This window comes from Notothenia rossii, assembly GCF_949606895.1.
Source record: "Notothenia rossii genome assembly, chromosome: 3".
NCBI lineage: Eukaryota > Metazoa > Chordata > Actinopteri > Perciformes > Nototheniidae > Notothenia > Notothenia rossii.
In genome coordinates this window covers 22,586,205-22,658,293 of record NC_136901.1, presented here as the reverse complement: position 1 = coordinate 22,658,293, position 72,089 = coordinate 22,586,205, and the positions used below count along the sequence as shown (strand labels likewise).

Below are 72,089 nucleotides of genomic sequence, written 5' to 3'. Positions count from 1 at the left end.
AGTCGCAGTCTTACACGCTTCTCTGCGCTCTCTCCTAGGCAGTCATCCATAGGAATCCCGAACCCAATAAAATACCCAATATTAACGGTGTGTGTGTCTGCCCAAGGACAATTTAAGGTAAAACCTAATAGAGGTGTCATACATAATGACCTAATAAAAGTAAATGTAACAACTACTACAGTGCAACAAAACAGGAAGATTAAATGTGGTCTCTTAAACATAAGATCTCTAGCATCTAAAGCAATACTGGTAAATGATTTAATATCAGATTATAATATTGATATATGCTGTCTCACTGAAACTTGGTTGAGACATGAAGAATATGTCAGCATAAATGAGGCCACTCCACCCAGCCATATCAATACTCATATTGCCCGAGGCACGGGCCGAGGAGGTGGAGTTGCAGCAATCTTTGACTCAAGTTTACTTATCAATACTAAACAAAAATTAAATTATACCTCCTTTGAAAGCCTCATTTTCAGTCTTACGCATCCGACCTGGAAAACTTTGCAGCCAATCTTATTTGTTACAGTGTACCGTGCACCAGGTCCTTATTCAGAATTCTTATCAGAATTCTCTGAGTTTTTATCAGCTTTGGTTCTTAAAACAGATAAAGTAATTATCGTAGGTGACTTTAATATTCATGTTGACGATGATAAAAATAGCCTTACTGTTGCATTTAACTCTATATTAGATTCTGTTGGTTTCTGTCAGAGTGTAAATAAACCAACCCACTGCTATAATCACACTCTTGACCTTGTTCTGACTTATGGTATTGAAATTGAGCAACTATTAGTCGAACCGCATAATCCTGCTTTATCCGACCATTTCTTAGTAACTTTTGAAGTACTGTTACTAGACTACAAAGCATTAGCCAAAAGCTCCTGCAGCAGAAACCTATCTGTTAGTGCTATAGCCAAATTTAAGGAAGAGATTCCACCAATACTTAACTCGATAGCATATCTGCATGTAGGGGAGGAAACTTATACAAAATGTACACCACCCCAAATTGATCATGTTGTTGATAGTGCTACAGATGCGCTGCGAATAAAATTAGACTCTGTTGCTCCTTTGAAAAAGAAGAAAATAAAACAACATAGATTAGCTCCATGGCATAATGCCAAAACCCGCAAAATAAAGCAAAAGTCGAGACAACTTGAAAGGATATGGCGTTCCACTAAACTTGAAGAATCTCGTTTAATTTGGCATATTACACTCAATGAATATAAGAAAGCACTGCGTAAAGCGAGAGCAGCCTACTACTCTTCATTAATAGATGAGAATAAGAATAATGCAAGATTTCTTTTCAGCACTGTAGCCAGGCTGACAGAGAGCCACAGCTCGACTGAGCCTTCTATTCCCATAGCACTCAGTAGTAATGATTTTATGTGCTTTTTTAACGATAACATTTTTACTCTTAGAAACAAAATCAATGACCTCTTGCCTTTAACCAGTATAGTGTTATCAACAGCTCCCGGAAACGTAAGTTCTAATATTACACTAGATAGTAAACTAGAATTCTTTTCAGCCATAAACCTTGAACAATTAAATTCAATGATTCTCTCTTCTAAACCATCAACGTGTATCTTAGACCCGATTCCAACTAAGCTGTTAAAATAAGTTTTTCCATTAATTAGCACTTCTTTATTAAATATTATGAATATGTCTTTATTATCAGGCTATGTTCCACAATCATTCAAAGTAGCAGTGATAAAACCGCTTCTTAAAAAGCACAACCTCGATCCAGAGGTTTTAGCCAACTATAGACCTATTTCTAATCTTCCGTTCCTCTCAAAGATTCTTGAGAAAGCAGTCGCAAAACAGCTGTGTGATTACTTAAAAAACTATGATTTATTTGAAGATTTTCAGTCTGGCTTTAGAACACAACATAGCACAGAGACAGCTCTGGTTAAAGTCACAAATGACATTCTAATAGCCTCTGACAAGGGACTTGTCTCTATTCTTGTCTTGCTCGATCTTAGTGCTGCATTTGATACTATCGACCATGATATCCTATTGCAAAGACTAGAGCACTTAGTTGGCATACAGGGAACTGCATTAGGCTGGTTTAGGTCCTATCTATCTGAACGCTCTCAGTTTGTACGTGTCAACGATGAATCTTCCATGCAAACCAAAGTTAGCCATGGAGTGCCACAGGGCTCAGTGCTTGGACCTATTTTGTTCACCCTATATATGCTTCCGTTAGGCAATATTATAAGGAATCATTCTGTAAACTTTCATTGTTATGCGGATGATACTCAACTATATTTATCAATCAAGCCTGATGAAATTAATCATCTAAATAAAATTCAAGACTGCCTCAAGGACTTAAAAACGTGGATGACCTTACATTTTTTGATGTTAAACACGACCAAAACTGAAGTTATTGTACTTGGCCCGAAGAATCTACGAAACAAATTATCTAAAGATATATTAACTATGGATGGCATTAATTTGGCCTCCAGTGAGACTGTAAGGAATCTTGGTGTTATATTTGATCAGGATTTATCCTTTAACGCCCACATAAAATCAATTTCAAGGACCGCCTACTTCCATCTACGTAACATTGCAAAAATCAGGCATATCTTGCCTCAAAACGATGCAGAGAAACTAGTCCATGCATTTGTTACTTCAAGGCTGGATTATTGTAACTCCTTATTATCAGGGTGTACCAAGAAGTCAGTCAAGTCGCTTCAGCTGATTCAAAATGCTGCAGCTCGTGTACTAACCAGAGTTAGTAAAAGGGACCACATTACTCCTGTTCTGGCTGCCTTACACTGGCTCCCTATAGAACACAGGATAGAATTTAAAATTCTTCTTCTCTCCTACAAAGCCCTTAATGGGCAGGCGCCATCTTACCTTAAAGAACTCATTATACCCTATTGTCCTACTAGGGCATTGCGTTCCAAGAATGCAGGGTTGTTGGTTGTTCCTAGAGTCTCTAAAAGTACAATGGGAGCCAGAGCCTTTTCTTATCAAGCTCCACTTTTGTGGAATCAGCTTCCAGTTTGTGTTCGGACGGCAGACACCCTATCCGTTTTTAAGAGTGCGCTTAAGACCTTCCTTTTTGATAAAGCTTATAGTTAGGGCTGATTAGATTCAGCCCCTAGTTTTGCTGATATAGGCTTAGTTTGTCGGGGGACATCTTACTTCTTCCTTCTCTCTGTCTATACCTGTGTACTCTCATGTTCCGATTAACCCAGCTTCCCCAAATGTCTTTCTTTTTGGTGTCTATATACGCCGGGATCCGGAGTCATGGATGATCCTGCGGTCCTGTGTCATGGATTGCGAGTCCTGGATCTTGAGTCGTGGCTGTGGTCCTGGATCATAAGTCCTGGATGGATATACTCATGGACTCATCTTCCTATTATACACACATGCATTTCCAAACATTTGGACTACCTATGTTGCAAATGTATTATCTTTTCAATTTACACACGGCATCTATTGCACGTCTGTCCGTCCTGGGAGAGGGATCCCTCCTCTGTTGCTCTCCCTGAGGTTTCTCCCATTTTTCCCTTTAAACTGTGGGTTTTCTCTGGAAGTTTTTCCTTGTACGATGTGAGGGTCTAAGGACAGAGGGTGTCGTATTGTCATACTGATATTCTGTACAAACTGTGAAGTCCACTGAGACAAATGTAACATTTGTGATATTGGGCTATATAAATAAACATTGATTGATTGATTGACTTAAAACAACAAGAAAAGGTTTTAAAACATAGTGGAATCACTGTACCGACCTGTATAAATGTTCCTCTCTCTAACAGTAAACTGTGTAGTCACTCTTTGGCCATGTTCTTAATGCTGCATTATTAAATAGGACATAAGGTGTCTTTAACACAAGATGAGCACCTGCTTCTTGGTGAGTTTGGGTTCAGCCCGGGTCTCTGCAGGGTCGGCTGTATTCCCAGCCATCTTGGATCCAAAGTCAGCTGAGTGAGACAGCAGGTACATGTGACAACAATAAACAACAGACAGAATATACTGTATATAAATTGCATCTATCTCAACCAAGACCATGCATTAAAGAAAGTGAAACATGAATCAATAATCTGATTCAGCGTGATCCCACTCTAAAACTTGATGACAAACATGTCAGAAAACATGACCTCCTTGGTGGAGATAATACATGTTGAGAGGAAAGATTGTACAAATAATGACTGGTGGAGCTGTATTCTCAATAAAAGTTATTGGCACCATAAAAGTCAGCACTTTTCTTTGGCATGCATCAACAAAGAAGTACAGCCATGTATTTTCCAACAGATAACTGCAAGGGTTTGAACTTATCTATAAAGCTGGTTCTTTTATATTTCCTCTACAGACTTGTGAAGCCCACTCTAAAAGTTATAGTTATCAGGGGGATGGATCACTGAAGTGCAATTAACAATACATTGTTGTTAACCCTAGCTACAATCTTACCCTCACCATAGTGTTTTTGTCCTGTGTTCTAGTAACAATATTATAAACAATGGCTTTGCATAACGTAGGGTTTTGATGAATATCCAACATTAACTTGTTTGTTCTGAGGATTAGAAATCCCATGGCCTCACAAGTCATTTAAAAAACAGTTAACATAATCTTTTAGTCAAACCTTTGGATATAGGAAGTGAGCTCTTCTCTAATTTATATGGACATTAGTAGCTAGAACCATTCAGTGCTTTCAAATACGTTGGATCAATTTGCTCAGTTACCAAATAAACGATACAACACAACAAAAAAATCTAATAAGAGCTTCTTTAAACCAAAAATACAAAATAAAAATGTGATCTGAAGAATAATATGACTTACTCGCTGCTCGAGATGTGTCCTTTGTTTATCTGTGAAGCAGGAACATAATCACTTCGTTTACGTCTGAACTTAGACTTTGGACTTTTATGACTTTATACTCTGTCCAACCCACTTCGACACTTATGGTAAGTGGTAACTTGGCATAGTACCATAATAGGTCAAAAATAAGTCAACTTTATTACCGTCCCAGGGAATACAAACATATAAAATAAATATATATACAGTATATATACATACTGTATATATACAAGAAATACAGTACATACAGTATATATACATACTGTATATATACAGTATATATACATATATATACACGCGTAACAAGGTTGTGTTTGGCCCCGGTGTAAATATTGTTTTGGGCCCCCCATGGATGTATAATAAGAACTGTATACAGCATCGGAGGCGGGGTCTCGTTCTTTCCTATGAGAGCTGCTCATTGGCGCATGATGACAAAATGGCCCAACTTTTGAGAGAGCGAAATGTCACAGATTACCCATCATGCCTGGCTGTCGGAGCAGAAGAACCCGTATATGTGCGCTCACAGAGCATGCGCCCCTTAAGCCCCGCCCCCGAGCTCCCACTCTCGGCTCAGAAGAATGAATGGAGACAGAGAATAAATCTAGATTCGGCTTTTAGTGCATTTTACAACTTTAAGGACCTAATGATTATAATAAGGGCTATACAATAGTTTATACTGGGTAGTTTAAAAAAATATCCGCTGATTTACAGACGTTTCTTTCCCAATGTTAGTCAATGGGGAAAAGTCTTTCTGGGCCCAATGACGTCACCGACTGATACGGAAATTGTAGTACCGCCGTTTGGACACAAGAATATTTTCATCAGAGTCCGGCGCACTTCCTGGGGGCCTCTCAGCTGGAATTTGGGCATAAGATGAGATTTGAGTCTGCGTGATCTGCATGTAAGGAGGGGTAACAGCCATATAATTTGCTAGAACTAGCTAGATCTGATGGATTTGGACATAAACGCGAGTGAAATATAACCGGACGCGAGAGAGAGATCAGCACTTGCAGCTCTGCCCTATCTAAACACTCAGAGAGTCCTTTATCTCGCCTGAGTCCCTCAGTCTGACAGGAGAGGACATTCCCTTCACCTTGTTGCAGAAACAGCTCCTTATATCCGTTAGTGCAGCTAGCTAAACAGATGCTAACAACACGGTCCCTGGCACCGGTGCGCTTTCTCTCGCTCGCTTAATCACACTAAATGCGCGCCTGCCACACACACACACACACACACACACACACACACACACACACACACACACACACACACACACACACACACACACACACACACACACACACACACACACACACACACACACACACACACACACACACTCACACACACACTCACACACACACACACACACACACACACACACACACACACACACACACACACACACACACACACACACACACACACACACACACACACACACAGCCGAGCTTGAATGAAACACCCGGAAGTACTTGTTCTGTACTGTGGCATATTTTTTCGAATCAATCATTTTTTAAATTATGAATTTCACACGTAAAAATAAAAAAAGACATACATTTCTTGTGGGTGCTATGGCTATCCTAGGGAGCTTCAGCACCCCCTAGCGCCCCCATGGCGCCGCCTATGATGGACATACACCACCACTCAGAAGCGCCACATGTAGGCTATCAACAACAGCCTGCCATGGCCTCAGACCACGGCACAGCAAACTAAAAAGAGGATTACTCCTGTTTCCTTGATGTTTGTCTCTGGGGAATGGGCCGGTAGGCCTATATTGACCGGTTGCTATAACATAGCTTTTGATCTAGGCGTTGGGGGTCTCAATAGCGCCATAGAGTCCCCTATCGGTTGGGGCCCTTGGGGGAGCTGTTGGACCACTGCCGGGCACAGCCAAATCCAGCCTCTCCTCCTGGCTGGCTGGAGAAGAAGGTTGCACAGCCACGGATACAGCTTCACTTGTGGAGCTAGAAGGCAATGATGGTGGTGAGGCAGGTGAGCTTTCGTTAGCCTCCGGCTCCGACTGCCGCTGCACGTCAACATTGCTAACGTTAGTGGTCGATTTTGACGAAAAAATCTAATTTCGTCAGTTTAGCTGTTACATCTCCTTGTTCTCTCTTGTCCTTTCTCTTTTGAGCGCTGCTCTTGTGCTTTGGTTTGCTGTACATTATAAATGCAAGCTATTACATTTTTTATAATGCTGCCGAACTTGCAGCTGCTAGCTAAAGTACAGTACAGGTTGATTAAACGGTTCGCTCGTCACGCAATATATCACATGACATGAAAGGGAGCAAGGTCATTGGACAGACAAATTAATTTAGGTTGCTTGGTTACTTTGAAGACTGCGTGAACCGGTCAATGCCATTGGGGCCATTTTTTGCATGGGCCCCTGGCCGGCTCTGGGCCCCGGTGCGTTGCACCGGCTGCACCGTCGATAGTTACGCCACTGCATACATTCCTTAAACCACTTATATATACAGTATATACATACACATACATAGACACAAATATACATACACACATTTAGAGGTGGAAATACAAATAGACAGTACATTTATACAAATAATAACATCTACTGGTTAGTCTATTGGGATAAACTGCTAGATTGATGATCGAAAAATATTATAAATGATTTCAGCTGTACAAATATATGCAGTAGTACAAAACTGTCCATAGCAGTGTAAAAAGTGTCTAAGTGCTTTGCGGTGTTGTAAATAAGTTGTAGGAGTTTATATTTAGATCAGGGGTGTCCAAACAATGGCCCAGGGGCCAAATGCGGCCCGCGGACCATTTTCAATCGGCCCTCACTCAGCAAATTAAAAAAGTATAATGACTTAAGTATTATAAACTTCTGCTTGTCTTATATTGTACTTCTTAAAGATGAATGTAAAGCAAAATACCTCTAGTGTGCGGCCCAGACCTTTGTATATCTTTCTGTATGTGGCCCTCGTGAAAAAAGTTTGTACACCTCTGATTTAGATTAAACCTAAAACCTTTAGATTACAAAATAAAATGTCAAAGAGGGGTTTTATGTTCAACAATATTGCCTCTGTACAAATGGGAACGCACCTTAACATTGAGAAACAACAATAAAGAACGATTGTTCTGTGACAGGAGTTGGACAATCTTTGGGAAATGAAGACCCCTGACCTCAACCTGTAAGAACCCTGGCTCAATATGTGATGTTTTAACATTCAGCAGTTTACACAGAGTGAACAGTTTATAGGACACACACAATCTCACACAACAGCCTCCAATAACCTTAGGAACAACAACTTGCTTGTTCAAACAATGTATGTAAAGATGCAAGCATGAGGTTGTATAGAGATTGGGGGTCTTTAGATTTATTGATTCATTATTTAAGTATTTTGCTGGTGAACGGTGATGCATTTTAATATTCAGCCTTTTTTGGAAAAGCTCAATAATATGATGCTCAAGAGTTGTGGAGCAGTGGAATGAAGTCCTATTCACGCCTCCAGTTCATCAAATATCAGTTATTGAAGCTAGGCCAATAAAGACATTCACAGACAACACACTCATTTAACACAATGAACAGTTCTGGGAACCAGGAAACTGTTTTATTACACATGTTGATCTTCCTGATGTCTCTTCCTCTATTAAAGTTTTGTATCGTAAACGGAATCCAGGGGCAAAGGAGAGAGATTGCTTGCTGTCCTATAAAGCACAGTTTTTAGATTCAAGCCTATACATAGGACTGAGTTAAAGGTCACCTATTATGCAAAATCCTATTTTTCATGTCTCTACATCAACATGTGTCCCCTCTGTGTAAAGAGATTCTGAAAGTTTCAGGAAAGAAGATTCTCTCACTTTTTGTCCTGATCCATTTATATAAAAACCTGTCTGAAAATAAGCTGATCAGATTTGGGCCGCTTTATCACGTCATAACGATTTTTTGGCTTGTGTAAAACAGAGAATCAGCACTTTTGAAACAGAGGGGATTACGGGATGCTACAATGATCTGTTTGGTATTTGGAGTCAAACACTTCAGAGAAATGTTTTGCATACAGTATATGTGAGACCTATAATATATTGATGAAAAACAGTATAATAGGAGACCTTTAATACATTTCTGAGATCTTAAACCTTTCCTGTCACTTATATATAATTTGTAATGGTATAAATGATATTAGAATCTTTCAATTGAGGAGAAAGTTGACCTTTTTTAACCATCTACTTCTAAACCTCTAAAGGATTATTTCCACAACAAAAGTTAAATTACTTCACATGTATTTGTGTGGAATTGAAAAGGTATGCTGATCCCACCCACAAATCTGTCCATGACTTATATAGCCACAACAAGAAAGAGGCCTTTGTATACAGTTACATGGAGTGTGGACTGCTACTTGGAGAGGTCCCAGTTCACCTCCTGCCCTGCCGTGGTGCCCTTGAGCAAGGCACCGGACACCCCCCTTCCCCCCTCACTCCCATTGCTCCCTGTGCACTGTACAATAGCTGCCCACTGCTCCTAGTACTAGACTCCTGGTACTATGATGGGTTAAAAGCAGAGAACAAATGTCACTGTGTGTGCTGTGTGCTCTGCATGTGTGACCATTAAAGAGGGTTTCATCCCTCCCAATATTATTATTAAGTTACACCGCAAGTTTGAGAAAATTACAAAAATCGCCCCATTGCTCTATTATTTTAACTAGAAAAAGAGAAAGTAAGGCCAATACGATTGTAGATGATAGAAAGGCAAATATGGAGGATTAATGATTTAATCAAAGGGTGAATAACCATGTTTAGTTCCAGCTCCTCGGCCCATTTGAGGATCAGCCTCCTGCTGCTCTGCAGACTGCCTGACTCTCTGCTGCCCCCCCCTGGTGCAGCCTTCTCACTGACATGCTTCACCTGAATTAAAGAGCATTTTGCAGGTTTTTTTTTCTTCTACATTTATGCTTAAACTTGCTTGAAAATTACAATTAAAAAAGTGAGTGTAGGATTTGATATGTTTTACGAGACATCAGGGCAGGAATTCAGAGGGAAAGGAGCAATTTTGAGCTCTGCTCTTAAAAACGGCTTTTTTTAAGGTCATACGTCAAACGTGTCATATTACATAGCAAAGGGGAAACATCTCCGCTCTCTGACCGCGGCAGTGGCGGCCGGCCCATAGGGGCGCTAGGGGCGCCGCCCCACCTCTTCCCACATACAAAAAAAAATATTATAAAAAATATTAAATTAAAAAATATATATTTAAAAAATATATATTTAAAAAAAAAATATATATATATATATATATATTTTTTTTAATGAACAAGGTAAATATCATACAATTGGTATCAGTAAAATGTATAATCTACAATAAAATCTTGTTTAAAATTGTGTTACGATGTCTAAAGTTACTGATAAGTCACATGTTTCCTGCCTGGTCTTGCCCTTGGCATTAGTTTATCATTACGGGGCGCTGCCCCCGAGCCAAACAGCAGCAACCAGCACGTTGCAAAAGTCTCAATAGTAAACTGTGCCACCGAAACATAATTTCAGCCAATCAGCGCCGTCAAATATTTTGGTCACGAGAGCGCTCACGTTGGCGCCCACGTTGCTTACGTGCGTTGACGTGAGTTGTTTTTTAGACTCGTAAGGAACTGGGGTAGTATCTATAGTAACGCAGTGTAGGCGGAGCCGTGACGTCATCTTCAGTGAGCTTCCCAGAAAAACAACACAGCCGTTAGCTCTTAGCACTCAGAGCTCACAGCTCTTCATATCTGTTCAGAAACTAGACAAAAGTTAAACAAGTACAAACCACATACTGTCTGTGTCATGGCGAATACAATCGCTGGTTTATTTATGTCTGTATAGGCCGTTTCAGGACATTCTGATGTACAGTTTCAAAATAAAAGACCTTTGGGGACAGGGATGATAGCTCATATATGAGACTTCAAAGGTCTTTTATTTTGAAAATAAAAGACCTTTGGGGACAGGGATGATAGCTCATATATGAGACTTCAAAGGTATTTTATTTTGAAACTGTACATCAGAATGTCCTGATTTTTTCTGAGTGACGACATGGGGTGTCCTGCTATCACCCTGGAGTGAGATGGATATATGATACTGGACAGTCTTTGTTTTTATTCTCATCCAGAAACAGGGATGATAGCTCATATATGAGACTTCAAAGGTCTTTTATTTTGAAACTCTACATCAGAATGTCCTGATGTTTTCTGAGTGACTAGATGGGGTGTCCTGCTATCACCCTGGAGTGAGATGGATCTATGATACTGGACAGTCTTTGTTTTATTCTCATCTAAAAACAGGGATGATAGCTCATACAATAGAGATTTCAAAGGTCTTTTATTTTGAAACTCTACATCAGAATGTCCTGATTTTTTTTGAGTGACTAGATGGGATGTCCTGCTATCACCCTGAAGTGAAATGAGTCTTTGATACTGGACAGTTTTTGTTTTATTCTCATCTAAACACAGAGGGATGATTTTTTTTTACTCTACCGTAATGCATAGGATATTCGCGCACCGCCATATCACGTGAGGGCTGGCTTGACTAGGTTTTCCCGAGTGGAGGCTGGCTTGACCGCAGTTAGTTTAGCATACTCAGCCCGACTCAACCTGGTTGTTCCTGGCCCTAGAACCACGATTTTATGGGGCCATTACATCACCAGAAGTCCCAATTTAAGGGGTCATTTCTCCCCAAAAGAAATGTTTTACTCACTATATCAACAGCCCCACCAAAAATATTTTCCACCAGCCGCCACTGGACCGCGGGTATATTTAATAGTTCTGTTGAGTTGAGCGGTTGTGTTTTAGTGAGCTGGTATTTTTCGGTAGTTTTACATTGTATTTCACCATTTGTAATCATGGTGCAGTAGGCCTATTGTGTTTGTGCAGGTTGCACAAATACCAGCCTGTCAGGACATCGAGTCCACAGTAAAAAGGACCGGAGCTAGCGTTCGTTCCTGGGTGCGTTGTGCATCCACCTCCCTGCAGCACATACTCTCCACAGCTTTATCAGGAAACCGTATTACTTCTCTCTCCCCCCCCCCTTCGCTGTTCTCTCTCTCTCCCCTCCGGTACACGGCACCGTAAGACATAGTGTGGAGTTCCATTAGGTAACGCTGTGGTGGTTGTACTGTTCCAGCCGTCTCCTTTTTGTTTGTTTGTTTCCCCTTGTCTGTGTTGTTTGTGTGTGCGTGGTGGCTGTCACTCCTGGCTCCTGGCTCCCGGCTCAACCTCCACTCACCTGCTGCAATCAGCTGTGCACCCTCCCCGACTACACACCTGCTTTCCGTCAAGCTATTTACAACGGCATATCAACGGAGGTTCCACAACCTTTCTCCGCCAGATCATCAAGTATCAGCCGTATCTCGCGTCTCCCCTCCGGTACACAACACCGTAGTGTGGAGTTGCATTAGGTAACGCGAGATACGGCTGATACTTGCGCATTAGTTTCTGTTATGGATCAGTATCAACAGTCCTGCCAGTAACGTTACTGTTGTGTTCTAATATACTCCTGCCAATAGGGGGCGCAGTGTAACCAGAGTATACATACAAGGTTGAGAGAAGAAGAGTAAGCCCGGGAGTTGATGCTGTGGCAGTTAAGCATGACGAACAGTAAAGAGTTGAGTACCCGTATCCTCTGTCCCTTGTTTCATTAATTTCTTTCTACTAATACACAACAAATTGGCGACGAGGATGGCCGTGGCTTCTACTCCTTTACCTCCCACCTTTCTTCAGTGTCCGGGAGAACCTACTATGCCATTTGGAACATGGCTAAAAATGTTCGAAAACTATCTGCTAGTGATCGACGTGGAAGGAGCCAAGTGGCCGGATACCCGTATACGTGCAACGCTGCTACACAGCGTCGGAACCGAAGCACAGAGGATATTCTACACATTGACTGAAACGGGAACTACATACAACCATGCCGTGGCTGCACTACGGGCGCATTTCGTGCCGAAGGTAAACGTAATTGCGGAAAGACACAGGTTCCGCCAACGAGCCCAGAGACATGATGAAACAATTGCACAGTACGTCTCTGCGCTACGTGAAATGCTCGTTTTTTGTGAATTTGGAAATGCAGAACAGGATATGCTGCGTGATCAGATCGTGGAAAAAGCCTACAGTGGACGCATACGTGAACGCTTGCTGCTAGAAGACAAACTGACGCTGGATAAAGCCATTCAGATTGCAAATCAGGTGGAAATGGCGGCGCGCAACGTGGCCGAGTTCTCCAACAGTGAAGTGCCTGTGAGAGAGATCAGCGCGCCAAAATGGGAACAAAAACGTCCCGCTGCAAGTAAACAAAGGCAAGGTGAGAGAAAGTCTGAGCAAGCACGAAGATGTTACAGATGTGATTCAGATAAACATATGGCCAATTCCACACAATGCCCTGCTACAAACAAAATATGCAAATCCTGTGGAAAAACTGGGCATTTTGCCAAAGTGTGTCGTTCAGAACAAAAACGTGAAGTGAGGGAGGTCGTTATTCCAGAACTGACTGTTTTATTGCTGAATAATTCTGCCCCAAAAGAGAAGAAAATAATGTGCACTGTAGATTTGGGACTTTCTCCTGCTAACCAGTCATTTGAGATGATAGTAGATACTGGTTCTTCAGTGTCACTGCTGCCGGCTCATGTGTACGAGACCTATTTCAGTCACATACCACTGAAACCTACAAAGGTTCCTCTAGTCACATACTCAAGACAGAGAATCCCAGTACTAGGGAAACTGCATTTACGTGCATTCCATGACGGAAATACTGCCTCAGCTACCCTTTTCATTGTGAAGTCAGGTTCAATACTGCTGGGCCTGGACCTGTTTGAGGCACTGGAAATGGTCATCATGAGAAACAGAGTGGTACTGAAGTCAGAGCACACAGTCAGAGAGATAACAACCCCACCTGCAACTCCTACTACACCGACACCTACTGCATCTGCACCTGTTAATACATTTTTACCTATGGGCTGTGTTAGGAATGTAGTACACAAAGTAAGAGTGAAAGATGAGGTGAAGCCTGTGCAGCAGAAATTGAGAAGGCTTCCATTCTCAGTCAGAGATGCTGTTTCTGCAGAGTTAAAGCGCCTTCTTGATGCTGACATCATTGAAAAAATAGATGCCTCTCCCTGGGTATCACCGATCGTTGTGACTCAACGAAAGAACTCATCTAAAATAAGGATGTGTACAGACCTCAGGGAGCCTAACAAGGCCGTCATAATGGATTGCTACCCCATTCCACACATGGAGGAGCTCTTCTCAGAACTCAGAGGAGCTACCATATTCTCAACCCTCGACCTGGCTAATGCATACTACCAGCTTCCACTGCATGAGGACAGCAGAGATCTGACTGCTTTCATTACTCACGAGGAACTTTTCAGGTACAAGCGAGTTTGCTATGGGCTAGCATCAGCACCCTCAGCATTTCAGAAGATGATGTCCATGGTGCTGAAAGATTTACCTGGAGTGCAGGCATATCTGGATGATATCATCATTTACTCCTCATGCCGTGCTGAGCATGAAACCCGCCTGAAAGCAGTACTGTACCGACTGCAGAAAGCTGGACTAAGTCTCAACACAGATAAATGCAAATTCTACCAGGACAAACTAACGTATCTAGGACACAGCATAAGCAAGGAAGGTCTGCTGCCAAATGATGACCACATTGCAGCTATTCGGGATGCTCCATCACCCAGTGATCCAGTGACTCTCAGGTCTTTTCTTGGCCTAACATCGTGGTACTCCAAGTTCATACAGAACTATGCAACTGTGGTGGAACCAATGAGAGATGTGCTACGCAGAGCTACATTCACATGGACTGATGAGGCACAGAGTAGTTTTCAGCAGGTTAAACTACTCATCACAGACAGTTCATCACTCGCTCTTTTTGACCCGTCACGGCCCACCATAGTGTCTACAGATGCCTCAGACTATGGCATAGGTGGGGTGCTGACACAGATACATCGTGACAACACTGAAAGAACAGTGGCATTTGCTTCGCGCTCTCTTAGTGCTGCAGAGAGAAAGTACTCTGTGGTAGAAAAAGAAGCTTTGGCCTGTGTGTGGGCTGCAGAGCGTTGGAGAACCTACTTGTGGGGAACAAAGTTCACCTTAAGGACTGATCACCAAGCTTTGACCACACTCTTGGCTACAAAAGGCATGGGGAGAGCTGGTATGAGAGTAGCGCGCTGGTCGGCCAGGCTACTCTGCTTCAACTATGATATTGTCTACAGACCCGGTGCTCAGAACCATGCAGCAGATTGCCTTTCCCGCCTGCCACTGCCACACGGACAGGACTGCACCTCAGACACGGAACCAGAGATGGTTGCTGCTGTCTCTGCCCTGCTGACTGCTGTTCCCTCGTCTGACTTCACAGATGCCTGCACTTCCTGTCCAGAGTTACGTCAGCTACGCAACTACATGACAGACGGGTGGCCAGCTTCATCCAAAGGCCTGCCTGCTAACATGTTGCCGTACTACCAGGTGAGAAATGAACTTTCTGCACATGAACAACTCATTCTGAGAGGGAGTCACAGGTTAGTTGTTCCAGTAAAGCTACACTCACACATGGTATCCTTAGCACACGAGAGCCACCAAGGCATTGTACGCACAAAACAGAGACTCAGAGACTTGTATTGGTGGCCTAAAATGGATGCACTGGTACAATCGGTTATCGCCGCCTGTGTGTCCTGCCAGATGAATGATAAAACAGCTAAAACTAACCCTGCACCTATGACATCAGTCCCTCTGCCTCAGGGGCCATGGCAAAAGCTTGCCCTCGACATCGTGGGCCCATTTGAGACTGGTCCGGTGGACTGTAAGTTTGCTATTACTATGACTGACTACTATTCAAAATGGCCAGAAGTGTGTTTTGCCCCAAGATGCACTACTGCAACAGTGATCACCTTCATGAGATCAGTGTTCAGCCAAAAAGGGAACCCTGTGTCTGTGGTGACAGATAACGGTCCACAATTCACATCCTCAGAACTCGCCTTTTTCCTAGAAGAAAGAGACATCCAACACATCAGGACTACAATCTACCATCCAGAAGGAAATGGAGCGGTGGAGAGGCTAAATAGAGTGCTGAAGGAAAGCATTCTCACGGCACAGAGAGAGAACGCTCCGTGGAAAGCTCACGTTGCTGAGTTTCTTCAGGTCTACAGAGCTACACCTCACGCCACTACAGGGACATCTCCGTTCCAGCTCATGTATGGAAGAAAAATGCGAACCAAACTCTCAATCCTGCCACAGCTTACGGATACTCAGGATCAGGAACTGAGAGACAGAGTGGAAAAGAAACAGTGGCACATGAAAACATATTCTGATGAAAAAAGAAATGCCAAGATTCCCAAAATACATCCGGGAAGCCTGGTGCGTGTGAGAAACCCGCTGCATGTCAAAAAGGGAAAGCCAAAGTTCAGTGAGCCTCTGAAAGTGACCAAGCAGAAAGGACCTCACAGTTACACACTTGATAATGGAAAAACCTGGGATGCTTCACACCTGTCGGTGCTTCCAGAAACATTCACTCCTCCATCAGAAGAAGTGAGGCCTGCTGAGCCAGCTACAGTGCATGGTGCTCAGAGCAGGAACCAGCGAATCAGAAAGCAGCCTGTTTGGATTGAGGACTATGTCACTTAAACTGTGGTTGAATTAATGTTTGAAAATGTTCTGCATATTGTGATATGTGAAGTTATTATCATTACAGATGGTTTCATGGTTACTACGTAAGTGTCTGTTTAAAATGCTAATGTTATGCATGCTGTTCAAGGGGAGAAGTAACTCTTTTTAAGAAGGGGGGGAAATGTTGTGTTCTAATATACTCCTGCCAATAGGGGGCGCAGTGTAACCAGAGTATACATACAAGGTTGAGAGAAGAAGAGTAAGCCCGGGAGTTGATGCTGTGGCAGTTAAGCATGACGAACAGTAAAGAGTTGAGTACCCGTATCCTCTGTCCCTTGTTTCATTAATTTCTTTCTACTAATACACAACAGTTACTATATTATTAATACTACTTTAGTTATAGCCTGATCAGTGTTTCCCCTATATGCAAATAATGTGTGTTAAAAACAATGTTTTTTTTCATAATGTAGATTTTTCTGTTTTGAAATCATGGAAGCTTTGCCATACAAGCTGTACAAATGAATGGGTTTGAAATATAATATAATATATGTATAAAATGCAGGACTGCATCTCAAGATAAATAGGTTAAATAGGTTGCAAGACTTTATAATTACATTAAACTTAAAGCCACTAAACGGTACTACGGAGCCCTGGAGGCAGGGCCGTCCCTCCCTACAGGCCGATCATGCAGACTGCATGGGGCCTCAACTGAGCCGAAAATGCGGCGAACCTATGCGCTTATGCGGCACTCCTTACAGGAGGCGTGTGGTGTAGTGGTTTGTGCATTGGCGTTCGGATCAGGGCGTCACAGGTTCAAACCCCACTGCAGTCAGCATGTCGTTGTGTCCCGTTGGGACACTTCACCCCAAATTGCTCCTGTGGGGATTGTCCAAAGTATTGAGTATGTAAGCCGCTTTGGATAAAAGCGTCTAAAAAGTGACATGTAATGTAATTAGTGTGGCAAGGCTCCACTAGCACCCCGTCGACGCACAGAGGGCCTCATCATATAACTTTGCGTGGGGCCTCATGTTGGCCAGGGACCGCCCTACCTGAGGGTTCATAGAGAAAAATAAATAAAACGAGGCCACGTTTGATAAATTCGTGCGCACAACATGTATTTCTTGGACTCAATTTAAATAAAATGAGGCCACGCTTTATTAATTTGACATACTTTCTTATGGTTACTTTCTTATGGTTAGACACATCGAACTGCCCGATTATTACCCCATATTATTAGTTTTATGACGAAGATGTCCGGTCGCCAGGGTGTGTGTGTGTGTGTGTGTGTGTGTGTGTGTGTGTGTGTGTCTGTGTCTGTTACCTCATTCACACCAACGCAACTCCGGTTCAAGCTCCGTGCTAGAGCTTTTCAGGTTCAGAACTGGTTCTTCGGTTTAGCTCCGGCTCTTTTCACACCGCTCCATCGTTTTGTACACACTGGATAAAACGCGGGCTTTTTGTTGTTGTTCAGGAGTTGATCCCGCCCCTGCCCCAGCCCCTGCCCCAGCCCCTGCCCCTGCCCCTGCCCCCGCTTCGACATAAGCGCAGTGTTTCCCCTACCATTGTCTTGGCGGGGCGCTGCGCCCTACCAACGGAGCCCCGCGCCCTGCCTGAAATTCAAGTTTAAAAAAAAAAAAAATTGTAATAAAGTACAGTGTAACACTGTACTTTATTACTTTTGAATGTACAAATACTTTGTTACTGTACGATATCAATAACAATAATCCACAGCTCCTCTCTCTGCTCCAGAGGATAACACATTTTTGGGGGGGTTTTCGGGGTACCCGAGCAGCACCCTGCCAAGGCAGTAAACCTAGGGGAACACACACACACACACACACACACACACACACACACACACACACACACACACACACACACACACACACACACACACACACACACACACACACACACGGTGGAGAGAGAACTAAGCGCTCCGAGGTGTGGTTAAATGTTACCCGTCTTGAGGTGGACAATGCTCTTTGCCAAAAGTGAGAAATAATTTATTGCTTTTTGCTATAGAATATAATATAACCATTTAATGTCATTATACATCTACAATGAAAGAATTTAGAAAAGCTTCTCCCTTTTTAAAAGGTTCCATCAAGTGCAATAACAGTTGAGCATGTAAGGGCACACAAGCAATTTGTCTTAACATTTTGCAAAAGTGCACCACATCCAGTCATATTTAGACTCTATTTAAAAAAAAAAATTAAAAAAAAACGTTAAATTGTTTGTCACAAAGGAGTTTGTAGGATTTTGAGTCATTGGCCTAACACAAGTTAGTAGTCATTGGCAATCAATTACCTTTTTTCATTTACCATTATTATTAGTTTTAATTTCTGCTCATCTTTATTTTTATTGCAGGTATTTCTATCTGATGTTGGTGTGATGTGGAACAGAACCGTACTCACAATACTCCATATTGATGAGGTAAGTTATATATTTCACAAGGTGAATGTATGGTGAAATGCCTGTACTGTACACATCGAGCTGATTAGGGCTGTAGCGATACACTAATCTCACGATACGATACGATTCACGATACGATATATATCACGATATTCAGCCAACGATACGATTCGATACGATTCGATATAATTTGATACACTTACATCATTTTCTGAAAGATTTTAAAGGGACAGTGTGATTTTGGTGACATCTTGTGAGTGTTCTATTGACTTGGATTGAATTAATTCAACTGAAAACTGAAAGCATCAATTATACAATATATGGCTCTGACTAGACAGAGAGTCTACAGCTTGCAAATGCTGGACAAAATGACTCAAAAGATGTGGTGAGAAAATTTGTTTCATTTATTGAAACAGTGCCAACTGTAGCTTACAAGCCTTTGAAACGTAAGTACATAAAGTGCAGTATCACAAAGGACAATGGAGAATTAAAAGGTGCAGCAGGTGGCCTGTTCTGAACAGATTATTTTACAGCATTTTTAGCTTAACACAGAATATGAGGTAGCCAATAATTCAAGTCACTAAGAACAACATTTAATTTAAAATGTACCTGCCAATAATTCAAGTCCAAAGGAGTAACATTTAAGCCAAAAACACTAAACAGAAAGGCTGCTCTCTACATAACTGCATCTACATTCTCTTCAGATTTTTGTTCAGGAATATAATCAGATCAACGTGGTCTGGGAGAAGTGCACTTCTCTGAGCAGTGACGATGGCCCATTCCCAAACCGCCCCCTACACCCTACCCCTCCGTTTGCGCGTTCACGCGGAGGGTCCGCCTGCGAGTGTGGAGCGGTGTGGAGGGGGAGTGGGCTATCAAGCCCTCAAACAGCGAGTCTGCAGCGGTGCTGACTTGAGACCGGTCTCTACCTGACCGGAGTCACGCTGTGTGTGTCTGCTGCTGTCAAGCTGTTTACAAGTAGTTCCAGCAAACATCCACTGATAAACTGCGATGTTAACTACCTCATGATAACCTCATATGTTTTAACTTAGGATCATACCTGTGTTTAGTCTAGAAAAAGGTAAATGTGTGCATTTTATTATAAAGTTGTGTATATTTACAGACCGTTGCAAAAACTAAGAAGCTTATAAACATCAGGTTTAAAACTAAAAGAGCTTTGAAACACAATGAAAGATGTTAGGAGTTTTATTTGAGTTATTAATTTAAACTTTTTGCCTAAGAGATGCTGATTTGAAACCGTTGTTACAGATGGAGCACTGAATTTCGGACTCCAGTTTACAGCTTCCTGCCTACGGCCTGCCAAAGACCAGTATAGAGGAATGTTAAGCCCTCCCACTATTTTCCAAGAGGGCGTTGCCAGATTTTAAATTTCAGGTTTTAACCAGGAGATGGCGCTTCATTCACAAATACAGAAAGATAAGTTTCATGGACTTTCAGTTGTGTTTTGAAGAGCATTTGAACACATCAATATTTTAGATCAACTAAAGTATATCTAATCTTGTAATTCAATAATATATAGTCTTTATATATTAAATAATCATAATTATAATGTAAATGTTTACATTACACTTCTTTATTTGTTATGCTCATACTTTAACCTTTACAATCGTTTGCTTTAATATGCAGTATATTTTTGTGTTTGCTTCCTCCTGCTCCCTTTCGGACACATACTGTATGATTTATTATTATTATTAATATGAAGATATTATTAAGATAAGATAAGATGTTACTTTATTGATTGAACATTTTAGTTTAGAATGTGCTGTCCCACGGTAATTCAGAAGGCTTACAGGTCACATTCCGACCATTATTTAAAACAATAGGTGCTTTCACACCTTCTACAGTTTGATTTGTATAGAGGGAGCTCTGTCAGTTTTCAAATTACCCATTTGCTTTCGGGGAGCCCTATTTTTCAGAGCACATCCTGCTACTAAATATGTCACACGCACGCTCTGTTGACTGGCGCAGCAGCGCGGATGCGATCAATTGCTATAAAAACACTCTTCTACTAATACAGACGGTGTCACTATGCCGGCGGATGTGGCCGTTGTTGAAGCCTCTTCAGGCTCCGCATCGGCAGGCCTCTCCCTCGGTGTGGAGCTGTCAAACTCGACCCTAACGCCGCTTACAGCCGGCCAACTAAAAGTTGTTTTTCGTTCACGTTGTCATTTTTAGACTCCTTTGCTTCTTTGCTTGTGAATCCAAAAGCTGTGTTTTCGTTTTGCCATATTTTTTTATTACACAGCCAGATTAAAAAAAATATCAATATGAACATTTCAAATACCGTGCCGGCATCACCGCCATAATCATAGCAACGTAAGTAAGAATGCAGCGCCGCCACATACAGATGGCAACACCCAGACATATTCACAAATATAAAACAAATATTCAGAAACTGTAATGAACAATAACTATTATTTATTTCAAGAACTGTTATTTACAGAAACTCAACATTTCTAATCTGTGTGACACAAATATGCACGACTGTTTTGGGCTCCCCCTATTTATCTCAAAGTCTGCCTTCAGGGGAGCTCCCTCCCTCTTCGGGGGAGCCAAGCTCCTCCTAGCTCCCCCCCATTTCGAACAGTGTCTGTGGCTGAATGGCCAGCGATTAGGTGCGGCGCATTTATCATAGGTGATCAGAGCTAACTGCCTGCCGTCAGATTTCATTTAAAAAACAGATCTGATTTTAAGACTATTTCTGCGCTCATAAAGAATGATAAGAATAAGAATAATGCGTATTGAACTGGTTTCATTAATTAGTGAGTTTATTTAATACTAGAACCGCCAATCGGGTCAATTTGTGTGATGTGTGTTGTGTGTGTGCAATGTAACTTTTTTTCATTAAAATATTAAAGTCTCCCAGTCCCTGACTTTTCCTGAAAGTGTGTTATGTAGCACCCTATGTTGTTAAAAATTGCATTCTAATAGCGGGATTTGACGGTTTTAGGTAGGCCTATACAAAAACCTCTGGCGGTTCTAGTGTTAAGGTAATCAGGTACAGTAGAAGCCCTTTTTTATCAGTAACGAATTTAGCAGTTGAACATAAAAGTCAACTAACTGAGGGTCACTTGCAATGACAGTGTTGTGTCTAACTGTAAGCTTGTCACTCAGAGTAACCTACCGTTAATTTAGCTGCTGGAGAAGAAAGATCAAGGGGGGAGGGGGGGAGAGAGCTGTGGTTGATGGGCCATTAGTTGTGTAAATACACAGCTGAGAGCTGCCGTTTCATTCAGACTGTTTAAAAAACTGTAACAACGGACTATTTTTCTTAGCGGATGCATGTCAATTTAAATCAATACATACAACTATTTTTTAAATCAATACATACAACTATTTTTTAAATCAATAAAAACATTTTCTAAATTCATAAAAGCATTTCAATTAATATTGGGAGTCATGTCGTTACTTTGTTGAGAATGTGGCCGTGTAATAAGCGGGATAATTTGCAGCGACTTGTTCCTTATGGGGAAAATAACACCCGTCATGTGTGTGTAGAGGTGTGTGTGGTTAAAACACTTTCATGAAGTGAAGGAATTTCCTTCTATAAAACAGCTGTGGGCAGCAGTGAGTGTCAAGGACATGAATTCATAGATCAAGGCAGACTGGTGCACACACTCTCCTGTCCTGCCAGGAGACACGCCCGTTCTAAGCCGTGTACTCCTCACATCCCAAGCATCCCCACAAGTGTATTATGTTGTTACATCTCAGATGTTATGTTTCAGTTGTGCTCTGTCTATGTTCAGTGATGCAAACTTGTCACCTTTCGGCGAAATTCGCCGTTTTGAATCCAAAATAAGTCGTTTGTGTGATTCCTGTAGATCTGCAATACAAATATTTTTGGGGTATGGGGGGGGCTGGGACCCGGAGTAATCTGCGGCCGTGAGCTGTTATGTGCCATCATGACACGCATGGTGTTATTTTTTTATATATTATAATGAAGTACGAGCTGTGTGCTCGAGTCTTCCTGCCTGTCGGCTCTGCTCATGGATGTATAATAAGACTCTGCTGCTCCGAGATGATGGTCTAGCTTCAGCAGCTACATTACCTACGGGTGCGTTCGTTAATATTAACTGTGCGTCCGGAGTCACTGTGGCACAGACTGGACCGCTGGTGAACAGCGGTTAGAACGGGCTGTTCAGGTGTTCAGAGCAGAGCTCCCTGTCGGAGCGGCAGAGCGTGATGTGAACTGAAAAGTTTTTCTGTGGCAATATTATTTAAGGAATCGTTGAGCTAGCTAGCTAGCATACATTGTCACTATCTGCTAACGTTAGCTTTAGCCTTCTATTTCTAATAGTTTTTTTCATAGGCTATAAACAGAGGTGGTATAAGTATATATATTGTACTTGAGTAAAAGTAGAAGTACTCAGATATTGTACTTGAGTAAAAGTAGAAGCACACAGATCTTGTACTTGAGTAAAAGTAGAAGTACTCAGATCTTGTACTAGAGTAAAAGTAGAAGTACTCAGGTCTTGTACTTGAGTAAAAGTAGAAGTACTCAGATCTTGTACTTGACTAAAAGTAATAGTCCCAGAGTGTAGGAATACTCTGTTACAGTAAAAGTCCTGCATTCAAAATGTTCCTCAAGTAAAAGTAGAAAAGTATTATCATCAAAATATAGTGAAAGTAGCGACAGTAAAAGTAGTCATTGTGCAGATTGGTCCATTTCAGAATAATAGATATGATATGTTTTATAATGATTGATCATGAAAGTGTTCTCAAAGCTGGTAAAGGTGCAGCTAGTTTGAATGACTTTGTATACTGCAGGGTAGCTTGTGGATTTACTCCAGGTGGAACTAAAGTCTGATTTAACACTTGATTATATTTCACTTTATTAATCCAGATCTGTGAAGTAACTAAAGGTATTAAATACATGTAGTGGAGTCAAAGTACACCATGTACCTCTGAACTGTAGTGGAGTAGAAGAACAAAGTAGCAAAACATTGAAATACTTAAATAAAGTACAAGTATGTCAAAATTGTGCCCAAGTATAGTACTTGTTGAGTTTATGAACTTAGTTACTTTACACCATGTGGCTATAAAGATAAAAATACTTAAGCCTTGCACAGAGGCCTGAAAATACATTTTCAAAATGCTCAACAGTGCTGCAAAAATTATAAACTGACTGCTCCACAATTTGAAATAAATGCTTTTATATATTTCTATTATGTGACTCTTTGGCGTTTCTGTTATTATTAACACTGCTGCTTTAGTTGTTCTGACTGCTAAAATCCTCTGTTATTCCGTGGGGTGGGGGAGCCGGGGGCTCGGATCCTTGTAACCTTTTTCATACCTGATGAGTTTGCATCCCTGTATGTTAAAAAGCCTCAGTCACCTTAATTCATGTAATAAAAACATCTCAGGTCAGTAACACTCAAAGCTAAATGTGCAATACCATGTTCAGCTATGTTACTATTTATAATGTTATTGTTGTTACATCAGAAGATGTACATATTGAAATGATTTCTTAACTTACAGTAGGCTATTTTTTACAATGTGTGTTGGAAGGATTTATTAAATAACAATGAATATTGTCATTGTTGAAGGCTTTTAGAGAAGGGTGAACTATAAGCCTGAATTACATAAAATGTTATACCTAAAAACATAAAAGCCACAATAAATAAGTCACAATTATTGTAGTTATTTTTACTTCCCGTATTGCTTTCAACCCACCAGCTTTTATGGTGTTGTTACATCACTAACTGTAAGCTTGTCACATACAGTCTATGGTCACTCAGAGTAACCTAATGTTAATTTAGCTGCTGGAGAAGAAAGATCAGGGGGGGAGGGGGGGAGAGAGCTGTGGTTGATGGGCCATTAGTTGTGTAAATACACAGCTGAGAGCTGCCGTTTCATTCAGACTGTTTAAAAAAACTGTAACAACGGACTATTTTTCTTAGCGGATGCATGTCAATTTAAATCAATACATACAACTTTCTTTTAAATCAATAAAAACATTTTCTAAATCCATAAAAGCATTTCAATTAATATTGGGAGTCATGTCGTTACTTTGTTGAGAATGTGGCCATGGAATAAGCTGGATAATTTGCAGCGACTTGTTCTTTATGGGGAAAATAACACCCTTCATCCAGATGAGGATCCCTCCGCTACACTTTGGGATCCTGATCGACCGACGACACTCCATTAAAATATACATATTTTTGGTGAATTACTGAGTTTAGGCACGTTAATAACGTTTTAATGAAGTTGAATACAGTATATTCATATGTGTCAGTGATTTCATGTCAATTCGGCAAACATAAACATAAATGATCGTGGTGAAGATGATGATTAAATTAGGATTAAAAATCGAGAGCCGGGCTGCATTTCCTCCCGTTCGTTTTTTTCGAATAACAAAATTATTTTGTTAAATAACAACATGGTGATGTTTTGTAAATGATTACATGTCTCTTATTTAGCACAGTAGTATGATATCCGTGACATATGGATCTTAACAAAGTTCCGCTGTACATCCAGCATACTGTATCTCACTTTATTTCACATGAGCTCCAGTGTGGATCCCCACTGCACCCCCTGGTGGATCAATGATCCATTGCAGCTGGCTTCATTATAATTACATTTATCTATCACGGGGGCGGTCTCAAGTCAAGCTGGAGGTTTTCCCTTGAGCGAGGGCAGATCACGTACCAATCACGGCCCTCGCGTTTCAAACTGTCTGAAATGAATCGCTACATCTGTACATACAGTTACGGCATTTCCTGTTTCTGCCGGAGAGAGGGGAGGCCGTCCCAAAGCTTGCTGCTGTATTTACTCCCTCCATCTGACAGGAGGGAGCCTCGTTGAGCTGCGAGTGTGGCTACAGACGGAGTTCACTACGTCGAGGGAGTGTTTTGGGATTGGGCCGATATCTCCGGCGGTAGAGAAGACCCTCTCCATTGTGGTTAATGTTTGCCGCTGCGAGAAGAAGACACCGGCGTCTGTGTATCTAGAAATGCTCTACAGCGACACTAGCGGCTCGGCTGGCTGACGTAATCGCTCTTCATGCAAAGCGAACGGGGGGGAATGGGCAGCGAGCAGAGTGCCAGGCGGAACACGGGGGATTTGAATGGGAGTTAATGTATCGATACCCGCGGCTGAAATATCGATACTTTCTCGGGAAACAAAATATCGATATATATCGCAGGATCGATTAAATTGCACAGCCCTAGAGCTGATACAGAGCAACATGATCATACATTTGAAATGGTGTTTCTGTCAATCGGATAAGTCCAATATTCACTATCTTTTAGCTCTGTTTATGCTCTCCACCAACTCCTTAGTAAAGTATTTGGCTCTTTAGCTGCTCAATGTTCCGCTTTCTTCACCAGCTATTCTCTAACTGTCTGTTTGATTGTCTGAAGAAAACAGCTGCTGCTGGAATTGGGGTTTTCACTTTATAACTCAACATTTTATCCATTGTCAATTAAAAAAAACTATTAGCAAGATTTAAACATCCATACAGCTTACAGGTTTAGTCCTGATTCCTTGCAATTACCTTAGATTAATAGAAATACTGGTTAGAACACAGTGTACACCAGGGGTGGGCAAACTTTTTGGCTCGGGGGCCACTATGAGTTTTAAATTTGACATACGGGCCGGGCCAGTAGCAGATCGGTAAAAAAATATTTAGCTGTCCACCCCTCATTATACACTCGGCACTCAATGTTGACTTTTCTTTTCTTTGGTCCACTCATTGTTACAGATGCAGGTTCAAAGGTGAATTAGGTTCAAAGGTGAATTATTGCGTCATCGTTTGCGTCATCACGTAACCGTTTACGTGCCTTCTTATGACCCACACAGCGTTTTACGTCGCTGATTTTCTCCGCAACACCGCTCACAACAACATCAATAGAGCACTGCGTCTGGTAGTTTTTAATTATACGAAGCCAGATTAAATTAAATAACTACTTCTCCAACCTTGTACCTTTCTCCAGAGTGCCGTGGTGCATTGTATATTAATGTGGTTCAGCTGCATTACTGCCCGCTGCAGTGCTGCTCGTCTACCGGAGTTTATTCTCCCGTTAACTCGCGGCAGCGGCCGCTGTAAAGTTGTCATTGTCTGTCACACAAGCAGCTGATAAATATCCCCCATTCCCATAAGTGAATGTGTTTTAGTCTGAAAGCTGTTTGGCATCACAATGCTGTTATGGAAGTTTCTCTGGCATTCTACAGGTGATGTTAGCTAATCAGACTATTTTGACTACTTGCCATCATATTGTGGCATAAGCCGTTTTCTACACACATATTTTACCGGGGTAGTTTTGGTTATGATTTTACTTGTAATGGCCACATGTGTAGCCCATGTAGTGATTCCATCCGATAGTTGCAATAATACAAAAACAAAAGGAAAACGTCTGCCTCTTCACAATGGTCAATAACAGTGAATGGATGGTTATTAAAGTAATGTCAAATAAACAGAATCACACTAAGCCTGGTTAGTGTTGCCTGACTTTATATAACTGTTTTTATAAGTGTGTGGTCGCGTTCTAGTCACTTTGCTCAGCGCTACTGCTTGTTACAACTTGTATTCTCCGATCTTGCAGGGTTGCCGAGTGGGGCCAGCTGAGAGAATATCAGACTCCAGCAAAGGTAAATTGTGTCTAGAGTGCGCCATCTAGTGGGATCAACTGAAATGCCGGGTATTGCAGGAAAAAGGCTAAATGAATGCGGTCTTTACTATAATTTGGACAATTTTGTACCAATATTCGGCGGGCTAGATTCAAAAGCCCAACGGGCCGTATATGGCACGCGGGCCTTAGTTTGCCCATGCCTGGTGTACACCAATACGCATTTTATCAAGGACTTGGTTATTGAGGAGGTCAAAATTTGAATCTATCCTTTAATTATATAGTAGATACAAAATATCATTACTCCAATGGCTGAATGTGCTCTTTTGTCTTCTGTTGTTTTGTTTTTGCATAACAGATACATGCTGAATTCCAGTGCATAACAACTATCCCACTTGAAACAGCCTTCATGGCGCAGTTGGACAGCCATCTACCTCAGCTGACATCTGTCTTCTAGAAGAAGGGAGGAGTTGTTGGACAGAAACTAGCCAAACATCTGGCGATCTTGCAAAAGGTAAATGTGTGTATACACTGTTTTATACAAATTGTCATATACTCTATGGAGCAATTTTATGAAATGTACCTGTCTAGTACCGTATAGAGCCCCATTTGCCTCACAACAGCCTGGATTACTTGCCAGGTGCAAGAATGCAAGACACATTTCTAAGGAAATCTGATCTTAATAAGGCAATAGTGGCATACTGGGTAGAGAAGCAGGCTTGTGACTGGAAAGGTGCAAATACAATCCCCGGGGGGGGGGGGGAAGTGAAAAAGCAGAACCTGCCTTGAGCAAATCACTTAATCGTCAGTTGCCAACCGATCAGACTGTGGTTGTACTAGGCAGATTCCAGGTGTGAACTGTGAAGAACAGAGCATTGCTCTTGGTGAAAAGTCCCTGGATGAGTAGAATTTGTAAACAGTGCTATTGTCCTAACACATTCAGACCTCTGACATTGTAATACATTTAAGGCACAATTCTTTAACATGCTTTAGTTAGGGCAGTCCATTTACATGAATAATAAAGTCATTGCATATATTATATTCTATATTTAGGTTACTACAGGTTGTAAATCTTCTACAATTTATAGAAAATGTTGTTATTATTGATGTATTTAGAAATATTTGAATAATTGTAATTTCTTTACACAGGCAACAAGTGATGTTAACCTTAAAAGGGAAGCAATCCTCAAGCACTTTGCATCCACCTTGGTGAGGATGATGGACATCTCATTTGGAAGTATATGGTAAGTCATTGTAAATGCATTTGTCAGTCACATGTAGTGTTTTAACAGGGTGTCCGCGGGGTCTTAAAAAGTATTAAAAGTTGATAAATCAATTTAGCGAAAATTAAGGTTATTCAAAAGTATTAAACGGCATTTTCCAAAGTATTAAGAAGGTCTACAGCAACGACAACATGAAACACCCTTTAATTTACTGAAACGACATGTCGGGAAACCCCCCAAAGCGGCCCCATGCATAGCGCGCCGTAAAATGCTGCTTAATATTTTAAGTTTCGTTGCCTTGCTCCGCTCTGTGTGGGGGGGGGGGGGGGGGACTAAACGACTACGGTAACGGGTCCCAAGGTGGGTAGACCGGCATACGCAACGCTCTGGGGGTCCAACGGCTCCGTGTGTAAGCCCTATATGATCATTTTCTGATAACGATGAAATAGCCCGCCTCCCTCTCCCCACGTCTCCTGCTGCTGCTGGGCTGTCAGAAGAGGGGGAGGAAAAGAGAGACAGGGACCGTTTATTAAATATTCTTATATTATTGTACAGAGAACAGAGTCGTTATCAATTTGTTTTAAAGCTCAATAAATAACAAAGAAGACCTCTGACCGGCACTTTTCTAATTTTGTACGGAAGGTTTAAACTTTAACGGACATGTTGACCGGCGGAACATTTTTTTTACGGAAACTGCCGCACGGTCCCCTCGTTCCTTGGAAGAGGCGGAGAGGTGGGTGTTTTTCATCTGCTGGTGAACTACCTGAGAGATATACAGCAGGAGAACACGCCGTCCACCGCGGAGAATAAACAGAAGGGCAACCATGCTCCGGGGTCTTCTTCGCTGCTTTTGGTGTATTTCGGGCGGCAGCAGCGCCACTTACAGGCCTCGTTTCCAGCATTTCCAGCGGTCTAGTGTGAACGGACACGTTAATGAATCGAATGCGTGTGAACGGAAGCCTTTTTTGCGCTTGCGTATGCGTTTTACCGTGTGGGGCCGGGGTCTACGCCAAACTATATCCGCTCACAGAGATCTGCTATTTTAAAGTAAAGTCAACACATATAGACCCTAAATATAGTCTATATTAAGAACGAGAAAAGTCATAACATATATATCCTTTTTTGTAAACATATGACAAATGTGTGAGGGTGATGACGTCAGAGCTTCGTCCTATGTGCCAGGGCTTAGCCCCGGACAGCCCCAGCCCAATTTAAAGAGCATCTTGCAGGTTTTTATTTTTTCTACATTTATGCTTAAACTTGCTTGAAAATTACAATTAAAAAAAGTGAATACAGGATTTGATATGTTTTACGAGACATAAGGGCAGGAATTCAGAGGGATAGGAGCAATTTTGAGCTCTGCTCTTAAAAACTGCTTTTTTTTAAGATCATACGTCAAACGCGTCATATTGAATCACACAGCGGACACATCTCCGCTCTCTGACCGCGGGTATAGTAGAGTTGCGTTGAGTAGAGCGGTTGTGTTTTAAGGAGCTGGTATTTTTCGGTAGTTTTACATTGTATTTCACCATTTGTAATCATGGTGCAGTATTGTGTTTGTGCAGGTTTCACAAATACCAGCCTGTCAGGACATCGAGTCCACTATTTCCCTAACAGAAAAAGAAAGCTAGCTAGCTTTCGGTCCTGGGTTCGTTTTGTGCAGACAAAGAGACGGGACTTCAATGCTGCGTCTGTGACGAAAAACGCGGTCGTTTGTGGCGCTCATTTTCGCAGTAGGGCCTGGCTCATTTCGTGGCATCTGCAGGCAGTGGCAAGTACTTCCGGCATCTGCCACAGAGGCCGCTACTCCGTGGTATCTGTGGCAAGTATATGCCAGAGATGTGGTATCTGTGGCAAGTATATGCCACAGATGCCACAACTTGCCGTGGCAATTATATGCCACAACCATGCCACAACTTGCCGTGGCAAGTATATGCCACAACTTATATATGCCACAACTTGCCGTGGCAAGTATATGCCACAAGTTAAGAGTTATGAGAAGGTTTACGGTAGCTGCCACTCGCCTTCCGTGGCAAATGCTGATATTTAAACCCGTAGTTATCGCGTAAAATGTCACTGTTTTGGCATGACTTTATCGGACTGATCTGTACACAAGACTGATGATCTGTTACTGATGGTCCGATCTCTATTTTTCAAAAAGATTAAACATTATATGTTCTATAGATTTTACTTGGAGAACGTGTTTTGTTAAAATAAATAAACGTGCTATTTTTATGATAATACTCAAGATATATTATTATAAAACATCATCCTTAAAATTCTTTTTTAAAATGTATTTTTAAATGTTCTAAATTTGAAAAAACTAGATAAAAATAAACTAAAGTTAAAATCTTGTTTTTCATGCCCCAAGAGCTGAGTGAGGCTTTCATAATTCATGCATGAAAGGGTTAAGAAAGACAAATATATGTTTCTATTGGTTTTAGTAAGATGGTTTATTATAGTGTATTCTTACACATTCAGTAGGCTATATTGTTTATTCTTTAGATATTATGTAGATAAATATCTACTAATAATGTGTAAATTATTTCCTGTTTCTTTTTATTATTATTATTTTATGTTTCCTATCCCTTATCACTGCTGTAACGCAAAGATTTCAACATTTTAGATAAATAAAGTAAATACAACGTATCATATCAAAATCTGTTTATGTTAATTAGCAACACAATGATTTGATATTTGCATGCATGACATATAACCTTTTTACTGATGCACAAAAAAAGTTTTAACAAGGGTGTAATTATATTACATTGTAACCCTCTTTCCTCAACATATTAAATCAACTTTATACGGTTAAATGAGGATTGCTTGGAGTATCATGCTTAAAGAGCCTGTGACACGAACCCAACAACTGTTGTGCAATGAAATAGTGGGCTACTAGTAATCTCGAACCGTCAGTTTAAAAAAGAAAAAGCGATACCGTTCCGATAAATATCAATAATTTCGAACATCGAGGGAAAATTCCTTCGACTCATTTTGAGGTTTTGGGGGAAGCCGGAAGTGACGTCAATGCGGGAACGCTTCACTGTGCGGCGAGAGAGCCAAACACGGACAAAGTGTGTTGTAATGCGTAGAAATGGTGAATTACTGAGTTTAGGCACGTTAATAACGTTTTAATGAAGTTGACTACAGTATATTCATATTTGTCAGTGCTTTCATGTCAATTCGGCGAACATAAACATAAATGATCGTGGTGAAGATGATGATTAAATTAGGATTAAAAATCGGTAGTGAGAGCTGCTGAATTTCCTCCCGTCGGATGTGATATAAAAACAAATCGATTATTTTTTTAAACTCAAGTGGATGAAACTACATTTATTAGTGCTTTCATGTCAATTCAACGAACATATGATACATTAAATGATTGTGAGGATGATGATTTAAAAATCTTTTGTTTGAGCCGGTCTGCATTTCCTGATGAGAAAACAAACCTTAGCTTTTTGTAGTTGCAGTCAGTGGTGTAGTGGGCGTTGGACGCGGGGGTACGCCGTACCCCCACTTATTTGAAGCATGATTTCTTTTTTTAATAGTCTAATACATCTAAAATCATTGCGGGTACAAGCGGCCGAGATGGGTTTTCTCCGCAGGGTTGCTGGTGTCTCCCTTAGGGATAGGTGAGAAGTTCGGTCATCTGGGAGGGACTCGGAGTTGAACCGCTCCTCCTTCGCGTCGAAAGGAGCCAGTTGAGGTGGTTCGGGCACCTAGTTAGGATGCCACCTGGGCGCCTCCCTAGGGAGGTGTTCCAGGCACGTCCAGCTGGGAAGAGACCAAGGGGTAGACCTAGAACCAGATGGAGGGATTATATCTCTTCGCTGGCCTGGGAGCGCCTTGGGATCCCCCAGTCAGAGCTGGTTGATGTGGCCAGGGAAAAGAAAGTTTGGGGCTCTCTGCTGGAACTGTTACCTCCGCGACCCGACCACGGATAAGCGGGAGAAGATGGATGGATGGATGTGTGAGGGGCAGAACTGTGTGTGTAGGGTGACCAGGTGTCCCGCACTGTGCGGGACTGCACACACAGCATTTTTATTATTTGTCCCGCGTCCCACACATTGAGATTATGTCCCGCATTTGAGTGATAGTCGCGCAGAAAGGCCGGATCGGTTCGCTGACAGCCGGCACCGCCCTTTATTATTATATTGTCTAAACGGCATCATGTAAATTGCGCTGACAGGCGACACAGAGGTCCCCAAGCCCCCCCCCCCCCCCCCGTTGACAGTTCACGAGCGCGTCCATAGTGTCTCCCGTCCACCCACCACCCCGTTCACCCAGTAAAAACATCCCCACTACACCACTGGTTGTAGTAGTACACCAACATGGATTAAACGTGTGTTTTTTTTTACCACAATGTTGGGGAAATTAATGGATAAAATGCACGGATTATTATTATTATTATTATTATTATTATTATTATTATTATTATTATTATTATTATTATTAGGGTCTGAGACCTAGGTCGGCGAAGACCCTATTGAAATCGGTCGTGCAGCGACCGATAAACCTGCGAAACACACACAAAACAGGGAAAACGACCGGCAAAAGCACAGAAAAGGTTCGGAAATCATGACGGGTGATAGGCCGCGTGAGCTCAGTCACGTGGGCGAAGTTGTATATTTTTGTTTTTTTGTTTTCATGGTTCTGCCACGAGCTCACAAGACAGTTTTGGGTAAGACATGGGGATAACGATGACTGCAACTCGCATGATTGATATCGGTAGGATCAATTTAGTCGCTCGCAACGCGAGCGATAACCATGCAAAACCCACACAAAACAGGGCAAAAGACGGGCAAAAGTGGCCTAAATCATGACAGTAGGTAGCCCACGCCAACCGAGTCACATGGGCGCTCCCATGTGACTCGGCCATCCTAGGCCGTCCATAAACATGATTGATATCGGTCCGATTATTATTATTATTATTCTTCTTCTGATTATTATTTGAATACATTGCGCGCACTTTTGACCCCTGCAACATATGTGAAAACTCACCAAATTTCGCATGCGCATCACAAGTCGTGAAAATAGCGATGTGTAATTGGTACCGGAACTTTGCGTAAAAAATTGCGTAGACCACGCCCACTTCCGTTTTTAACGTTAACTCCCCCTACTTTAACTTTCACGTAAACCAACGAAACTCGCTACGCATATCTAGGATGCGGAGACGAGCAAAAAAGCCTCTTGGAGGGGTATAAAATAACGTACAGCAAGTCGGCCATTTTGAATTTGGCGTTGGAAAAACGCGATTTATCGCGTTTTTTGTCCTCCGCACTTTAACGAACTCCTCCTAGGGAATTTATCCGTACGACTCCAAATTCGTCGGGTAGCTTCTCGACAAATGGGCGATCTAAAGTTATCACGGAACTTTTTTGGGCGATCTAAAGTTATCACGGAACTTTTTTTCTTTCGCACGGCGCAGCCGTGATTTGGCGCCAAAGTTCGCGTTCGGTCGATGCTAGGCCATCCCTCGCCATGGAACACGATGATGTCATAATTCAAACTGACATGCTCAGAACGCCACCAAACTTCACATGATGATTAACACTGCGGCCCTGAACAGCTCTACGTCAAATCCGATGTTACTTAATATGGCGTTACCATGGCAACGGATCCCTCGCCATAACACACGGTGTCGCTGTAACTCCAATGGACACGGTCCCATTGTCCCCCAATCTTCACTTTTATATCACCGGTGAATGCCTCAACAGCTCTACATGAAATCTGAGATCTCATCGTATGCCGTTTCCATGGCAACGAATCCCTCGCCAAAAAACACGATGTTCTGTTAACTCAATGGAAAATCGTCCAAACGGCACCAGACTTCATATGATGGGTGATGGTCAGGCCCTAAACAGCTCTATGCCAATTATGGGATGTCATCGTATGCCGTTTCCATGGCAACGCATCCCTCGCCATACAACTCTATGTTGTCGTAATTCAATGGAAAATCGTCCAAACGCCACCAGACTTCATATGATGGGTGATGGTCAGGCCCTAAACAGCTCTATGCCAATTATGGGATGTCATCATTTGCCGTTTCCATGGCAACGCATCCCCCTCCATAAAACCCAATGTTGTCTTAACTCAATGGAAAATGGTCCAAACGGCACCAGACTTCAGATCACAGTTAATGGTCTGGCCCTCAACACCTCAATGTCACAATAGTGAGTTTTCCTCAAAAGCTGTTGCCATGGCAACGCATCCCTCACCAAAATACCCGATGTTCTGTTAACTCAATGGAAAATCGTCCAAACGGCACCAGACTTCATATGATGGGTGACGGTCAGGCCCTGAACAGCTCTAACTCCATTATGGGGTGTCATCATATGCCGTTGCCATGGCGACAGATCCCTCGCCATGAAACACGGTGTTGTTTTAACTCAATGGAAAATCGTCCAAACGGCAACAGACTTCAGATGATGGCTAATGGTCCGGCCCTCAACAGCTCTACGCCAATTATGCGATGTCATCATATGCCGTTTCCATGGCAACGCATCCCTCGCCAAAAAACACAATGTTGTCGTAATTCAATGGAAAATCGTCCAAACGGCACCAGACTTCAGATCACAGTTAATGGTCCGGCCCTCAACACCTCACTGTGAAAATAGTGAGTTTTCCTCAAAAGCTGTTGCCATGGCAACGCATCCCTCGCCAAAATACCCGGTATTGTCATAACTCCATGGAAAATCGTCCAAACGGCACCAGACTTCAGACTATCATTAATGGTCAGGCCCTCAACAGCTCTATGTCAATTAGGGGATGTCATCATATGCCGTTGCCATGGCAACGCATCCCTCGCCATAAAACACAATGTTCTCTTAATTCCATGGAAAATCGTCCAAACCGCACCACACTTCAGATGACAGTTGATGGTCCGGCCCTCAACACCTGAATATGACAATAGTGAGTTTTCCTCAAAAGCTGTTGCCATGGCAACGCATCCCTCGCCGTTAAGCACGATATTGCTAAAACTCCTGTTTAAATGTTCAAAAAGTGTTCAAATTTCACATGTGTGCTAACGGTCAACCCCTCGAGACATATATGTGTCAGTTTTGAGATTTCGTCAAATGTCGTTGCTATGGTAACTAAATGGTCGCCGTGAAACACGGTTCTCTCATAACTCCAGTTCACTTGCTCCAAACGGCCCAAAACTTCACAGGTTTGATAACGATGCAGCCCTCAACACATCTAGGCGTATTATGGGGTGTCATCAAATTCCGTTGCCATGGCGACAGATCACTCCCCATCAAACACAATGTTTGTGATACTGCTGTAACTCCTGTGTATGTTGTCCGATCGGCCTGAAACTTCCCACGTTTGCCAACGGCCGAGTCCTCGAGACATCTGCCTGACGTCGACCCGCTCAACGCTGCTCGCAGCTTTAATTATTATTATTATTATTATTATTCCCACTCCGATCGGGACACTATGTCCACCGTTTCCCCGCAGCGAGGCTCCCCCCGTTGACAGTTTACGTGGGCTGGGCTGGGTGCAGTGGCGGACTGGCCATCGGGACGAATCCCGTTGGGCCGGTACCGAAGTGGGCCGGTCGGATAAGTCACTAGCACATCCCCCACTCCCCCCGTTGACAATTTACTAGTTGTACCGAAGTGGGCCGGTCGAGAGTCCCGGGCTGATTTTTAGTCCCAGTCCACCACTGGCTACATGACCGTATGATCGCCCATATTGACGCACCTAATTCTTAAACTTCTAACAGATACAAAATAAACCGATCCTTCAGCCTCATATGAGCTCTCAGACACGTTCAAAATTAAACTGTCATCGCTGTCTTAGCTTGCTGCTGTGTGCGCCATCGTGCGTTTACATGCAGATGCTGGGATCCTGAACGGTGCAGCTGGAGCGCTGTGCCCGCATTGACGTCACCCATAATTTGGCGGGACTTGAAGAATCCCCGAGAAGATCCAGGAAATGGTCAACATTGAAGGGCAGATTAATGGTTATCAAAGTACAAATATCCAAAATCAGTTCAGTAACGGTTTTCAAGGGGACAATATTTACTCAAATTGATGGGTTTGGATGATGGGGTAAAATCGTGTCACAGGCTCTTTAAGAGAACATTCTTCACGTTTATTTAAGTATTTATCATTCTCATGGTGCTGCCCTAAGTCTGTAGCCAAGTCTAATAACACCATTGTACACGTTGCTGTGTCAATACAGATATTTATTTTTTAATTATTTGTCTTTACTAGTAAGAATACACCTGGTTATCGTAGCAAGCAGTGGAAACTCCCCTCAAGAAGCGACAATTGCCAAGGGCTTGCGTTGCAACGCTCACTTGCCAATATTTCTTTTTTTATTACAATATAGGCCTATGTTTAGCCTACTATCATAGATATAGCACGTTTGTTTATTTTAGCAAACCACGTAGGCTATTCCAAGTAAAATTGAATATAAATGATCATTTATTATCTTTTTGAAAAATAGAGATCGCACATCAGTCCTGTGTACAGATCAGTCAGATAAAGTCATGCCTAAACAGCGACATTTTACACGATAAATACGAGTTTAAATATCAGCATTTGCCACGGAAGGCGAGTGGCAGCTACTGTAAAACTTCTCTTAACTCTGGCATCTTGTGGCAACTCCCGTTCAGCATGCGCAAATGCCACGGCAAGTTGTGGCATATACTTGCCACGGCAAGTTGTGGCATATGCTTGCCACGGCAAGTTGTGGCATCTGTGGCATTTACTTGCCACGGCTGTGGCATCTGTGGCATATACTTGTGGGAGATGCCACAAATGCCAAGGCACATGCCACGGCGATTAGTGGCAACACTCATTGTGTTCTAGTATGATAAATAAAATAACATTGTACCTTGAAAATCAATGCATTCGTTCATTTGACACGTTGGTGGTTTTAGGTAGGCTATACAGCGACCCCTGGCGGTTCTAGTGTGAAGTAAAAGTAGAAGTAGCCAACCTAAATGTTGGAATACTCTGTTACAAGTAAAAGTCATGCAGTAAAATGTTACTCAAGTAAAAGCGCAAAAATGATTAGCATAACAATATACTTAAAGTGCATATTACATGTTTTCATTATAATGATTGATCATGAAAGTGTTCTCAAAGCTGGTAAAGGTGCAGCTAGTTTTAATGACTTTGTATACTGTAGTAGGGTATCTTGTGAATTTACTCCAGGAGTAACTATAAAGTCTGATTTAAGACTTGATTATATGTATCATCATTAATCAGAATCTGTAGTAAGTAACTAAAGGTAGCGTATTAAATAAATGTAGGGGAGTAGGATACAATTACAAAATGTAACTCTGAATTGTAGTGGGGTAAGTAGCCTACTACGTAACATACTATTTACATACTCAACTAAAGTACAAATAGGCTATTTCTAAATCACAAGTACAGTACTTGAGTATACAAGTTAGCCTATTTGCCACCTCTGGTCAACAATGTTAGATCTTTATGTCAACTTACTAATAATATATCTTGAGTATTATCATAAAAATAGCACGTTTATTTATTATAACAAACCACGTTCTCCAAGTAAAATCTATAGAACATATAATATTTAATCTTTTTGAAAAATATGATCGGACAATCAGTAAATGATCATCAGTCTTGTGTACAGATCAGTCCGATAAAGTCATGCAAAAACAGCGACATTTTACGCGATAAATACGGGTTTAAATATCAGCATTTGCCACGGAAGGCGAGTGGCAGCTACCGTAAACCTTCTCTTAACTCTTAACTTGTGGCATTTACTTGCCACGGCAAGTTGTGGCACATACTTGCCACGGCAAGTTGTGGCATATATAAGTTGTGGCATATACTTGCCACGGCAAGTTGTGGCATGGTTGTGGCATATACTTGCCACGGCAAGTTGTGGTATCTGTGGCATATACTTGCCACAGATACCAAATCTGTGGCATATAGTTGCCACAGATACCACGGAGTAGCGGCCTCCGTGGCAGATGCCGGAAGTACTTGCCACTGCCCGCAGATGCCACGAAATTCGCTTGCTGTCTCTCCATTTTCGACCGGAGGATTATGAGTCAAGTGATGTGATGGAGTGCAGTATGGGATATCGAAGCCAGGACCGTGTGAGGCTGATGGCTAGTGCGGTTCCGTCAATACACACAGCTCCGGCAGCAGCAGCAGCAGGCTGGAGTGAGAGCGCGGGAGCGTCGGTCAGAGATTCAGCAAAACGAAAACGTGAACTGTGCACCGTAAGTTTTGTTTTTCTAACGTTTGCTAACTTCCAAATTAGTCAGTATAATGATTTCAATAATGACAAGCAACGTGTGTTTAGTATTTATTAAGGATGTAACGAAAATGTTTCTTTATTACATAATACATCTGATTTGTACGGCATTTTAGTAGGATAGCAGTATTTTAAAGTGTCAAAAACAAAGTGACAGTAACAGACTGGAACAAGAAAACAAGTCTTTTTGTACTAGTACTACCAAACAAAGTAGGCATTTTCTTTGTGCCACTGCATCTCACAAATAAACAAGGACATTTAATAATCAGACCCTGAAATAAAATAAATCAAGTTTCACTTTAGTTTTTCAAGTAACTCAACTCAAACTCACTAGTCACTCACTCAGCATCATCAGACAGGTTTTTAGGAATATGAGCATGTCCATATTTCCAGGTATTTATAAGCTGGGATGTTTGGGCATTTACAATATCCCCTGCTCTGGAAAAAACTCTCTCGCTTGGTACTGATGTTGCTGGGATACCAGTGGTCGCGTTAACCGAATATTTTATTTAACAATGACGGAAGAATCTGAAAGCAGTCTGTCATTTTGACAGATTAGAATAAACTCGGAACAGCTCCAACGTTTCCCCGCAGCGAGGCTCTGGTATTATGCCGTGTTATGCATGCCCTCCAAAAGGAAATTATATAGTATCCAAACCGTACTTTGATGTACAGATCAATACATGTCTGGGAGGTTTTGCTTTACGCTGTGCGCGCTCCCGCGAGGTGCATGCACACACGGCATAACACCGCCCCCCCCCCCCCCCCCCCCCCCCCGTTGACAGTTCACGAGTGTGCTCTCTCGTGAACTTTTCAGACCCGACGGGTAATAAGGGATTATGACGGATATTTTACGATCCTGTCTGTCAAAATGACGGACAGCGAAAAAGTCTAACGCCACCTCAGTGGGACGGAGAGATATGCTTTGGCCATGGGTGACAGCAGTGGGTCAAACTGTGGATTGTCTCTCCACCACTTTAAAAACAATACAGTTTTGGTGAGGCTTATTGACAGGGCGAGATATAAATATACTGTTGGTACTTGTCAATGTCTCTAGGTGTGTAAATGTAGCCCTGTAAATACGATAAATATTGATGATCTCAATAGGACCACCTGGTTAAATAAAGGTAAAAAGAAGGGGTTTAAACAAAAATTATATATATTTTTTTAATACATTTCTTTTTAAATCGCGGTAGATTTTGTCAGTCTCACGACGGTATTGGGACGTTTCTTTACCGCGATACCGCGATATTCGGTATATAGTTACATCCCTAGTATTTATTGTTGTAAGTTAATGTTGCTAGCTTTTTAAACCCACTTGCTAAGTCATAATGGATAATGTTAGCTAGAATTGGTGTGGGGACTTTATTTGCATATCTAATGGCGCAGTTGCTATTTATTTTCATGTGTTTCATGTGTGTGTTTTCAAGACTTTGGGAGACAACAGTACTGCGGATTCACCTACAGCCAGTGATGCTGGGCGTATAGACCCAGAGCAAGAGGTCATCTCTCCATTGGTTCCTCAGCCAACATCTGTGCTTCACTGCGGCTCACAGTGTAACCTCAGACCTTTCCATCGTTCATCAGGTAAATGTAACACAGAAGTAGCGCGCCCATTTGTACATGTTAAAAACATATTAGAAAAACATCTCAGTATGATGCAGGCTGTTACAACTCCAAGACTTGCTATAACCTCAATAATTAACATATAAATGAATTAAAACATCTCAGCCCGAATGTCAACAAAACCTGAACATAAGCTTTGTAAAGGTAGATTGTATGGCAGGCACAATTATATAATATATATCTTTTTATCCTAGCTGTCCAGGTACAGCCCAGGATGGTCAGTGTGGGGTGTCAGACAGAATCTCCACTACCCAGTCCTGCACACAGTGATGATGAGTCATCTTCTGTAACCATTGACCACCCTGGGGATATGCCATGGAGCCCAGAGGAGGAAATGATGAGCGAGTCGTCTGACGAGGAACCATCAAAAGAGCCACTGCAGCGAACTAATGTTGATCTCAATTAAGGCTTCTTTTAATTTTTAGATGATGTGTACTGTATTACCAAATTGTGTCGGTCAGAAATAACAGTGTTTTTTTTTTTTTTTCAGTGCTGCTGACAAGTTCATTGTGTGCCAAACCCAGCTGATGTCCTTGTTCACCATTTGCCCTTCCTGTTGTGGGGAAACCCAGGGTAATGTGGAGCAGCAAGAGGGAACGTATATAAAGATAAAACAAGTAAGAGGATATGTGTGAATTCCACTGATGTAAAAATAAAGGTTGTATCATAACCTGTATGTAAATGTTTGTTTTATTTTATTTTTATGTTTTATCAATTCACTGTGTCTATACTTCATTAGTTTTATGGTATAATTGATTTTTGACTGACTAAGAGTTGTACTGGCAATGTTCTGCTTTTCACATCTCTTAGGTATGTGCAGCATACGCGTTTTTGGCAGAACCAGCCAATGCTGTACAGAAACATGCCAGCCTGCAACCTGTTACTGAGAGGGGCCATCCACTTTTCAGGTTGCATGGCTACCCAGACAATACGGATGTTGAAACTGTTAGGGCTTCAGTGCATCAGTGTCGGCACCTTCTTCCGCCATCAACGCCTGTACACAATCCCTACTATCGTGCAGGCCTGGCAAACTGAGCAGGCTGGGATCATCCGAGAACTGAAGGAGATGGGGGGTGGGCTAATCCTCTCTGGTAACTGCAGGTAGAACACTTCAGCTTGTATTATTGATATCAAAAAGAGGTCAAAACAATATTTAAATTACATTCATTTAGCTTTATCCAAAGCAACTTACAATAACTGCATTGCATTGTTTTTTGGGCTTTAACGTCTGAATTAAATTGTTTTTGACACTCATAGGTCAGACTCTCCTGGCCATTGTGCCAAATATGGCACCTACTCCTTGATCGAGGACAGAATAAACAAGGTGTTGGATCTTCAACTTGTCGAGGTAAGTTAACGTTATCAGTCACACAAATCAGATGTGCTTTCATCTGATGTGACACGGTTAGTGATATGACTGCATAATGTTGTTTTACAGAGCTCAGAGGTCCCAAACAGCACCTGGTGTGAACTAGAGGGTCTGAAACGCAGCATTGACTTCCTTAAGGAGCAACACATGCAAGTTTCAGCCCTTATTACGGACCGAAATCGCCAGGTAAAGACACACAAGAACGAACAGACATATGTACACACAAAGATTCTTGGCGCACCATATTAACAGCAAAAAATGCATTTTCTTACTTGTTAGTAAGTAATTAAGGTGTTGTGTTTCACTCTTCAGGTTGCCAAGTGGGTGCGGGAGGAGTTGTGTCCAGGAGGAACGACTCATTTCTTTGATATCTGGCATATTGGTAAAAGTATGTATCTTGATGTTGTTAGGTTTGATTAGGCGGAAATTTGTTTATAATTACATTTTCTTTTTTTAAATTTTGTTTCTGTTGTGAAACAGGTCTAGGGAAAGCTTTGGATGCTGCTGCAAAGGAGTGGGAGTGTGAGGACCTGAAGCTGTGGAGGCCAGCCATCATCAATCACCTGTACTGGATTGCAGCTTCCACTCCTGATGGAGATCCAGATGTGATGGAAGCCAAGTGGCAAAGCATGGTGAATCATGTTCAGGACATCCATGAACACGGCACTCCTGCATTTCCCTGCTGTGCACATCCACCTCTGGAGGGAGAAGCAAGGGACAAGGAGTGGCTGGAACCAGGTAACGTACTCTGTACACTGTGTTGCTGAAACATCTTAGTCGTCCAAGTGCTTGTTGGTGCTTAGTTTATTTTGGTTCCAGAGCACTCCATCAATATATAACCCAAAGTGTGCTAACACATTACAGTGATGCAAATTAGTCGCTTTTCGGCGCTTCCCGCTGTTTTAACGCTGCTTTGGGTGACTTGTGTAATTCGTGGAGAACCGAAGAGTTTTCGTTTTGGGGGGGGGGGGTCCGTCAGTCCGTCCGTTAGTCCGTCGACAACTTCTCACTTCAAAAAAGAAGAAGAAATCTAGATCGCAAAATAATTAAACAAGCGAGTGCCTGTTTTTCCTGGCCAAGGACAGGTTCCTTGAACACAACACGAGCGTAACGTGTCTTCACTTGGTTATGTCTCGTTTGAAAGGAGTGTAGACTAGACCTGCTTACGGAGAGCACCGGAACGCCGCTACAGCTCTTCAAATATTGCAGTACCCATAAGGAGCCGTACACATGCTGCAGTGTTTGCGTGGCTGTGTCTTTAGTTTTAAGCACAGTGGCGATTTGTTGTTATTAGCATCTGGTTAGCTAGCTATGCTAACGAATTTAAAGAGATTTTCTACAACCAGGTGGAAGAGAGCTCTCTCCTGAGAGGCTCAAATAACCTCAGCTCAGTGAGGTTAAGGCATACCTTGATATGATCATTATAATTAATAATGAGACATTAGAGACTAAATGAAAAACAGGTATAAAATACTATGACAGTAACAAAAAAGTTGTTAAAAATAAGTGATTTGTAAAATATCCAAAAAGAAAAATCTGCTTACAGTTCTGTTTCAAATGGGTGTTGAGTATCCATAGATCTCCTCATGTTGCTCTGAAAGTGCACCAGATTGATGCTTTTAACTTCAATATTTAAAAAAAAAATCTTCCCGGGGGAGCATGCCCCCAGACCCCCCTAGAGGAGGTTAGGTCCCCCCCACTTAAATCATGTTCACATGGATACTAAATACATTTGCACACATCTTGTGTCCATATCTTTTTGTTTTGGTGGTCATGCCACACCCTGCACATGCATGCATGCGCGAGTCATGGTAAGATATCTGGATTAAGAGGTTGCTTTTTCTTTGCACAGCATGAAAGAAAGGCCAAATTAATTGGCTGTGATTTTATTTTTTTTAAGCAGAGGTTGAGTTCAATAATTTGTACGGCCCTTGGAGGATGTTGTAAAAATTGAAAGGAAAAAGGTTCCCCACCCCTGCTGTAAATAACAATAAAAACCCTTGATTTATAACTTAACATCTCTGTCTCCTATTGATCTGAGTATATTATAAAGAATAGCCAGTTAATTATGCATTATAGCACAGGCCTTTGTCAGATGGTATATTACGCTGTTTTTTTCCTGCTTCGAATAGTTCTCTCTTTTTTCACCATACCTGTGTTTGCATCACTGACATTAACAAGGCGTTATATAAATAACACCTGATAGTATCACACAATCGTGCTTTATCAGTGTAGGTAATATGTAGACAATTCTAGTAACATCAGAACAAAATATGTGTTTGTACAGGAACAACTGCAGCCATTAAACTGGAGAGGGTGACTTTGAGAACAGCATTGGTGAAGGATGTCCGGAAGTTGTCTCCACAGCATCAGACCTATTCCCTGGAGGCATTTCACTCCCTCATCCTCCATTTTGAACCAAAGCACACTGGGTTCTCCTTCCTTGGGATGTCCAGCAGGTAAATATGATGTGATGGTGAAATAATGTGTACGGCTTAGGGATGTTAATAATTAACCATTTAACCGTTAACGAACAATACGAAGTTTAACCGACTAATGCTATCAGTTAAACAGTTTATTCACATATGTACAAACAACTTGTGAACTGCATAATCTGCTTTTTCTACAGGCTTCTCATGGCAGCCCTGCACTTTAACCACAATAGCAGCAGAGAGGTTGCTCGAACCAGTGATGGTGAGGTGCGTTATGCAGTTCGCTACCCAAGGTTCTGCAAAGGTGGCTGGGTAGTTCGCCCTATCAAGGAGAAGCCATCATACGGTTAGCTGTTTTACTCGGTCCCTAAATATTATTTATTGTGTGATGCATCTATAATATCACTGAAGGTGATCACTTGTTTCCTTCCTTCAGCATTCGCTGCAGCCCTGATGGAGTCTCTGAGAGAGGGCTACTCCAGGTCACCAGAGACTCTACAAGAGAGCAGTGCAGTCTTGTCCTCCACTGCACCCCTTTCCACTTCCTGCCAGGAGATGAGGCAGTTGGCCTTTATCTGGCACGGCATTCTCGGTTTAACACAGGAAATTAGTGTGAAACCAGCAGATTCTGTGGTTCACAGTTTTCAGGGTAAGATTATTCTAAATTGACATTTGTTTATTTGTTAGATAAAACCTGGTAAGAGATTTTGATGGTGCAAAAATCAATATTAATATAGAATAACAATATTTTCTTTCTCTCTTCATAGGATATGTTGGGACAGGTCCCAAAGCTTGCCGCTGTATTTACTCCCTCCATCTGACAGGAGAGAGCCTCGTTGAGCTGCGATAATAATATTAAATAAATAATTCCATATTCATAAATGAAATGATATGATATGCAAATAAAATGTTCTTGGCTTTGGACTTGTACTCTACATAATTATGTTGAGGTCATGGTAATCTAATTCAATAAACAATAACTGCAATGAACAGATAGCATTTTCTGACTCGTAAAATGATTGGATATGGTGTAATTTGTTAAATGATTCTGTGTTGAAAAATGTATATCTTTAAAAACTGCATTGGTGTATTAGGGCGGGCCATACTATTTTTTTTTTGTGTAAATCGATCGAGAGGAGTGTTCAAATAACTTATTTTGGTGGTTATTAATGAAAAGACACTATCAATCAATGTTTATTTGTGTAAATTGAAAAAATACCACATTTACAGCATAGGTAGACAAAATTTTTGGAAATGCATGTGTATGCGAACACATAGTGCGAACACACTATGATTGTGATTAATTGTATTGATCGTCACCAAAATGAGGCCACTCAAAACCTTTGTAAATTCCTCCTCCTTCTTCTGGGAACTGTCTTCTGATGGCAGACACAACACATGAGGGTAAGGGCTTTCTAATGTGCCTGCCTAGAACTCCATAGGCCCAGCGGATGACCTGCCTGTAAGCTGTGTAGCGGTATTGCCTGGGGATAGGGACACAATATCTACAGGTAAACTTGATAGCCTTGTTAAAATCATCAACAAGTGTTATATAGTATATAATCTACAGGTTCTGGGTTTTGAAACCTGCTAAACAATCGGGGTCAATAGCAACTGTATTATCTTTAATAGTATTTATCTTTTTAATTGTAATCTAAACATACTCATGTCTGCTGGCCTGAAGCAGGGCCATGCTCCTGCCTGAAGTTCATGTAGGCTATCTGTAGCACAAAGGGATTCAGACAGCATGCTTCAAAGCCTGGGTGCAGTGTCAGGCATGTTATTGTCTGGTCTGGGGGTGAGGTTCTCCACCAGGGCCCAGAAGGGATCCACCTCCCTGCAGCACATGCTCTCCACAGCTGAGGTCATGGGCTGGCATTCCCCACACAAGCACCTACAAAACAAAACGTTTATCAGGAAACCGTATTACATCTCTCTCCCCCCCTTCGCTGCTCTCTCCCTCCCCTCCGGTACACAGCACCGTAAGACGTAGTGTGGATTTGCATTAGGTAACGCGAGATACGGCTGATACTTGCGCATTAGTTTCTGTTATGGATCAGTATCAACAGTCCTGCCAGTAACATTACTATATTATCAATGCTACTTTAGTTATAGCCTGATATATGATAGCTAACTTTACAATGTTGTAATGTGACGTTAGCTAACATTCTGTAGCTAACGCCGGTCACTCACCAAGATAGCTGCCCAGTTCTCCACTGGTTCTCCTCACACCACATTTCAATTTCTCTCCGATAGCCGTTATTTCTTCTAATCCTTGGCTGCTCCTGGTCTCTTGGACGCCTAGCAGGCTCATAATTATAAGGTTGTGGTCCGTCATATGCATTCGAATATTCATGTTCAACTTCTTCTGTGTCTTCTGTGTCGAAACTAGCATTGGGATCCATGTTTATTAATACGTTACACCGGCCACTCTCCCCCTTGTGTCCCCCGTGTTACGTCACACGCGGGAGGTCACGTGCGGAGGCTTTTTTATGCGGAAGTGAACATTTCTTACAAAAACGACGCCAGATGTCACTGTAGTGTATATTTCTGTATTTTCTTTTTGAAAATCTAGTGTATTCATCATTTTCCTACACATTTGTTCAAAGGTGTCTTTAACCTGGAAGTTGCACTTTAACCCTTGGGTATTTGAGAGGGAGCTCCTATATGGCATTACCCCGCTGAAGCTCACCAAAGTTTAACATATTTCATAGTTCAAAGTTTTGTCAATTGTTTTGTTTATTAGTCAAATACTGGTTTCTAATGGTTTCTGAGGAGTTTTACTGGAATGAAAGAGCACAGTCTACAGAAGCAAAAAAGCAGCATACTGCATTAAACCTGACCTTCACAGAGAGGTTGAAGTTCATTTGGAAAGGAGGCTTCAGTATTCTGTCTGCACTCTGTTTAGTTTTGCTATCTTACAATCAATATAGTAAATGTGAGGTAAAGTGTGTTGACAATGTAACCGGTTAGAACTCAAAGTTGCGATGAGGTCTTAAAATGTATGGAAAGGGTCTTAAAAAAGGTCTTAAAAGGTATTAAATTTGACTTCAGGATTCCTGCATATACCCTGTTTAAGATCCTAGTGTCAGGCATCAATTTTAGATTATTATGTTTTACCTTATAAGGAGTATGACGGTTGAGAATATTTATATGAATGTTGATATTCATCAACAGACTAAAGCATTTTAAACCATCAGCTTGGTTCTTTATACGATGAGGTTGGCTTTATTCATTATTTGTCTTATTGTCCAATGGAAAGACCATAATCAACAATATCAATCTGTCAATCCTCTCTGACTTCTGAAACTCAGCACCAAGCTTATTGGTTCCTACGTAAATCTTTAAAAACACTTCACACATATTTAGTTTGATTCAGAAATATGTACAATATGAACAGCTTTGTTTTAAGGGATAAATAGGTATGTGAGCAATATTACAAAAAATGTATACGATAAAGTTTGTCATTAAAATTACATATATTGACTAAATACATGTTTTTTCTTTAAATATACAGGACATTGAAGGAGATGACGTCACCAGAGACCTGCAGAAATCTACCATGGGGATATATGTCATCAACAAGGAGGGTGGAGAACCTGGACATTATGACGACGTTGGGATTTTTGTTGAAGGACTAATCATTCTGGACAACATTGGATCTGTAGCCCGAGCTTGTGCCATCATGCTGGGAGTCATCTATACACTGAACATGGCTTACCCCAAAGAGCTAAGGTACTACTATGAATTCATTCAGAAAGTGCTCTTGCAAATGGATGGTGAAAGGCTTTCCCCCAAAGTCCTTGGACTGAAGAACAAGATACATGCTGGACTGTAGGATTTCTTCGGCCGCTCTTGTGAACCGATGCCATTTAAAAGAAAAACACCAGTCAAACCTCAAAGGTTGGGAGAAGAATGTGGAAATGTTGATGGACTTGGAAGACATGTTTCATGTATTAATGTGAGGAAGGTTACATCCTCCTCAGCTGTTTAAGTCACATGCTTCATGTTACGTGAATTTGTATTGTGCTAAAATGCATTGTTATTTTATAGTGGAAATGGAATGTTGGCGATTTGCCAAAGCTGTTCAAATTATCAATAAATGCATTTTTTATATATATATATATATATATATACCGTGTGTTTGGAGATAATTCATTACACTATTATACATTATTATTATATTATATTTAGCCCAACAATATAGTTAATTTCAATCAATAGCTTGGGTCAAATGAACAACCCAATGTATGGTTTATATTTAACCCAGTGGTATAGTTAATTTCAATCACTAGCTTGGGTCAAATAAACAACCCAATGTATGGTTTATATTTAACCCAGTGGTATAGTTAATTTCAATCACTAGCTTGGGTCAAATACACAACCCAATGTATGGTTTATATTTAACCCAGTGGTATAGTTAATTTCAATCACTAGCTTGGGTCAATTGAACAACCCAATGTATGGTTTATATTTAACCCAGTGGTATAGTTAATTTCAATCACTAGCTTGGGTCAAATACACAACCCAATGTATGGTTTATATTTAACCCAGTGGTATAGTTAATTTCAATCACTAGCTTGGGTCAAATAAACAACCCAAGCACATGGGTTAAAATGATTCAACCCAGCGTGTGTTCTGTCCTATAGTGACCCAGTAGCTGGGTTATGATTGGGTTATTTTTTAACCCAGTAGTTTTAAGAGTGTACGTTGTCCGGGCCAGCCGGTTTCTTAGGATCTAACTTGGTTAAAGCTTCACGAACAACATCAACAGTAAAAGGAGTAAAACTAAAAGGGTTTTCCAAAACACGTTTTTCAGAGTCACAGACTGTGGTGTTCACAGAAGCAGAGTTAGTGACAGAATCAAACAGAGAGCCACAGGACACAAAATGCTACTTAAAACAATTTAACATGGTGGCCCTGTCCGATATAGTGCCAGATGCTGTGGTAATGCACGGAGGTAGCTCATTACGGATATCACCGGTGGATATCGATTTTATGGTTTTCCAACATTTTGCAGGATTATTCAGGTTCTTTGTGGTAACTGACAGATAATACTTAGACTTAGCACTTCTTATTTGTGATTATATTTCTTAGCTGCCTAAAGCGTAGCCAATCTACCTCTGAGCCTGATTTCCTAGCCTTTGTCCAGACCTTGTTTCTCTCATGTAGGAGACTAGATAATTCAGCAGAAAAACAAGGATTGTCTCGTACCTTCACTCTAAATGTGTGCAGGGGTGCATGTTTATCTATAATTTCCATAACACCAAGATAAAAATAAGACCATGCAGTTTCTACATCAGCACACAGAATTAATTAATAATAATTAATTAATTAATTAACATTAATACACATGCTTACATTAATTGACAGATCTTACCACCTGGTCATTATAAATGTTTTGTGTTCTATATTTTACCCATGTTCCCATCTGTCATCAAATATGAACTTCCCTCATTTCAGAATGATGCTAAAACGTTTTAAATATTGTCTAAACGTCAAAATTGATGATAAAGGGATAATAACAATTAAATAGATCACATTTCTGTTGATCAGTGTAAAAAGGCCACGTAAAATCATTCCCTTAATATCATGTTATACCCACTCCGGTCTAGCAGGTGGCGGTATGCAGCTGTGATGAGGCTTGCACTGACAAGCTTCTCCCTGTCATGAACACACCATGTCGAGGGGCCGGGGAACAGGCAATCACAACTTTTACATATTAAAGTAGTCAGCGGTCAGTTGCAAACACCATGTTCCAAACTGTCCCCCTGTCCGAGTCTCAGACGCATTTCTCTGGTCAGCCGTACTCCGTGTCCGTCCTTAAAGTCGGCTACTGTCTCCCTCAGCCTGATGGGACGTTCAGGGCCGACGGGACTATCACCCTCATAACGGGACCCAAGACTGTTCTAGTGGACACCGGGGGTCCATGGGACCGGGACTTTCTCCTGACCACACTGAAGGAGAAGGGTCTGGACCCGGGGGACATTGACGTGGTCGTGGGGACGCACGGACACTCAGACCACGTGGGAAACCTCAGCGTTTTCCCGGCAGCAGTAATGATAGTAGGCTATGACGTCAGTGATGGAGACACGTACCGCCCCAACCAGCTAGCAGAGGGACAGGGGTACGCTATTGATGAGCAGGTACGTTACTTAAGGTTCTTATTAGTCTATTCTCACAAGAAACACTCGATATTAAAGTTGAAAGTAGTCTAAATGCAACATGCTGCTGTCTTAACTCAGTTACGAAAACACATGAAAAAAGACAAACAACCTGTGGTTTATTATGAACATTCATCCAAACAAATTAGCGAGTTAGCTTGATGGCTAGTTTTCAATGGTAGTCTCATTTCTAGTTTTTGTCAGCAGTGGTGTAAGATTGTACTCGGATGGAAAAGTCCTGCATTCAAAATTGTGCTCAAGTAAAAGTACAAAAGTATTGGGATCAGAATATACTTCAAGTAAAAAGGTAAAAGTACTTATTTTCCAGTATGGCCCCTATCTAGGGTTGCCAACTCCCAGAGTTTCAAATAAGGGACACATCTTGGCAGCGTGGCAAAACCCCCCATTTTTGGGTTAAACCCCTCAATTCCAGTCTAAATTTTGTGTCAAACACCCAAAGTGTGAGGTTATAGTTAGGTTATAGACATGAGACATGAGAAACAGATTATCGTTCAATCATTTATTTTTTCAAATGTGCAAAACAGTTGTCTTTAAATAACTAAATAAATCAGTGCAAAACACACCTTCTGAACAAAAACATAAATATACACCTTCTGAACAAAACACATAAATATAAACCTTCTGAACAAAAAACTGTGTGTTTGAGATGTAGTGCAAACATATTTGGCCTCTTTGAAAGAAAAAATAGATTAGTGCAAAACACACCTTCTGAATAAAAAACATAAATATACACCTTCTGAACAAAAAACAGTGTGTTTGAGATGTAGTGCAAACATATTTGGCCTCTTTGAAAGAAAAAAGTAGATTAGTGCAAAATCGTAAACTAAAGAAAAACACACCGTGTGTGTGTGTGTGTGTGTGTGTGTGTGTGTGTGTGTGTGTGTGTGTGTGTGTGTGTGTGTGTGTGTGTGTGTGTGTGTGTGTGTGTGTGTGTGTGTGTGTGTGTGTGTGTGTGTGTGTGTGTGTGTGTGTGTGTGTGTGTGTGTGTGTGTGTGTGTGTGTGTGTGTGTGTGTGTGTGTGTGTGTGTGTGTGTGTGTGTGTGTGTGTGTGTGTGTGTGTGTGTGTGTGTGTGTGTGTGTGTGTGTGTGTGTGTGTGTGTGTGTGTGTGTGTGTGTGTGTGCACATTAAAGCAGAAAAAAAATACTATTGGCAAACCCCAAAACTGCCTATGGAACAACCAGAGACGATGTCACACAACCCTATTTCTTCCACTTGTATTTTTGTTGGCCTTTTGCAGCAGCAAGGAGTTGTCTATCCACCAGAGATGCAGTGTAAAACTCTGAGCAAGACTCTTCATAATTGAGAGTGACAATCAGCTCACTCTTAATTAGTTCAACAGAGCATCTGTTCCGCACATCTGACCATTTATTTTTCATCAAAGAAAAGACCCTCTCCACGTACCCAGTAGAGGAAGGGATGCTGAGGACAAAGGACACCACAGCCAGAATGTTTGGAAGGTCAGCTGCCCGGCCCCTGAGAACTGCCACCCACCTCTCAGCTGTTCCCTTCAGCTCCCAATCATCCTTTGACTTTGTGAGGTGATCGAGGAGGCTGTTTGCCGTAACACACTCATCAAAGAGCTCATCCATGGAGAGGTTGAGCCTGCGAATAGAGATGAAACTGGAATTCAGTTCAGTAGCATTATTAAAAACTACTGAGACACTTGTTGAATTCATTTGATAAAATGTTATATTAAAAACAACACATAAAAGCCCCGTGCATTTGTTTGCATTTAAATAAGACATGATTTGTATGATGAGAAGTATTTATGTATAATTTTGTTTTTTATTAATACAAGACAAAAGTGGTGTGCATAATATGCCAGTATAAAGGGAATAAGTACAAAGTGGTACAGTGTGTGAGTTACATACCTGGCAACTAGGTGTAGCTTCTCAATGATCTTTTCCATGTCTTCATATGAGATGTTCCCAGATGTCAGACAGAGTGGCTGCAGGTAAAAGAGCCAGTTTTCCTGAGAGAATGTGAACCACTTCTGCAGATAAGTGATGGCAGTGTTTAAGAAGGCTGTAAACTCTTCCCTGGCAAGGTTAGCTTCAGATGGAATGAGACGCCGAAGCTTTTGTTTGGTGAGGTAGCCATAGAACTGATCATCTCTTCTCTTGATTAGTTTTCTCAGAAAAGAGTCCATGATGGCATATAGGTCAGCAGATGTGGTGGCATCCCTCTCCAGTTTTTTGACCGACTCTTCAAAAAGCATCAGGACATTGTTGCAGAAGAGGAGATACACCTCTGCAAGATCAGCCTCCTCTTCAACCCCAGCTGCATCTTCAGGCAACCTCAGCAACTCTCGCAGCCGCCTTGGACATTCATCACCGAGGCTGATGAAATATGACTTCAGCGCAGTCCAGTTCTCCAACAAGCGGCTGATTGCAGGGTTGAGTGACAGCCATCTGGTCACCACATGGCGCAGAATGTCATGGAACTCTACATCCAGAAACTCACAGAACTCCTTCAGGGTCTCTCTCCTTTTGGCAGAGATGGAAAAGTGACCGTACACCTTCAGGACAATATTTTCCACATCAATTGACAGCTTATCCAAGGCATGTTTCACGGTGTTATGGACCACATGTGCATGGCAGTTGCCACGGAGGATCTCGCTGTTGGACTTTTTCAATTTTGTGAAGACAGAGTTATGGATGCCATAATTGACATTTGCATTGTCTGCACTGAATGCAGACACATGATCCAAAGTTAGACCCATTTTGTCCAGAGAACTTTGGATTGAACTGGCTATCCCTGCAGCAGACTCATCTGCATTTTCAACAAAGTCGATCAGCCTTTTAACAATGCCCTTCTCTGGAGTGAAAAACTGCACAGCCAAGGGAAACATCTTACGATTGCCTCTATTTGAGGCATCAGTTTGTAGAGAAAACTGGAGCGGCTTCACTTCACTCTTCAAATGGCTGAGTACCTCTTCAACTGCCTTTGGTGCCAGGACATCAGTGACCACTGCCTCAGCTTTTGTCTTCCCACACGACATCTTTTTTGCGATTGAGGAGTCACTTAGTGTTTGCAGGGTCAATTTGAATGCACAATCAGATGAGTTATAGCTCAAATTATGTTTGACCGTGTGATAAACATGGGCTACCTCAGCAGCAGTTACCTGTAAAAGAAAAAGAAAATATCACTATACATATAATCATTGTAATATAATATTATATATAATATCAAATACTACCTGATATGTATTACACATGTATATACTAGCTGTTTGAGTGTGTATAGGTTGTATATAGTATGCATTATTTTTTATTATGAACAGAGGTGGGTAGTAATGAGTTACATTTACTTGAGTAGCTTTTTGGATAAATTGTACTTTGAAGAGTAGTTTTAATGAAAAATACTTTTTACTTTTACTTAAGTAATATTGTTCTAAAATAAGAATACGGTTGGCTGCTCTACCCACCTCTTGAATACAATATATATATATATATATATATATATTCCTTCCCTCCCTCCTTGCTTCTTTCCTTTCTTAAATCTGTACTTCATTCATTCCTTCTTTACTTCCATCCTTCCCCCTCTTTCCTTCTTTCCCTCCTTACTTCTTTCCATCTTCCACTCCTTCCTTCCTACCTTACTTGCTTATTTCCTTCCTTCAATCTTTCCTCCTTCCTTCCTTCTTTCCCTAGCTCCTTCTGACCTCCCTTCACTCCTCCCTCCATCCTTCAGTCCTTCCTTTCCCTTGGTGTCCTCTATAGTGGACACAATTAATTTCTGGGTCTCCGGAGGTGAATAGTAGTTTTAATGAAAAATACTTCTTACTTTTACTTGAGTAATATTGTTTTAAAACAACAATACTCTTACTTGAGTACACTTTTGGCTACTCTACCACCTCTGATTATGAATAAATATTAGTCATTACATCTACTTGCATCATTATATGATTAAGTTGATCATATATTGTTTAAAAAATATCACAGTGTATCAGTGTTGGGGTACTTAATTACATTGAACATTTAGCAGTATGAAATTGACCAAACAAAATGTTTGTAAATGTAGGTTTAATTTAAATTCATATACAAAATTAACATCCTTATTTGACATACCAAGTTAGCCTCTGGAGTTGCTGGACGAACGAGGAACTGTGTCAAGGCTCCCTGGCTTCTCCTTTGCTTCTCTGTTTTCATGTGGTTTTCACCTGCAGCATGTTGTTTAACGTCAGTTAGTCCTCCGTGACTAACTGAAAATTGTCGGCGGCAGACAGTACAATTTGCCTTGTGCACATCGTCCCTTACGCTTTCTAGCCACACGTATTCTTTTTCCCACTCAGTTCTGTAGTAACTCTTTCTTTTCGTCTTTTTCTTCGGCGGAGGAGGAGGAGAAAAGTTGTTTTTTGCATCACTTTCGGACTCTGAGGAGGTAGTTTTGTTTGTGCTTGTCGTCGGCAGCATCTTCCATGTTGGGCAGGACGAGCAGCATGGAGGTGAAACGGTTGCTAAGATACGATACGTTATAGTGATTGGCTCCTCTGCTGCATGACTATGAGTATTGACCAATGAGCTGAGCGTGCATGCTGCTGCTCCCACAGCTCAAGATAGCCCCCCCTGCTTGTGTGTGTGTGGCTCTGAGAGGTGCGCACGCAGTCCTCAAGAGAGCGAATGACTGAGAATCACCATAACGAGCGGTCATTCTTCCACCACCCCAAAATACGGGACAAGGTGCGTCCCGTATCAGTTCATTACGGGACAGGTACTTACGTTTCCAAAAACGGGACAATCCCGTATTTTACGGGACAGTTGGCAACCCTACCCCTATCAGATCATAACTATTAATGCAGTGATGTCAATGATGTTTCTCTGGTAAAGAGGATGATTATTAAATTATGATACATGTCTGGGTAGCTTTATAATGATAAATAATGATTTATTGGTTGATATATATTCTATATTAAAAATCCATACCTGGAAAGTAACTCAGTTAGTTACAAAAAATGCAGTTGAATAAAAAAAATGCCTTCGTAAATTCAATAAAGTAAAAGTATAAAGTAGCATAACATGAAGATACTCAAGTGAAGCTCAAAATTGTACTTAAAGAGCAACTTGCAGGTTAGAGACACCAGTGAATAAATGTGTAGGAAAATGATGAATACACTAGATTTTCAAAAAAATATAGAGAAATATACACGACAGCAGTGGTTCTCAAACTTTTTCTGTCATTCCCCACTTTGAACAGGTGGGCCTTTTCAAGCCCCACCTGTTCCTCATCGCTCCAATAAAATGGTAGGCCAAGCTTAAAATTGTCAAATGTATCGTTCTATAACAGGGGTCTCCAACCTTTTTTAGGATGAGAGCTACTTTCAAAAAAATAAAACAAGTCGTGAGCTATTTTTACTCCTCTTTTTTGTTTTTTTACAGTGTATATATTTAGCACATTTTAGCATTATTATGCTACCTTTAACCTTTGTGTGCTGTTTGGGTCTGTGACACCCGTTTTCAGTGTTTACTAAAATAAAATGTATGCAATTTAATTATTTTAACCTGCTTTATTTGGTGGTGGACGTCACATCCTCTAGGGGGGTCGGGGGCATGCACCCCCAGAAAGATTTTTTTTAAATGTTGAAGTTAAATGCATCAATCTGGTGCACTTTGAGCTAGGGCTGCTCAATTAATCGTATTTTAATCGCAATTACGATTTTGGCTTGCAACGGTTATGACAACAACATCATCGAAATAAAACGTTTTTTTTTTTAAAAATAGGTTTTTCAGTTGAATTATACTTAAAGTTCAGGGTAATCAACTGTTAAAAACATACTTTTCAAATTATTTTCTTCAATAAATGGATGTTTTCAAAGTAAATGGTTAATCGTTTTTAATAATCGTGATATCAATTATTGAATCGAGATTATGATTTTTGCCATAATCAAGCAGCAATACTTTGAGCACAACATGAATTTATGGATACAGCTCTCAACACTCAGATGAAAGGAAGCTGTATACTTTTCAATAATCCAAACATCTTTAGAATATGATCACAACAAATCATTTAAACTTGTTTATTCTTATCTTATGTTGCCTAGTTAGCATTCTTTCTTTTTATTTATGCATATTTTACTAATCACTCCCCTTTTAAACTTTTTACTGTCCTATAGTACACATTGGAATGATTTCTTACTTTATTTTTTACAACTTTATTAAATAGATAAAGGTTTGCTCTCTCTTTTGCTCTCTCGCTCTCTCTCTCTCGCTCCACATTGCTTTTCTTCCCGACTGCAACGCTGTTGTGTGTGTCTGTGAGAGCGTTTCACATGTGTGTATGAGAGATTTTTACCAGTGGCGAGCCTGTCTCTGAGGGCCTAAGATATTCTACAAAATAATATTTAAAAACATTAAAACTAATTATATTTTCCTTTTATATATATTTTTTAAATATGTACCAAAGATAACTTGATTAAATTGTATTTAAATAACATTTCCAAATAAATAAATCATTTGAATCTGCCTATTCAGTTTCTGTTTGAATGTGAAGGGTTAAATGAAAGAAGCTCGTCTCTGCAGGTGAAAACAGGAGCTGTTGGACGTCCAGCTATGAATTCACAGAGGGCCAGCTATAGTAACTGAACGAGAGAGTAATGTCAACTGACAGTACAATTGACCAATCATATCTTCCCTCTAAATGGGTGGGCTTTTTTATCGCGGACTTTATGACAAGTTCCGCCCGCTGTGAAACGTTTCTTGTTTCCATAGCAACAACAACTGTCAACAGCGTAAACTCGCCTTAAAAATAAAAGCATGCCAAATTACACTTAAGACATACAACTGCAACGAAAGTAACAAACACAATGCAATTGTTGTGCGTAGACGGCTCTGCTAAAGATTCTTCCCTAGTTTAGGTTTTATGTTCTGTGTTTAGATAAGTTCCTGTTTTTATTTTGATAGTCTTGTTTACCCTCATGTGTCTATAGTACGTTTCCTGCCTTGTCTGTTTTCCCGCTGTTGTGATTGTCTAAATTGTCTTCACCTGGTGTTGTCTGTCTAGTATATATAGTTCTCGTCTTCCCCTGTCTTGTTGCCAGATTGTCTTGTGTGTTCCAAGCCTTCCAGCGTAAGATCATTTTGTCATTGTCCATCGAGTTATCGTCCATAGAGTTAGATTAAGTAAGTCGTTTTTTTATATCATAGGTTAGACAGTTTATTGAGTGTTTTGTTTTGTTGCTTTATGTATTCAGTGTGTTATGACCTGTCTACATTAAAACATTTTATTTTGATACTTTGTTTGTCTCTGCATCGTGCATTTGATTCCACGCCCTTGTACAGCCTCAACAGTAATATCCTTTTCAATTTCAAAGAACACAAATTGGGTTATTTACAGGTGTTGTTTTGTGTGGTAGAGGGTCGCTTTCATTGATGCGTTTTGCACCACGGGCAGGCTGTTGTTTTGATATTTTTTTTCACGACCCACCTATCACATCTCTGCGCCCCACACTTTGAGAAACGCTGCACTACAGTGACATCTGGCGTAGTTTTAGTAAGACATTTTTACTTCCGCATAAAAAAGCCTCCGCACGTGACCTCCCGCGTGTGACGTAACATGGGGGAGAGCGGCCGGTCTAACGTATGAATAAACATGGGTCACAATGCTAGTTTTGACACAGAAGAGGTTGAAAATATATATTCGAATGCATATGATTATAATTATGAGCCTGCTATGCGATCCAGAGACCAGGAGCAGCCAAGGATTAGAAAAAATAACGGCCATCGGAGAGAAATGGAGCTTTGGTGTGTGGAGAACCAGTGGAGAACAGAGCAGCTGTCTTGGTGGGTGACCGGCGTTAGCTACAGTTAATGTTAGCTAACGTCAGTCACATCACAACATTGTAAAGTTAGCAATCATATATCAGGCCAGTGTTTCCCCTAGGATGGAGTCATAGCAGCGGTGCTAAGGCACGTGGGCCCAGCACAATGTCAGCGCGGAGCTCGTCAATTTTTTTCCGTGCTGCGAAGTGCGCCCTGCCAATTTGTTTCTATGTGTCAGCACAAGAAAGGCTCTTGAGGCCTAGTACCAGGGCCGGTTCTAGACAATTCGCTGCACTAGGTGAGATTTTAGGCGACATTTTATGTGTAAAGAATAAATGAAAAATATCTACAAAAGACAAATACACTGCAAAAACAGAAACTTATTGACATAGGTAATAGACGTCAAAATGGCTTCAAATGTATTCAGTATTGTATGAACATGTTTGAATTGGGGGGTGGACATCACATCCTCTAGGGGGGTCCGGGGGTATGCCCTCCTGGGAAGATTGTTTTGAACATTTTACAGTAAAATGCTTCAATCTGGTGCACTTTGAGCACACAATTACTAGAGACCTGGGGCCGTATTCACAAAGGATCTTAGGGCTAAAAGTAGCTCCTAACTGGCGAATTTAGGAGAAACCCCTAAACATAATGGGCGTGTCAGTCTTAAATTTAGGACTCCTAATTGTATTCACTAAGAGCAATTCACAAAGTATTTCAGGCCTAAAAGTAGCACCTAAGTTTAGGAGAGCTTAAAAGTCCTCGAGAGGACTCCTAACTCAGTAAGACCTATTCACAAAGAATCTGAAAATGGCTGCGAGACGAAATGTTTTGGAGACAATGGAAGACTGTGAATTGATCAAGAGATATAGGCTAAATCGTGAGGGTATCACACTTGTTGTGGAATTAGTGCAGGATGCAATAACATCCCCGACTAACAGGAATAACCCGATTAGTCCGGAAATAAAATGTTTGGCAACACTACGATATTTAGCAACAGGGAAAATGCAACTTTGCAATGCCGCCGATTTAGGAATATCGCGACCATCAGTCAGCCGTGCCATAAACCAAACCATCAACGCGCTCTCTAGACCACATATCATCCAACAGTTTATCCGGTTTCCTTTGGACAATCAACAACTACACAGGATCAAAGCCAACTTCATGGCAATTGCAGGTATGCCCGGTGTGGTCGGTGCTATTGACGGGACGCACATAAAAATAATTGCGCCCTCAAAAGATGAGGACGTGTTCGTCAATAGAAAGAAAGTACATTCCATCAACACGCAGATTGTTTTCATTCATCATGATAGGGGGACTTGAACGGCGGTATGGGCTGTTATTGAAAGTGTTTAAGTGCTGGAAATATGCTCATTGGATAATAGTTTGCAGGGTGCTTTTAATTGCCTCCTTGATTTAATGCAATTTACGTATTTTTATTGTTTGCTCTCTCTCTTTAAAGTGAATATACAACGTCATTATCGTGGTCTGCACAAACTTGTCATCATGCGTGTATTCTGCTAACTGCACTGTCCATAACTATTTGATAGGAATACATTTCTAGCCTAGGCTATTTCCTTGTTTTTCTGTGATTTAGTGGGCTCGTTTGTGGGATGTTGCGGATGAGTTTCACCGAGACCGCCTGCTCTGAACAACCAATCACCGTACTGAACGGTTCTAAACTCATGCACGAGAATTGACGTAATCCATAGCAACGGCGCGTCACTCTTAGTTCACTCTTAGTGATTTATCCTTAGTATGAGTAGGTCTCAGCGGCTTTGTGAATAACTTTTAAGAAAAAACTCCTACGTAAAATGTTTTAGCGCGAGTTAGGAGCACTCCTAGCGGTAAGATAAAATGCTTTGTGAATACGGCCCCTGATATAGGGGGCACAACTCTAAAACTCCCATATGAAAAAGATCGGTTTACATTTTAATAATCAAATAAGTATGTGAACATAACCAATAACCTACCATAGCCAATAACAAATAAATGTAGCTTATTTTATTTTTGTTGTTCATTCATATCTTATTTTACCTAGTTAACATTTATTTATTTATGCATATTTTTGTATCTTTCCAACTTTAAACGATATTTTTGGTTAACTGTCCTATAGTATACATTGGAAAGATTTCAAACCTGTTTTTATTTATCCTAATAATTATAAAGGAGTGCCTTGGAAATATGTGTTTACATAATTTGTGGTCAAAACGTTTGAGACCCACTGAGATAACTTAGACTAAAATTAACTATCTAAATACTCAGAGAGTCCTTAACCTCACTGAGCCTCTCAGTCTGACAGGAGAGCTCTTCTCCACCCTGGTTGTAGAAACATCTACTTCTTATATCCGTTAGCGCAGCTAGCACCAGATTCTATGCCAGTAACAAATACTACAAATCCACATAACAAACAATCAAAAATGAAAAAGGGTCGCTACTTATTATTATTGTTTAATTTTTTGGGGTACCTGGCTGGCGCCCCTAGCAGCGGCGCTCATATTTCAGCAGCGGCGCTGCGCCGCCACTATTTGTATACAGGGGAAACACTGATCAGGCTATAACTAAAGTAGTATTGATAATATAGTAACGTTACTGGCAGGACTGTTGATACTGATCCATAACAGAAACTAATGCGCAAGTATCAGCCGTATCTCGCGTTACCTAATGCAACTCAACACTACGGTGCTGTGTACCGGAGGAGAGACGCGAGATACGGCTGATACTTGATGATCTGGCGGAGAAAGGTTGTGGAGCCTCCGTTGATATGCTTTTGTAAATGGCTTGATGGAAAGCAGGTGTGTAGTCGGGGAGGGTGCACAGCTGATTGCAGCAGGTGAGTGGAGGTTGAGCCGGGAGCCAGGAGTGACAGCCACCACGCACACACAAACAACACAGACAGGGGTAAACAAACAAACACAAAGGAGACGGCTGGAGCAGTACAGCCACCACAGCGTTACCTAATGCAACTCCACACTATGTCTTACGGTGCCGTGTACCTGAGGGGAGAGAGAGAGAGAGAGAGAGAGAGCAGCGAAGGGGGGGAGAGAGATGTACTATGGTTTCCTGATAAAGCTGTGGAGAGTATGTGAAGTGAGAGTATGTGCTGCAGGGAGGTGGATGCACAACGCACCCAGGAACGAACGCTAGCTCCGGTCCTTTTACCGTGGACTCGATGTCCTGACAGGCTCGAGTTTGTGCAACCTGCACAAACACAAGCTCACCATGATTACAAATGGTGAAATGCAATGTAAAATTACCGAAAAAATACCAGCTCACTAAATCACAACCGCTCAAACCAACTACAAACTACTACTGCGGATTGGGCAGAGAACGAGTCCGAGAAAGTTGCTCCCCCATGTGAGGTAATATGACGCGTATGACGTTAAAAAAAAAGCAGTTTTCAGTAGCAGAGCTCAAAACAGCTCTTTTTCCTCTGAATTCATGCCCTTATGTCTTGTAAAACATATCAAATCCTGCATTAACATTTTTAATTGTAATTTTCAGGCAAGGTTAAGCATAAATGTAGTAAAAAGAAAAACCTGCCAGATGCTCTTTAAGTACATGTACTTAGTTACATTGCAACACTGGTTGTCAGGTATCTTGATAAAATACAATTCATACAGTATGTACAACAGTCAAAAACGAGCTAAATGTTGGCAACAACAGTGAATTTGTGGATGTATGGTGTGAAATTGACTAAAATGTTAATGGATTTCTTTGACTAAGAGAGACTAACATGACCGAGGTTTTCAAAATAAGAGTTTCTATAAATAAAAAAGATGAGACTGCTTAAAACTAAAATGACTTAATCTGAAAATACCTGATAAAATGAACCATACAGTACACATCAAGGATATTCTGCTTATTATTTACACATATATGTTTTAAACAGAAATAGACATACACCTAAAACAATGTCAATAAAGTTATAACGGGTAAAACATATAGAATAATCTACTATGCACAGATATAAATATATATATAATACCATGATGTGATAAGTGTTTAAACATGTATATATAAACGACAATGACATTTAAAGACAGTAATGCAATGGAGCTAGAATAAATATGTGTTGATTCATGTAATAGGTGCTTTGATTTATATTTGAAAATGGATCAAATAAAAATAGAAGAAGAGTCAAACTGTGAGCTGTTGTCCTCTATGTTTTCCCTCCCTGACAGTGCCTCTTCTCTCCTCAGGTGTGTGTAGTTCCCAGTCCAGGCCATACGGAGCAGCACGTCAGCGTCCAGGTGACGGGAACCTCGGCAGGCACAGTGCTGGTTGCAGGGGACTTATTTGAGTGCTGCACAGACGAGGACAACTGGCGGGACCTGAGCGTGAACACTGCAGTGCAGGAGGTCAGTCGGCAGAAGGCGCTTCAGACTGCTGATGTCATCATACCGGGACACGGACTCCCTTTCAGAGTCCTCAGGAACTGAGGAGTCAACCCTGGTGCTCCACAGACCTTTATCACAGCAACATTTTGACTCATAGAAGAGAAACAATATCCTTTTTTAAAGCAAAGGAGATAATTACCTCCCACAATTTTAAGTTACGTACTATTTGTCCGTTCCTGGAAAAATAATCAACTTTTTATTACACATCAACAGCCTTTAAACTGTAAACATCTTCGTACATGTATAGATATCATCTCAGATATTAGTACAACATTGATTCTTACATTGACAACAAATATATTTGACTATAAATATATTTATTGGTTGCCTGCAACTTTCTCCTTCATCAAAAGAGGGATAATACCAAATAAATAAATACATTTGACTACTGTCCTTCACTTCTACAGCAGCATACACACTGCATTTAAACGAAAGACTCACCAAAAACACAAGAATGGATTTTATCAAATTATTTTCCCAAATAATTTGGAGGTATTTTAGTTTATAGACATAAAGTCGACATACAAACTAAGTAAATGTTAATACTAACATTGAATATTGATTAAAATGAATACTAAACCATGGTTTTTTTCTTGAAATGTGACATTTATGTCCAAAAAAGGACACACCTAAGTTAACCTTTCCTAACACAAAAATGTAGACATTGTTCTTAAACATTACTGAGGAAGTGAAGAACAACAGTCTGGGGTTCTCAAACATTTAGGGTTTCCCATTAATGTACCGGGCGCTACAGTTTAATTTTCTACTTCAATACTCCCCACACGCACATACACAGTGCACCCGCGACTATTACAATGAAGGCTCGATAATCAGCTCACGACATATAAGCTGATTTTTTTTTATATATTGAAATTAAATGCATCAATCTGGTGCACTTAGAGCAAAATTAAGAGATCTATGGATACCTCTCAACAGGGCCGGCCCTAGACTTTTGGGGGCCCTAAGCGAGCTTTGGCTTGGGGGGCCCCCCTCACTAGCGCGTTCTCACTACACACAACACGGAACCAACTTTTGTCTTATGATGTTAGCATAAGCACACATATTGTATAAATAAGCATGTAAACACTGTGGACCTAACCTCCTCTAGGGGGGTCCTCACCTCCTCTTGGGGGGTCCAGGGGCATGCTCCCCCGGGAAGATTTTTTTTTAAATATTGAAGTTAAAAGCATCAATCTGGTGCACTTTGAGAGAAAAATTAAGAGATCTATGGATACATTTTAACCTCCATATGAAACAGAACTGTAAACAGATTTTTCTTTATGGATATTTTACAAATCACTTAAGCTGTATTCTTGTTTTGTCATATAGTATTTCATAACTGTTTTTCATTTATTCTCTCTGGCTGTCCATCTCGTAATGTTTAGATAGAAACTAGCTGTCAATAGGAATATCATTCAGAAGAATTATAATTTCTTGCAAAAATCTGTCACAAAAAGAGGTTGCATATTTAAATTCAGGTGTTGTTATGGCAACGTCAGTGGCCAAACAGCCACATTTACTGCTGCAAATACGTTCAAACATGCTGTTGACATGTAAAGTAGTGGCAACTATGCCACCATTTCAGCTGACTGTTTCTCAGAAATACTGTCACATAACATCAGTGTTGGGACTAACGTGTTACGAAGTTATTACTGTAACGCAACTACCTTTTGCGGTAACTAATAGCGTTACTAGTTACCTATTCCCATTAAGTAACGCCGTTATAGTTACTGTGATTTAAATGGGTGCGTTACTGCGTTACATTATGTGATGGAACTGAACCGAATCTCCCTGCAGATGTAACTTACAGGCGAATACAGCGATGTCCTCTCACAGCACCATGGAAAGTGAAAGTAACCAGAGAGGAGTGATGATTGGTTAACGCGGGGTAACATTTTGGGGTAAGCCAATCAGAGACAGAGTTGGGCGGGTCTTGCCTTATGGGGAAAATACACACACACGAACACTTACTAATGCTAACACACACACACGGCAACGCTCACCACCAGCACACACACACACACACAATGGCAGATGCAAGTATCAGCGAGAGCAGCAGCGCATTTACAACTTGGAGATATAACAACTATTTTCAATTTGTGGGGATAAAGGACGCAAAAAATATTACGGTCAAATGTAAACTGTGCGCAGGACAGAAAGCATTGTCTTACTGTGCCATAGAACAACACAAACATTGTATTGTATTTGTATTGTTATTATTTTTTAAGTAAAGTAACTTGTTACTAGTTACTTTTATAATTTAGTAACTAATAAAGTAACGTGTTACTTTTTTGAGAGCAGTAACTATAACTATTACTAGTTACTTTTTTTAAGTAACTTGCCCAACACTGCATAACATCCATATATTTCAGTGCTAGGTTGATGCTTAGCTAAGCTAACTGTGAAACACTTTAACTGACAGGACTCCGGATCAACTGTGTACTGTAAGGTAGCTTCTAGCTTCATGTCGAACAGTAAGTCAACATTTCCCAGAGAGCTTTCTTTGAAATCACCAGGTAACGCTAAAAAACATTACATTTAGATTATATGACAGTATTTATTTAATATATCTGGCTAGCTATAGCTACTTGCTAACGGTTTAGCTTACCCCCGCGATTCAAAGTAACGTCAACGTAGCTGTAATTTATGCTTTGCTTACATGTTTGCAAAACTTGGAAGTTCACTGACATTTACGTACCTTGTTTACCTGGCTTAAGTGGTGGCTCTGGGGTTGTTGTGTGAGCCACCACTTGAGAATTGTCGTATTTTTTAAGAAAATGTTTTCTTATGTCCATCTTCAAAAACTCTGAGTCCGTCTGACAGTTTATTTTAAACATTGTCACAGCTCACAGGATAGGTACCTGTCAGCCAATAAGATGGATGTTTATTTCCATTCAACTCTGGTTGGTCTGGTGTCTTGCCTCTGTTGCATTCACTGAACACGGGAAATTACATTTCTGCCGTCCTCTCTTATGTCATGATGAGGTTCAGGTAAAACACGGTTAATGTATATTATTGACTCAATAATATAATACATGACTTTGAGAGTAGGCAATCTAGGCATATTAACACAATTAATAAACATACTTATCACGGCGACGGTGTACTGAGAGTTATTTATTTTTTAAATACATTTTTTAAATACATTTTTAGGGGGCCCCTTAGTGGTTGTGGGGCCCTAAGCGGCCGCTTATGTCGCTTAATGGGTCGGGCCGGCTCTGCCTCTCAACACCCATATGAAACAACTGTAAACCGATTTTCAATTTCTTTATGCATATTTTACAAACAACTCCCCTTTTAAACTGTATTCTTGTTTTACTGTCACATAGTGTTTCATACCTGTTTTTCATTTATGCTCTTTTTTGTATACCTATAATGATCATATAAACGTGTGCCTCAGAAATACTTATTTACATAAATCATGACCAAACCGATTTGAGACCCACTGAGATAACTTAGACTAGATGTATTAACTATCTAAACACTGAGAGAGTCCTTCACTTCACCTGAGCTGAGGTTATCTGAGCCTCTCAGTCTGACGGGAGAGAGTTCTCCCTCCACCTTAGAGGGACTGCAGTACTTTTCCCACTTTAGTTCTGGTATAGTTCCAAAATGTCGCGTTCACACCAAAAAGAGCCGGAACTAAAATTGGTTAATCAGAACCTTTTTTACCCCCTTTTCCGTCCCTCCTAGAGAGCATGTACTTTCGTGGGAGAAAAAGCTTCCTATGTCTGATTGGCTGGGCGGAATGCACGCCCCGTAAAACTCCCAAAAAGTTTTGTGAAGCCACCATTTTATTATCCTCGCATTAGCATTATTAGCATTAGCCCAGCGCAGAAACGCAGAGAGACTAACTTATGGCAACACAAAATAAAACATGGGAGCGGTGGAGATGAGGAGGTGTCGGCGTTCTGGTGATTTATTCGGAAGGCTGTGACTACTTCTACTTTAGCGAATCCCAAACTCCGGGGACTTCCGGCCGGGGACTTCGGATGGCAGTATAAGCCGTGAAGTTGTTTGCGGCCTGCCAGTAAACCCAAAGCAGAAGAAGAAGAAGTGACGTCAATAGAGGTTTCTCAATACTCAAATTTCCCCTCCTCGACTCCTATCCTCGACTCCTCTCCTCGAGACTTGGTGCCGCCCACAAGAGATGCGGGCGGTGGACTGAGGAGGGGAACCGAGGAGAGAGGAGTGGAAGCAGCAGGCAGTTAGAGAAATGAGAACTACTCTCCTTTGAGCGGTCATTTTAAAGAGACGTCCATTAATGATGACAGAAGGCACAGCATCACTCTGATGGACAGATGTGTTCATGACGACTTATATATATTTACTTTTAATGCATTGACAGTGCGGTATAATGAGACAATAACAGGCTACAGATGCGGACATATACACACACACATATATTTATATAAATATATACAATTTCAGAATCAAACAAGTATGAGAGCACTCTCATAATAACGTAATACAATCAGAGACTGGATATATCCCCCCCCCCCTCTCTCTCTCTGGTCGCTCAAATGGGGAATTGAAATTACGGGCCAAAAGCTGTACAAGTATTAAAAGTAAGCATAGGACACCAAACCAACTGAGACCCGTCTGTCCGCCGCATCTATGCACTGTACAACACACACCTACACACTGTACCACACACACCTACTGCTCCTAAAAGCATAATCAGGTTACAGACATTGTGTATTTTATTATGTGAAGCACTAAATGGTCTTAGAAAAATATCGACTCTTTGTTTGTAGATATCTACTAAACTACAGCATACAAATACAGAAAGTAATGTAGGCCTGTTATACTGAGTGATATATATTTTACACACTGCTCTGCTTTCTGTACGGACCTCACAGCTGTTCTCACTGTAAACATTGCGTTGCGATGAAAGCAGACAGTTACTAAAATAATATCCAAGGGATGCATGCAGAGCTGTCATTGGCTGAGATAAGTCCGGCCGTGCGTCACGCCTCCACCGTTCCCAGAAATGCATCCGTGGAGGAGCCGTGGAGGATGCATCAGTGTCTCCTCGGTTAGAGCTCCTCCAGAGAGCATCCTCGATGCTCGATGCTCGATGCTCGATGCTCGGTCCTCGAAGTGCATTTAGAGAAATGAGATGTCCTTCAAAATGGCGCACTGAAATTCATTTCCGGGTCACTACCGGAGGACCGAGGAGGGGAAATTTGAGTATTGAGAAACCTCTAGTGGCTTCATTTGTCTAATCCTCCCCCAGGAACTTATTCCGGTGTGAACGCGTCTCTACTTAGTTCATGAGAACTATAGAGCTCTCATGAACTAAGTTCTCATGAACCTTTGTGGAAAAAATACTGCGGTATGAATGCGCCTCTTGTTGTTGAAAAAGCTCCTTATATCCATTAGCGTAGCTAGCTAGCACCAGATGCTAACCACATCGATCTCCAATACCGGTGTGCGCGCTGTCTCTCTCGCTCGCGCACGCACACAAAATGGCTCGTACCACACACACACAGAGCAGAATTTGAATGCAACACAGAGACCCAGAAGTACTTATACTGTACTGTCGCATATTATTTTCGAATCAATCATTTTTCAAATTATGAATTTTACACATAAAAAAAAAGAAAAGACACGTCTTGGGGGTGCTATGGCTATCCTAGGGGGTGCTTCAGCATTACGCTCTGACGTAATTGTTCATTTCTTTCACAATATTTCCTTTTTCTGGTATCTTTATTGATAACATATTAATCAATTAATTTGAATGTAATCTAATCATACTAATTGAACACATATGCTGCCATAAGAACATTTAAGACACACACACACACACACACACACACACACACACACACACACACACACACACACATACACACACACACACACACACACACACTTTGAACTGCTGATCAGTGGTTGGAGGTGTGTTACCTGTCACGCTATTCTTTCCATCAACCTTAGCACGCATCACAATCATTGTATTGCCAAAAATAATGGGAGCACCAGTGTGATTGAATACACTCATTTTGTATTACAGTAATAGTCAGAATATATTCTCAGCGTTTGACGCGGTGAATAGACAAAGCTGAACACTTTCACTTACAACAACAATAATGATCCATTTTATTTATAGTATTCCTAGTTTTATTGGTATACTCCATTCAATTTAATATCTCAAATATTTCACACTATTTATCATACTTTTATGTACTTTTTGTCATTTGTAATACTGTAGTCTAGTAAATTAAATGAACCAATAATAATATAAGAATAACTAAAAGTGTATAATATAATTTTAAAAAACATGTGAAAAATAAATATCTAAATACAGGGAAAAAAGTAATACAAATAAATAATAATATTAAGTATAATAATGAATGAATTACTTAAATGACGAGTAAATGAAATGAACCAATAATATTATAAGAATGACTAAATGTGTATAATATAATAAAAAAACAGGTCAAAAATAAATATCTAAAAACACAAAAAAAAGTAATACAAAAAATATATAATATTAATGATAATACATGAATTCCTCCAATGAGTTAGGTAAATTAAATGAACCAATAATAATATAAGAATAAATAAAAGTGTATAATGTAATAAAAAAACATCTGAAAAAGAAATATCTAAATACATGAAAAAAGTAAAACATAAATATATATAATATTAATAATACATGAATTACTAAAATGAGTCTTGTAAATGAAATTAACCAATAATAATATAAGAATTACTATTAGTATATAATATAATACAAATAAAAAACTGGTGAATAAGAAATATATAAATACAGAAAATATATAACAATAGTAGTAACAATAAAATAATGAATTACTAAGATGACCAAGAGTCCATTAACATATAACCCCCCACATCCTTAACGGCTCAGACGTCTTACATAACCTATTTTATGATTTATTTCTGTGGCCTTGGTTTATTGGCCATATTTATATGGCTGTTATTAAATCAATAGACCTTTTCCAGTCCCAGTGTTTCCTGGACCTGCTGCAGGTTTCTTATCTTCCTCCTCCATCTCCTGCACCGTCAGGAGAGAGGAGTCTCTGCTGGAGAATTGATCCAGAGGAATCCCTCCTATTTTCCCTCTTCTCTGCACATTATGACAACAGCGTGTTTTGGTGTGTTTGAGGCTGTAGTCATGCTGCGCGGGTGTAAAAATAACATCAGAGTGGTAGTACCAGGCACAAACAGGACGTATTTATGTAACATCACCATAAACTCACAATTACCTCAGAGACATCGGCAATAAAGGCTCATAAAGTTCAACCGTCACTCTGTATATCACCTTTTGTTGGCTGTCATTTAGGGAAACACCGCGCCTGATAAACCTCTCTAAAAGGAACCTTTCTCGAGATAAATGTAGAAGATACAACAGGAAGTAGATTTGTTGCTGTTCCTATCTGATACATGAATTCTATATTACTAACGGACAGAATGGAGGCTCTGTGATTCAGATGGGTTGAGGTTAACTTAATAAAACAAGAATATTCATCTTTATTATTTAGATTAATGACCATAAGACCTTCGATAAATTAATAACCAACAATGAATTTAATCCTGAACGTCAGAGTCTGTTGATTATAAACGTATTTACCGGTACTCTTTTATTGTGGGAAAAGTTCATTCAGGATCATGGAAATAGTCGTATGACGGAATAATCTCAGCTTTCTAGTGTTGCAGAGTTTTCAACTGCATGTCATGGTCTTTATCAGTGCAGTTGCCATGGAGATGTTTTAGCTCATTAGTCACAACTTGACCAAAATGTATATTAAGTACATGATGACAGGTGGGGGTAAAATTTTAAAATATGGCGTTTTGTATCAGATGGAAATAAATGATTATTTTCATTATGTTAACAATTAATCAAAATGTCAGAAAATAGTGAAAATTCATCCAGCTTTCTCAAAATCCAAGGTGATATCTATACATTTCGTAGCTTTTCTCATTACTCCAAACCCAAATATATTAAGTTTAAAGGGATCAAGTACAACAAAATACAGGAAATGTTCGTATTAAGAACCTGAAAACAGCATTTTCTGCAATTTCTTCAACAAGTTTATTAGCAATTATTTTTCTGTCAATTGACTAATCCGTTAGTTATTTACTTATTTTACCATTTTTTTCCATATGTCTGCTCCTGTGAGCTGACTCTTGGTCCATGATCTTTGACGTCTAGATGTGAGTGGTTTTGGGAACACCCGGGGGGAAAAAACGGTCACAGCATCGACTGGGTAGAGGATATAAGATTAAACCAAGGACAGAAACATAGATAAATATAGAACAGTGCTCATGATCACTGTCACTCCACACTTATCAATGAGTGTGCTAATCACTATCAACATGACTACACAGACTATGATTCATAATAACCTTCAATTCTACAGCAAAACGCCCAGCAAGCTATGGCCTCCGTGAGTCACTGAGACCTGGTGATGCTCACAATTCAGATAGATTCAATGCTCAAACTCCATAGCTGTGTGTGTGTGTGCGTTTGTGCGTCATCTCTGACATATGTTGTTTAAAGTCCATGTCAGCACTCCCTACACCTACACATTTGAATGGTTCCATAATTCACTGATAAGGTAATCAGATACACACACACACACACACACACACACACCAACACACGCACCAACACACACACCAACACACACACACACACACACACACACACACACACACACACACACACACACACACACACACACACACCCTAAGTCCCAGGCAGGTGAACCCCTCCTAACCTCCCCAGTGTCCCAATATGACGTCCATGCAGCCTCAAAATATGTTACGGCCCTTCTTGGCGAAGACACCCCCGGTGCCCAGCACGCACGCACAACCACACACACACACACACACACACACACACACACACACACACACACACACACACACACACACACACATACTAGATCTTGTACACACTGAATGCTCTCTGTAATCAGTGTTCTGATCAGTTCTCTGATATGTTAAGGTTAAAGGAAAATGATTGATTGTCGGCTGTTAGGAAGTACATTGAGTCACAGAAGAGAAGAAGAAGAGGGGGGGGGTTCACATGGATCAGGATGACAGCATATCTGTTTGTCTTCCTCGTTTCCTGTTATCTCTCCACTTGGTAATCAAGCCATTAAACACACGCAAAGTTACCCTTTTTTAAAAGATAACTTCATTTGCAATCAGAAATTAATGTAGATTTTAAGATGATTTATACATTACATTTTAAAAATATTAATTGACCTGTTTTTTTTTTACTTTTTCCTGCATTTGTCTGACAGCTCAACATGCCAAACAATCTAATCAAATTATTTATCAGCAGAATAATTCATAATGAACATAATCATTATTTAATAGTTTAAAATGAGATCCACCTATTCAACTACAAATGTGAAATACTAGTTTACATTAGTGCACGAGTGACAATAATTAGTCACAGAGAACATGTTTCTACTTT

The 72,089-nt window shown here is 40.8% G+C and overlaps 4 protein-coding genes and 1 long non-coding RNA gene across 12 annotated transcripts in view; 2 read left to right on the top strand and 3 right to left on the bottom strand.

Annotated features, from left to right (window-relative positions):
- LOC307032398 (uncharacterized protein) overlaps positions 1 to 4,866 on the bottom strand; it is a 12,041-nt gene extending 7,175 nt beyond the window's left edge. The window contains exons 1-2 of the mRNA XM_079670336.1: positions 4,789 to 4,866; positions 3,853 to 3,932 (exon numbers count right to left, since the gene is read on the bottom strand). Coding sequence (XP_079526462.1) covers positions 3,853 to 3,915 — 63 coding nt within the window. The 5' untranslated portion in view covers positions 3,916 to 3,932; positions 4,789 to 4,866. The remainder of the gene's footprint in view (positions 1 to 3,852; positions 3,933 to 4,788) is intronic.
- A 7,410-nt stretch (positions 4,867 to 12,276) lies between these two features.
- LOC307032397 (uncharacterized protein) lies at positions 12,277 to 45,245 on the top strand. 8 transcript variants are annotated; one of them, XM_079670334.1, is made up of 13 exons: positions 27,864 to 27,908; positions 28,544 to 28,638; positions 40,293 to 40,449; positions 40,683 to 41,105; positions 41,299 to 41,589; positions 41,746 to 41,836; positions 41,927 to 42,043; positions 42,170 to 42,245; positions 42,338 to 42,595; positions 44,145 to 44,316; positions 44,487 to 44,635; positions 44,726 to 44,938; positions 45,057 to 45,245. In XM_079670334.1, exons 5-13 carry the CDS (start codon positions 41,336 to 41,338, stop codon positions 45,137 to 45,139), a joined length of 1,413 nt encoding a protein of 470 aa, XP_079526460.1. In that variant the 5' UTR covers positions 27,864 to 27,908; positions 28,544 to 28,638; positions 40,293 to 40,449; positions 40,683 to 41,105; positions 41,299 to 41,335; the 3' UTR covers positions 45,140 to 45,245. The 8 variants fall into 8 exon arrangements, 3 of the variants coding, with proteins under 3 accessions (XP_079526459.1, XP_079526460.1, XP_079526461.1); XM_079670335.1 differs by lacking the exons at positions 27,864 to 27,908; positions 28,544 to 28,638 and adding an exon at positions 38,685 to 38,827; XR_013806238.1 differs by lacking the exons at positions 41,746 to 41,836; positions 41,927 to 42,043; positions 42,170 to 42,245; ... (3 more) ...; positions 44,726 to 44,938; positions 45,057 to 45,245 and adding exons at positions 12,277 to 15,254; positions 18,762 to 18,827 and having other exon boundaries at positions 27,753 to 27,908; positions 40,683 to 40,879; positions 40,979 to 41,105; positions 41,299 to 41,505.
- Positions 45,246 to 45,366: 121 nt separating this feature from the next.
- Positions 45,367 to 46,409, bottom strand: LOC307032400. The gene is made up of 2 exons (XR_013806243.1): positions 45,954 to 46,409; positions 45,367 to 45,773 (listed from the first exon to the last, which is right to left on the bottom strand). It is a non-coding gene; the product is annotated as an uncharacterized lncRNA (long non-coding RNA).
- A 3,501-nt stretch (positions 46,410 to 49,910) lies between these two features.
- On the top strand, positions 49,911 to 63,017 carry mblac1 (metallo-beta-lactamase domain containing 1). The gene is made up of 2 exons (XM_079673188.1): positions 49,911 to 50,435; positions 62,435 to 63,017. The coding sequence occupies exons 1-2, from the start codon at positions 50,043 to 50,045 to the stop codon at positions 62,672 to 62,674; spliced, it is 633 nt and encodes a 210-aa protein (XP_079529314.1). The 5' UTR covers positions 49,911 to 50,042; the 3' UTR covers positions 62,675 to 63,017.
- LOC307034368 (uncharacterized protein) lies at positions 51,504 to 53,094 on the bottom strand. Its single transcript, XM_079673187.1, has 2 exons — positions 52,347 to 53,094; positions 51,504 to 52,077 (listed from the first exon to the last, which is right to left on the bottom strand). The coding sequence occupies exons 1-2, from the start codon at positions 52,691 to 52,693 to the stop codon at positions 51,675 to 51,677; spliced, it is 750 nt and encodes a 249-aa protein (XP_079529313.1). The 5' UTR covers positions 52,694 to 53,094; the 3' UTR covers positions 51,504 to 51,674.
- Positions 63,018 to 72,089: the final 9,072 nt, after the last annotated feature.

What these genes read in the sequence shown, in the direction of transcription:
- LOC307032397 (XM_079670333.1), top strand. Translation starts at nt 12,471, where the DNA reads ATGGCCGTGGCTTCTACTCCTTTACCTCCCACCTTTCTTCAGTGTCCG. An exon ending in ACATGTTGCCGTACTACCAG is followed by an intron (nt 15,255 to 16,603) that starts GTGAGAAATGAA and finishes TCCTGCCAATAG; the next exon opens with GGGGCGCAGTGTAACCAGAG.
- mblac1 (XM_079673188.1), top strand. Translation starts at nt 50,043, where the DNA reads ATGTTCCAAACTGTCCCCCTGTCCGAGTCTCAGACGCATTTCTCTGGT. An exon ending in GGTACGCTATTGATGAGCAG is followed by an intron (nt 50,436 to 62,434) that starts GTACGTTACTTA and finishes TTCTCTCCTCAG; the next exon opens with GTGTGTGTAGTTCCCAGTCC.
- LOC307034368 (XM_079673187.1), bottom strand. Translation starts at nt 52,693, where the DNA reads ATGCTTTTTGAAGAGTCGGTCAAAAAACTGGAGAGGGATGCCACCACA. An exon ending in AAGCTACACCTAGTTGCCAG is followed by an intron (nt 52,078 to 52,346) that starts GTATGTAACTCA and finishes CTCTATTCGCAG; the next exon opens with GCTCAACCTCTCCATGGATG.